At 39.4% G+C, this 60,948-nt stretch overlaps 3 protein-coding genes across 3 annotated transcripts; all 3 read right to left on the reverse strand.

The window, feature by feature from the left end:
* Window positions 1-14,535: 14,535 nt before the first annotated feature.
* LOC103718339 (probable 2-oxoglutarate-dependent dioxygenase At5g05600) lies at window positions 14,536-16,685 on the reverse strand. Its single transcript, XM_039124964.1, has 3 exons — window positions 16,143-16,685; window positions 15,711-16,041; window positions 14,536-15,045 (listed from the first exon to the last, which is right to left on the reverse strand). The coding sequence occupies exons 1-3, from the start codon at window positions 16,640-16,642 to the stop codon at window positions 14,800-14,802; spliced, it is 1,077 nt and encodes a 358-aa protein (XP_038980892.1). The 5' UTR covers window positions 16,643-16,685; the 3' UTR covers window positions 14,536-14,799.
* Window positions 16,686-24,938: 8,253 nt separating this feature from the next.
* On the reverse strand, window positions 24,939-35,597 carry LOC103718347 (PHD finger protein ALFIN-LIKE 1-like). The gene is made up of 5 exons (XM_008807130.4): window positions 35,384-35,597; window positions 35,258-35,290; window positions 34,917-35,139; window positions 25,571-25,691; window positions 24,939-25,501 (listed from the first exon to the last, which is right to left on the reverse strand). The coding sequence occupies exons 1-5, from the start codon at window positions 35,481-35,483 to the stop codon at window positions 25,250-25,252; spliced, it is 729 nt and encodes a 242-aa protein (XP_008805352.1). The 5' UTR covers window positions 35,484-35,597; the 3' UTR covers window positions 24,939-25,249.
* A 1,980-nt stretch (window positions 35,598-37,577) lies between these two features.
* LOC103718354 (protein DWARF 53-LIKE-like) lies at window positions 37,578-48,420 on the reverse strand. The gene is made up of 3 exons (XM_008807140.4): window positions 46,942-48,420; window positions 40,049-40,295; window positions 37,578-39,858 (listed from the first exon to the last, which is right to left on the reverse strand). The coding sequence occupies exons 1-3, from the start codon at window positions 48,207-48,209 to the stop codon at window positions 37,825-37,827; spliced, it is 3,549 nt and encodes a 1,182-aa protein (XP_008805362.1). The 5' UTR covers window positions 48,210-48,420; the 3' UTR covers window positions 37,578-37,824.
* Window positions 48,421-60,948: the final 12,528 nt, after the last annotated feature.

Consider the following 60,948-nt stretch of genomic DNA (forward strand, 5'->3'; position numbering starts at 1 on the left):
TTTATGCTGTGGTTGATAAGGGAAGGTAGAAAGGGTAGGGAATATTCGAACGGTACAAGTTCCGCTTGCTACAGTTGGAAGGAGAGGTGGTGCACTTCCAACTCGTGCCACAAATAGGGAAGAGACCAAGAAAAGGTTTTGTCATTGTCATTAGAGAGAAAAATGTGATTGGAAAAGAAAAAGAAATAAAGACTTCACCAATCTCCAGGCTAAAACCTGGCATATGGCACATGTTTTATAGTTATATTTTGATCCCTTAGATTGGTCTCCACTGGTTTGCAGGGTAGGGCCTAGGGACAATAGGTAATGGTCCATGGCAATTACTTAAATGACACAACCTTATTTGTGATTGTTGAGTATGTCTTGAGTTTTTTCTTTTTTTTCTTTTTTAAATGGATGATTCATACATCTTGAGTTCGTAAGCTTCGGAGAGGCAAAAGGGGATTTTTTTTTGGAAGCAGAGCAAGCAAAGCGAGTGGAGTGTAGATCTATAGTAGAATTTTTGCAACGTTTCTGCTCATAGATATAGGTCAAAAGACCAATCTATATTCTGTATGCTGCAACGTTGATATATGAGACTTAAGGTGAAACATAATCTGATTGGTGTTTCACCTATATGGAAAGGCATTAGTAAATCTCTCACATCGTACTGAAATTGTCTGATTTAGAAGGATCACCAATCTCAATGTGGACCACTTTGGCCACTATGAGCAGGGTTGGACAGGATCAAGCAGCAAGATCCACCATATCGGGAAGCCAAGTCATAGGCTAAACTTTTGAAGGCCATAACTAAATCATATGACGTCCGATTGAGATATTTTTTTTTTAAATCGGATATTTTTTCAAGATTTACGATGTGATACCACACTCTTTAAGGGTGGTGCCCCAGCAATTGAGCCAAAATTCCAGCATTTAGGGCCCAAAATGGGCTAATCAAACTGAAAGTTTCTTTTTCGAATAAAATTTTGATCGGCGTAGCTATTTATCTAAAAAGAATCAGACAGAGAGACAGAAAGCAGAGTTGATGTAGAAGTCGAGATCTACCTTTTTGAGATTTTTAGCTTTTTCTATAAGATTTCTACTATAGATGTCTATTTTAGGAAAAATAGTCCTACTAGAATTAGAAAGAGGAATCTGATCCAAATTATGTAAAGACAAATCTCACATTATAAATAGAGGCTATATACCTTCTCTTTTTTTAATAATTAATGAAAGAAAATAAGACTTAAGCCATACTTTTGAGATTTCCTTATCTTCTTCTATTTTTTTTGAGAGATTCAAGTTGAGCATGTTGAAGAAATCTTCCTTCTTCCCAATCAAATCATTGTCCCATATTTAAGCTCGGAGATGGTCATTGTACTTGATTATAGGAGGTCATCTAGGCTGGCATCATGCCATTCTCTCTTCTTTTTTCTATGTAATAGAGTGCTAGCATGAGAATCCATGCAAGCCTATATTTTGTTCTACATCGGCTATGCGCTTGGTAGATCTTAGGTATTAATACGGAGTCAAGGAATCCAAATAATATATTTTTGGCTAGTTATTTTGGGTTAGATATTGGGTCATTACTAATGGCATCAGACTAAACACAGCCCATAGCCAATGTGGACTAGAGGATGCTGTAGTACGAGCCCTCTTGGAGATAGTTACAAGCTGATTGTGATGCTTGCTGGATTTAATTGAATTTGAACCCTCAGCGTGGAAAGGATGCCTGGGTTTAAATGGAGGAGTGTGTGAGGATCGCGTGGATATGTGTTAAGTCCCATATCGGCTATATACTGGGTTAATATTGAGTACTTATATAAGGCTAAAAAATCTAAATAATATATTTTTAGCTAGCCTTTTTTGGTGAGGTCCTAGGTCCTTACAAATGAAATTAAACTGAACCAAGCCTATGGCCCATTTGAACTAGCGGACACTGCATCAGGGGTTCTTTTAGGGCCATTCATGGGCCAATTATGATGTTTGTCATTGGATTTGATTCGATTTGGACCGTTAGCCCAATGAAGATGCTAGGGTCAGATGGGAGAGTGTATGGGGATCCATGTGGGCATATATTTAGTCCCACATCGGCTATGCACTAGGTAGATCTTGAGTACGTATATAGGATCGAGGAACCCAAATAATATCTTGTTGGCTTGCTTTTTTTTGTGTGAGGTCCTAGGTCATTAAAGCTAATAAATAATTAGTCAATAGCTTTCAAGAGCTAGGTCATGTCATTTGGCAATGATGCATCTCATGTATTGATTGACACGATTAGGTAGGTGCTTCAAATTTATTGAAACATTTTTTCTTATCAAAATACTTCACCTTAAATGTTTTAGCATGATTAGTTCTGAATCAGAAGCATATTTTCATGAGTTAGATTCAGAAACCTCAAGGAGTCTTAAGACATCACCGCATCGTAAGGCCCCCTCATTTTAATGAATGCAGTTTCCCTCAGAGATGTTCTCTAGTTATTTCCCTTGAAGTTCAATCTTATGTATAAATCTTAAATAAATCACGGCATAACCTTAGCACTATCAATTGGTCAATGCTTCTGCAGAAGGATGGCAGTTATAATCTTTTAAAATAATTAAAAGAGAAATAACAAATCATGCCTGGGGATGTGTTTAAGATACAAACAGAAGCAGCATTGTGAAGAGCAAGTTCGCTCTCCACATGCTCAGAAAGGTTACGCATGGAGGGTTGAAGATCAATCGCATCGGAACATAGTGAAACAAAACCAAGCATTTGGTAGAATTGGACGCAACCCTCTTATTCAAATGCTGGATAGAGATGATGGACGTATGCCCTATACGAAGTTACTAGATTATATTTGGTAAGATTGAGTTCTCAATTTGATGGAACAAGTGAAATGAAAAGGTTGGCAGCAACCTATATAACTTTCCACAACTGCATGAGTAGAAGGTGAAGAAGAAGAATTCAAATTATTAGCATAAAGTAGTAGCTTACCGAATTATCTGCTAGGTCAAGTCAAATCTTGAAGAGGGCATGAATCAAATAGCACGAACTTAATTTCTTCATTTTTATCTGCTGATGACTATGACATGCTGACAGACATCTTTCAGAGTAGAAAAGTTTGAGAATGATGAAATATTCTGGAATAGAAATTTTTGCACTCGGCAAACCTAACAAAAATTTTGTTTTTCAAACACATCTCATCCACATATGCACAGCGGCATTGCAGCTGTCAATTTTCTATGATTCCCATGTAGAATTGGACTGGATGGCTTCAAAGGTCATGTTAATGACGAATTGTATGCCCACAAAAAAATTTCCATGCAAGAACGTTAAATGTAGCATCATCCAGAGCTTGACAGGCTATAGTCCAAAGGAGGATTGGAGAAGGAGATGATGGTGCTTTATGATTGTTCTGTAGAATCCTCTACAGACTGCTAAGGTTGATGCAACAAAGACTTTTCTATCACTACCAGAAAACACGCGTATAGTGACGGAGATTCCCGTCACTATACCGTGTTTCCGGTTACTAATACGGAATTTGTGACCGGAGCTCCCGTCACGAAATTAGTTACAAAAACATGCGTCACTAAATTCTCAATGACGGCGGCGATTCCCGTCACTAAACTCCGTGACAGAACCGCCGTCACTAAGCCGTTACAAATTCAAAAATTAAATATTTAAGAAATTACGTATTTTTCGTCACTAATCAGTCATTGAGTTAGTGACGAAGATAACTTGGTCACTGATTTTGTCACAGAAGTCGGTCACAAATTTGGTCACTGATTTGTCACAACCTTCAGTGATAGATTTAGTCGTCACAGACATGGTCACAATTTTTGTCACTAAATTTGTCACTAATTCCGTTACTGACTTACTGAGCAAAATCAATTTTTAGAAACCAAAATCTTGTCACTAAGTTTATATTAGCTCGTCACAATACTTGGTAAACAATTCAGTAACCAAATTTGGTCACTGGTCACATTCCAATAATCTGGTACATTTGGTCCATTGATTGGCTCATAATAAAAGAAAAATACAAGCTAGACATATGCATAAACAAAACAATGGAAGTGTTCTGCTGAAAGCTTTTCATTCAGCATCTCTCTTTCCAGAATACAAGAGACATATATAAATGTCGTCAGTATATGATTCCAATGGACTAACATAAATGACTTCAACTCTGTCAACCGGGAAGGAGTCGGAATAAGAACTTGTACTCGTTCAGATAGAAAGCCAGCAGTATGCTTTGACCCTTTGCTTTTGCATTGCCCCTTGTTGTTTCCTTTAACCTGTTTCATTCCATTCATCAGAGGGGCAAAAAAAAAACAGAGAGAGAGAGAGCATTGCCCCTTTTTGTTTCCCTTAACCTGTTTCCTTTAGCAAAGTATATCCCATCTGAAGTTAAAAAGAAAGCATTACAATTCAGTTCATAGTTACTTACAGAAATATAAAAACATGAGCAAAAGTTAAGAGTGACATTAGATGAGGGCATACCTGAGAAGCTGAAATTATTAACCGAAATTACAATAACCAATGACAACATCTATAGTCAAAGCAAAACTAAAAAAAGTCCCAAACTATAACAACATCCATATTTAAACCAAAACCAAAAGGGAGTATCCCATGATCATGATTCATCTCACTATGAATTGGATTCAACATTGGCCAAGCATTGAGTTGATTGAGTTTCATTATAGAAACTTGAGTTTATGACATCTTCTACAATCTCATCTAACTCGGTCTTGTGGTCCTTTTGCAGGTTGCAGAGAGAGCGTTATTTTTATGGAACAATGATCATATTGAAAACTTAATCAAACAAAACTGTAAGGCGATTTTACCAATTATCTTCCCTGCTTTGGAGAGAAATACAAAGTCTCACTGGAACCAAGCTGTTCAGAGCCTCACGCTAAATGTTCGTAAGATATTTTCTGATCATGATCCTAGGCTATTCATGGAGTGCTTGAAGAAGTTTGAAGAAGATGAATCTAAAGAAAAGGAGATTAAGTCAAAACGTGAAGTTGTATGGAAGCGCCTAGAAGAAATTGCCGCTTCGAACGCTGCAAGTAATGAGGCTGTTCAATCCAAAATACAAGAATTTGCTACAGTACAAGACTTTGTGTCGTTTCGATCCTGAGATTGAAAGCCCAATCCAAAATACCAGGACCATATATTTTCAATCTTTATGATGATCAGCAACAGGGTAAAGACATATCTATCACCTACTTAAAATATTTATAAAGCTCTTTCTACAGTAATTAAGCTCTGCAACCTCATTCTAATTTGATGGTAAAATTGAATATGTTAAGTTACTATTGATTTTCTGGAGACATAAATTAACAGTTGAAAAATATCCATTATTGTTTGGGTGGCATATCAGCCATAATCCTAGATCAAACTGGTTGCACTTAGGTGTGAAGTCCAAAACATAGGAGGGCCAAAAAGTTTCATAGCAATACACAACCAAAAAAGTAATTAGAGAGATTATAGAGAACAGCATGGAACAATAGAGCGACAGATTAAAAGAAAATAAGACTCAGATGTAGGCATTGATGACACAATCTGCAGCAATTAAAAAGCAGCTTGCCTGGATAATGGCCGAGATATCATCACTTTGAAAAATTAATAAAAACATTAAAAAATTAAAGAAAATAGATTGCTCTTGATGTGTGAGAAGGTCCTCTAAAAAATTTAAATTTTTTGGAGAACGATTGAAATTTGGGTTATCGAAGGAATTTGGGCGAGACGGCGGACACACTTAGTTTCATTTTGGATTTTCCTCCTTTTATCTTTTTTTAATTTAAAATTACTCAAAAATAATATTTTTAATATTTTTGGAATTAAAATTTAAATTTGGTGGCGGAAATTTTTGTCAATAATCCGCCAAAAATAATCTTTTAAAAATTTATAAACACTTAGGTTACGATATTTGTAACGGCTGAATTTGTCACTGTCTGTTTGCAATTTCGGTTATCATTTTGCTGACAGATATCCCGTCACTGCGATGGTCACTAAGTTTTGGCGCCCATCCTACCCGCGCATTCTGTGACCGGCCTGTCACTAATCTGTCACTAAGTTTACACCACGGTGACCAAATTTCTGTCGGTCACTAATTCGTCACAAATAGTGACTGATAACGGTCCGTCACTAATTTTTCGTCACTATACGCGTGTTTTCTGGTAGTGTATTGTTTTGTGAGACAAATTAACATTGCATCTTTGCACAACTTTCATCACTTTCAACGTAATCTCTAATTGTCTTCTGAAAAAAGGCTGTTTTTTTATTAATTTTGAACTAGAATGGATGGAAGGCTGGTTGAATACCTGGTGGATTAAATCCAGATTTCCTTCAACAACAAAGCATATTGCTTCTTGCAATGCTAGATGGAGTAAACCAAGCTATCTTACAGATGTCAAGTAGCAGCCATTTGATCTGGGAAGCAAAAAGATTAGTTAAGCAGGAGGGAAAATATATATGTTCTAGTGACTGCAGATTTCTCAATTCAAACACAAAAAGATAAGTTGGAGTGGTTCACAAGTTTGAAATTTTGGAAAATATATCAGAATATTTCGACCATTCATCACCGAGAGCAATTAAATAGCTCAAAAGACTGTTAAGAGGACACAACAATTCCACCGTCAATCCTTGTAATAACTCATGCAACCAGAAAAAGCATAAATGAGGGAGAATTGGGCGAGTTTAAGACTCCAAGTCCGACCCAACATGAGAATCTGATCGGCATTTGCTATAGCAGTTATACAGCAGGTTCTGAGAGTGATGAACTGTTGGCCTAGATGCACAAATATAATTGATAAATTAAATATTTTTAATATTCAAAAACAGTAAATAAGAAGAATAAACTAGTAAATAATTAACTTGACAATATAATAATAAAATGAAGAAAGAGAGAGAAGATGGCCTGTAGATCGAAGCACGCTGATGCGTTGTTCCAGGAGAGTTTATGCCCCCACGCACGGGTCTGCTGGCACAGATCTCCTAGAGCCCTTTATATAGGCTCAGACACGTCAAAAGAAGAAGATTCCCCTTCCGCGGATTGATGACGTGTCTTCTTGTACTCCTTTGATCCTTTGGCTTATTGCATTTTGGCCGTCCACGTTTTCTTCCTTCTTCGAGGGGCCTTTCCATGCTTGCTCTTGCGCTGGATGCATATATGACACTTGTCATAGTTTGTTTTCTTTGGAAATTTTTCCATGTTTGCTCCCTTGCTTGTGCACGGATGCTTGCCACTTGGCCGTTGACTAATTTAGTTTTCAAAATTTTTAAAATATTTAATTTAATTCAACATGAACTACATTAGATATCTAACTAAGATATCTCAAGGCAGTTTCCCAGCATGGCCAGATAAAATTTGTTTTCTATTGTTTACCCTCAGTTTTATCTAGTCTAGAATGTTGGATATTAGAATTAGAAAGTGGTTTCAGTAATCTGTTTCTTATATGGAAATCCTAAAAGGACATTGAACCATACTACCGAACTTAGAAAATGAGAGAGGCTCAGCTCTTTTCAGACTCTTTTATGGCCGCCACAAGAAAAAGGGAAAAAAAAAGATATGTTAAAAGAAATAGAAGAAAACTGAGAACTTTTATGTAATAGGTTGAGCTCAGAACGCTTTCGAAAAGATGGTTGGAATCTTGATGACTTATATTGACCTACTGGCTTTCTCTATTTCTCTTTCCAATTGCTAGCTAAAAAATAGAAGCTTTAAGTCCTCTTGAAGAAAAATTTGGCCCATAATTTTCTCAATTTTTGCCAACATTTTCGTTTCCATTGTGAACCATTGGAAAGAAAGCCTCTCGAGCCTTCTTTTCTATCAATTCTCAAAAACCAAACAAAACATCACTCCCTCATCTATGAATTCTCTGAAATAATTTTTTTCTACTTTGTCGCTTGTTATTTGCTACCTGAACCGCACTTTTTCCAGACCTGAGCCTAGGCATTAAACCAGCAGTAACCCCTATTGTAATCCATAGATAGATACATCTTTTATACCATTAAATTACGTAAACCTAGATTTCCATGAATACAATAACTCCTCTTTGGTGTACAGTACGTATTTGGTGCTGGGCCTAAGAGGAGGTCTGATCACAAGACTAGATAGGATTTGAAACCACTACCAGCTTTACGAGGATAGAAGTTTCCATCCCCCATATCCCAGGGGGATAGTAGGTAGCCTGCTTCAATGATGGAAAGACAGGTTATATAATACAAGATAGTTCAATTACTCCAAGGAGAAAGAAGCTATTTGGAGTCTTGCAAGTGGAGCCCTATGTACGTGGCTCAACTTGCAAATGTAGGTTAACACACTTATTTAGATACCTGCAACTCAAGTTGCACAGTAAATTGAGCTGTATCTTAGGCTGCACGTAGGACTATTTATGGGAGGTCGAATCATGGTAAAACATGATTACAAGATGAGTTGCAGCCGCTTAAGTAGGTATTGTAATTTAAAAAAAAATTAAAAAATAATTATAAGTTGAGTTGCAGCCGCTTAAGTAGGTATTATAATTTTTTTAAAAAAATTTCTCTCTTCCCTCCTCTCTACTCCAACTCCTTAGTTCTCTTTTGCCGCTGCCCACCCCTTCCACTTCCGTGGCACTATGCATCACCTCTAGCCCCCTATATATCCTGTCCCTCTCATTCCTCTTCTCCGCGCTCTTTAAGATCTGTACGTATCCTTGCTCATGACCCCCTCCACATAGGTGCTTAGGTCTAGGCCTGGACCCTCGCGACCAGTAAATTTGATGTTGACTTCTTTATAATACTCTTTATCTTCATATATGTTGAATGGTCTGATCTGGCATCCGTTTACAAGATATTTGACGGAACGTCAGAAACATTCCTCATTTCTTCAAATTCTATTTCAAATACAAGAAATGAGTCAACTATTGCAACTTAAATTACAATGCGACTTGAGTGATGGTATAATTGTAACTACAGAGCTCCACTGCCACTTATGAAGTGTTGTTTTCACTATTATTGGATCACTGGAGTCTTCCAAAAAAAATCAACATGCATTTGCAATGTCTTCGTGTGAATGGTACGCCTACACTTACCAACAAATTAAGTTGCCTAGATTCGTGCAACAGGACATTGATGTCCCGCAAGAATTCATGTCATTGTAATGGAGAAGTCTATGCGACCATCAGAAAAGCCCCTATCCAATTAATATCCGGGTAAGCCTGAATACACTACCTGTACTCTCACACATTGGACATATATATGCGAGGGCTTCATGGACGGACTGCAAAAAATCTTCCCCTCCAATTGCATATGCGACCGTCAAAATTTTAAAATAGGTCAACACTACCACAAAAAGCACAATCAATTGCAAACGAGGGTGGTCCTGATCAGGGAACCATATGAGATTTTTTTTTCTTTTTTTTTTTTCTTTTTTTGAGAAAGAGGAAGAGCTGGCTCCACCTATCTCCAAGAAGAGAATGAAACAAGATAACTTGAAGATCCTCTAAGGCAAGAGGAGAGGGTATATAAGCATGCTTACATTCTCATGGCTCTTTTCGAAATAGGCAGAAGGAAATTGAAACAAGTTGAAGGGTTGTGAGGGCAAAACAATTCCCATCGAGAGAAGCAAAACAGATGGCCTTAAGAAGCGTTTGCTATGGAGGGCCTCTTTGTTTAGAAAAAAATTGTTGTTGCTCTTGAGACAAATCGACCAAGTTAGGGCTAGGGTGAAGGAGTCCCATGCAATAGTTGTGGGCATTTAAATTTCTATCTTCGTTCAGCTCCATCCAAAGTCTTCTGAGGGTCAACAAATCTGCAACTCAATAGTAAATGATCCATTGTAGCTGAATTGCCCTGCATAAGCCACCCTTTTCTATTCAGAATTTCTCCAATGTTAAGCTTGTTTCTGAGTACAAGCGACATGAAGATCTTTAGCTTCTCTGAGGCAACTGCCTTCCATATACAGATCCGGTGCAATGGCCATGTTATCCCTCCTTGGTTGATAAACTTGTAGAAGGACTTCACGGAGTATACCTTGCTTTCTATCCTCCGTCTCCATAGTTGTTTGCCTTGATTACCAGCGGGAGCGATGCTTTGTGGTTGGTTGGCAATTAAGATCCTTCAATTCTGTCGTTGCCAGGCTTCATAGGGGGTTAAGATAAGATTGCAAACTTGAAAGCAGTCGCGTTTGTTGCCAAAATGCAGTTAAACAAGGGCAAGGCCAATCCGTTCCAAATGGTTATCAATCCGCCCACTAGGATAAGCAAGAGTTCGAGATCACATTACCTTGGAATAATGGAGATAAAAACCACGTCCAAGCTCAAAGGGGAGCGAGCAAGCGAAAGGGTAAGACATGGAATGCGGCATGTGCTGCTACCGCGGACGGTGGTTATAATACCAAAGGATCTGGGATCTTTGACGTTTGGAATTATGTGACTTTATGGGGTTTATACCATGAAATTTCTATTGTAAAGTTTGTTGGTCTCGACAAGCAACATGTCTAGATGGATCCAAGTTTCATGAGGGATGGGAACAGATCGAGTAGGCCATTATTTGTAAGTGAAGCAAGATGTGTTGTGTTAGACAAAATATATTAAATAAATTCGGTCAAATAAAACTAAAAAAATTAATTTTTCTGCATATAAATTAAACAAATAAAAAAATAAAAAATAGATAGTAGCACTTCACATGACATTAAACAAGATGAAAGTCAAATACATATAACAAACATAATAAACTAAATTTTCAACAATAAGAAAAACAAAACAAGCAATAATATTATTCCTTAGAAGGTCAAATATTTTTTAAACTAAAAAAGCAATCAACTTAAAAAAATGAATAGCTAAGCACCTCGATATGTAACTTTTTCTATGTTCAATGTTCCTATGAGCGAAGCGACTAGGACGAAAAATGGATCCGAGACAGGTTTGGGGTGGGCTTTACTATTCCTTGCACCCATCTCGATTTTGCTACAGATCGGGTAAAACCTGCCCTATTAGAGTCTGGTCGGATTATGTGATGGAGTAAATTGCCACTCCTAAATTTTAAGTTTATAATCCTGTATTTAACCTCCTTGGACAATTGTTTGTTATATGAAGTTTGAACTAGTCTCAGTAATTAGGTTGCCGAGACTCGTTCAAGATTAACGTAAGCCTTGCGTACAACTCCCTTACTGTTCAGGTTTCCTGTCTTCTTCGGCGACTTTTAGATCTCCACATGTTTTTACATTGTTTATGAATTATGCTTCAGCTTCCTTCTCTTTCTCTTTGGGAGGGCAAAAATCAATATGAATCAATAGATGTGGCAAGCGTTGAATTAAGGGGTTGAATCAGAACTAACAAAATTTGAGCAAGAATTATGTTCTGGTCCAAGGAAGCAAAGCAGGCCTGGCTAGATCCAGCGAACTAATTGGAATTTATGCCCAGGATCAGAACCAAGACTACGTTTATCCAGTCAGGATCTAGATTTATTGAAAAAGGGAAACATAGATTAACCAAACCTTGAACAGTTTACCATCCTTATGCACAACAACAGAAAGACCCAAGCTTATGGGACATTTTAGATCATGCACTTGGGTTTTGATGCCAAGCGGTTGCACCCCAAAGATCTACCAATCAAGTACCCTTGATAAGCTAATATTCTATTGGGGAGAAGCTTCACATCAGGTTCTTGCAACTCCACTTGGTGTCGATTGGTATGGTTCTTCCTTCCCTCTTTTATCTCTAGTCTTTAGGAAAGATTTGTCCTTTCCCACTAGATGGCAATTCAGACCAAGCCCCACCAGCCAAAAGGACTCAAGTATCTACATTTCTCTCCCCAGCCAAACATATACGCATCGGATAGACTTGATATTTACACATTTTAGATCAGCTTCTACATAAGCTAATCTACTGTGGAGAAGCCTCTCGTTAGAGTCCGGCAATACGAGGTAAAGGAGAGCAGTCTACTTGGTTTCAATCGTTACGGTTCCTCCTTTTTGTTTTATCTCTTCAGGAAATATGTATCCTTTCTCCCATCAATCAAAATAACAGTACTCGAGTACTTTCATGACTTCGAAGTTTTCCTCTGTCGTCTCATGGAAAGACAGCCATGCACGGAGTTGAGCATGGATATGGAAAGCAACGACAAAGATTCTGGAGTGCCTGAGGGAAAAGTCTTTCATTCTAAACTGCATGGTTTGCAGATGGAGGACAACAATGGAGTTGACTTTCGGAGTTTCAGATTGCAATCCTGAAGTGATTGATGTTGGAAAATTTGCTTTCTCAGGAGTTTTCGTATGGTTTTGATTTGTTGCCATCGACAGCGGAAACAGAAGACTTCGTCGCCGGAGATAGCAATGCTTTCGGGGCATATTGATAATTGATTTATTCCACAAAGATCCCCAAAAAAAGCCACCTCTCAACCAGCTCGAGAAGAAAAATGGCAGCCGATCCCGCAAAGAGAATGCGTCGCCTTGGATATTTGAAATGGGTGTCTCCGTCTTCCTCTCCTATCACGAAACCTCCATTACGGAGATCACAATGCCGCTACCAACACGAGAAGGAGCGGCAGGGAAGAATGGGGAGAGAGAGGACCTCGCAAGGCAACGATTACGTGAAGGTCAGTTGGGTGATTTGATGGGAGCGTGTCTCAAGAAGCACGAGTTAATTTAGAAATAGTCCCTGCAGCTCACCTGCTGGTACTGCAACAAAAGAGGCTGCTAGAAACTTTTTGATGATTAAAAACAAATTCATCAATAAAAAACGAGAAATAATTTTATCATGCCGCTCGAGTTAATGATTTTTTTTGATGATAAAAATTATTTTAGTCAGAAAATTATATTACCAAACGTCTGGGGCTAATTTCTGCTATAAGAAGAGAATTCTTTTGTGATGGCCATTATTCTATCATGTCAAAATTTATCGTCCCTAAGAATTTATAAATGTCATGATAAAATATTTTGAATAACTAAAAAAAATTTTTTTTGATGACTTAAATTTTTCGTCATCTATTTTTGTTTTATTTACAAAAATTAGAAACTATCTATAATTGCTTTCATGGCAAAAATAATAAAGTTACCAAACATCTCGCACTAATTTCTACCATATGGAGAAAATTTTCAAGATAATTTTGCTATATCGTAATAAAGTTTATCTCATTAAGAATTCATAAATTTTATGATGAAATATCTTAGATCACTAAATATTTTTGCTTTCCGTGACTTAAATTTATCATCACTTATTTTTATTTCATTTTAAAAATTAGAAATTAGTTATGACTACTGGTTGCAACAAAAATAATAGTATCGCCAATAATTACAGTTTTGGCGACGATAATAAGGTTTTGTCATCAAAGTATTATTAGTATTTTTTAGCAATGAAAACTACTTTCATAGAAATGTTTCATCAATCACAAGTATATGGTGCCAATTTTGCATAGTTTTGCACAAATTAAAAAAAAACCTATGAAGAGTTTTACTAGACTATGGTAAAAGAAATTTACCGTCACTAACAACTCATACAATTCATGATGAAAGCTGTTTTATCACTAATTATATATTACTACAATTGTTATTCCAAAAGATATAGAAATTAATTATATGTAATTATTGTTGGTGATAATAAAATTGCATCACCAATGGTTGTAATTTGTTCATGATAGGTTTGTCATCAAATTATTGTTAGTGTTTTTTCAGTAATGGAAATTATATCCGTGAAAAAATTTTGCCACCCTAAATATGCTACCAAAAATTTTGCTAACTAGGTAATAGTCTAAGACGTAACAATATTAATCTAAGAAATATTAGTTTTTGATCCCTTGTATGGGTGGATATAAAAGAAAATTTTTTCCTCTATTAGGATGCTTGTGGAATTTTCCAAAAAAATAGTGAGCTTATATTATACCCGAATACGATATAAAGATTTGAAATAGACTCGGGCGGATAATACCAGACCCTGTTCATCTCTAAAATCCATTATTGATGATTTTTTTTAGTTTTTGTAATGAATGATATTTTTACAAAAGTATAACCTCTTTGATGACGAGCTTGTGTATGCCACTATAGATTAATTTTTCGTGACAAAAATATATCATATCTTGACAAAATTTTTAATTTCTTGTGGTGGAAATTATCGTGATCAAATGCTTTACCATTTGGTAATGAATATAATTCCATCACAATTAATATGTATTTGTTAGCCAAATTTTTTTATTATCGTCTTCCACCTTTAGCAACGTGCTTTTTCTTGACAAACAACGTGATAAATTTTTTATTGCTAATTTTTTTCTGATGAAATTGATTTTTCTATGACGATTTTGTTCGTAAGGAATATTGTTTTTGTTGTAGTGGCATTAGTTTAAGCTTAGGTTAGTAAAGGCATTATTCTACACGATCCCCTATAGTATATTATTTTTATTTTCTTTAGGGAACTATGGTATAATATTATTAGATATAGGTTTTTCTTATGTCAACATATATAAGCAGCTTTACATATGACTCCTAACTAATATATTTCTAGAGTCTGTTTCTGTACACCTCAAAAATAAAAGCTTGTGCTGTACGTACGCTTATATTTTCATACAAGGAAGCAAATTAGACAAATTAATACACCAGTAGAGACGAGAGTATTTATTAATTCCACTAAATAAGATATCTCAAACAAAATAAGGGCCAAAAGAGAAATTATAAAATAAGAACCAAAAGAGAAACTAGCCATGAAAGATGGCATTTATTTCAACACTGGAGGGTCGAAAAACATATACGATTTGTCGATTAGTTTCTTATTTTGTCATCTTAGAATTCGTTGTACATATCCCTTGTTTTTTTGGATAAAACACATGGACCCATACATGGGATAGTAACAACACAAGATCTTTAGACTACACGGCCTTCAAAGATTCCACTGCTAATTTGCCATGCAGACCCCAGTTCCTCACATGCAACCTATACTCACGGTATTTAATTGTTGGATAGAGTGGCGGATGGTGCGGTGTCACGAGCTCTGGTGCAGGTCCGATGGGCAAATCACCTTTAGGGTTGTAGAAGAAAGCTAAGGATAAGCGCTCCTCTGCGGAATTTGCAATCACACGATGTTCCACACTTGGATAAACCGAGTTGCTTATCACCTGATTAACCACGCAAATTAGCATACACCAAAGTATTCAACTATTAATTAGCTCACAAAATTATCAAACATGACTTGATCGTCCAATCATGGCAGTCTGTGATTGGTTCAAAGATCATGATTGGATAGGCCCATGGTAGCTCTTACGTTACACAGGCAATTTGCTATATCTACACTAATCATCACCGGTACTATGTAGAAACCCATTATTAGTGAGTAAATGCATAACAAATGCATAATAACCAAAAAAAGAGAAGCATATAGGTATGTGGTGCATGCCCCCTGGCCATGTAAACTGACATTTGTAAACTTATCTATATATATATTTAGAATCCATTGAAACGAACAATAAAGAGAAGATAAGGATGTTGGGATGAATAAAGAGCAATTAGTTTAGACGAGGGCTCGCTCATGCAACCTGTTGTAAATATCACAAAGAAAAAGAAATGATGTCGAAATATCACAACCTGTTGTAAATAAATCCATCCAATAGTACATTTATAAAAAAAAAGTGTAAGTGATGTTTTAACTGTTGACCAGTGCAGAGAATTTGTCTTTTGGCCATCCTTCCCTGCGACCCTGCGATGGCTCTTTAATTCTTCTTTCAGTCATCGTTTTTTATGTACGAGGAAAAAATTCAAGATATATTAATTCCCAGGAGAATACCTGAATCTGGTCACCGACGTTGACGATGAATGCCCCGGGGGCAGGCTGAACAGGAACCCATGCACCCCCCTTGCGAACTTGGAGGCCCTTGACACGGTCGTCGGCCAGGAGGATGGTCAGGCCTCCAGGATCGGAGTGCGGCGAGAGGCCGAGGGTCAGCTCCGGCTGCGGGCACTTGGGATACAAACACACACGCATGGAAGCTTCCATGTCGCCTCCGCCGAACGCCTTCTGGAGGTAGCCCTCATCCAGTCCCAGGCCTATCGACAGCACCTTCATCAACACCCCACCCAGCTTCACCAACTCACGTCCATACTCTTCAGCGGTCCCCCTGATCATAAATCCAAACCGAATCGTAAATGATATCACGAAACGATGGTTTTTAACTACGTCATTAATTTTTCAGAAGTTTATGATCGATTATAGTCGTACCTCAAGGTTTCAGGGCGGAGAGGCCATTTGTCAAGGTTCTTCTGGGAGTCTGGATGGAGATAGAAGAAGAAGTAGTCGGTCCAGTCCAAGATGGCATCTTTCTCGACCCCCAGGCGGCTGCCGTACCCCTCGTATGTCTTGGGGTTATTGGCGTAGGCTTTTTTTTCCTCCATGGGGAGGTGGAAGAACTCCATCCACACCTTCTTCATCCTCCCAGCCAGATCGAGGCTTACGCCGTGATTCACCACCTGGAAGAAGCCCCATTCCTTGCATGCGTCCGATATCGCTTGCACGGTAGCCTGTCGTTCCCCCGAGTCGCCGACGAGGCCGCCGAGGTCGATGACGGGTATCTTCAGGCCCTGCTCGGGGCCGTCCAGGAACGAGACAGCACCAGGCCGGTCGGAGGGGGGCTTCACGTACCTTGCGGGGATCTCGGTCAAGCCGCTCTCCGATAAGGACTGAACTGGGACGACCGGCTCGGGCCACTCCGAGGAATCCATGTCGGTGAAGAGGGGCACGGTATGAGAGAAAGATGATGATGGATGGGTGCTAATTGAGCGTTGCGGCAGGGGGTGTATATAAGCCAAGAAAGCCAAAAAGAATCCCGTCACTTTCACGGTGCCGCTGTGGAGGACTCCACGTACGTGCATGGAATCTAGACATCTGTCAGGGCAAGTTGTTTCCGTGTTTTGCTGCTTGACTGCCATTTCACAAGAAGTCCCCAGGCATCAAGAATAAACAATTGGTGATAGATGAATTTCTTAAAATATTTATAAATATTTTAAAAAAAATAAAAAGAGAGAGAGAGAGAGGAAATTTTTTTTTTATTTCTCTAATATTTTATAAGTATATCTCGGAAGTTATATATAGTAGTATAAAATAATATATAGACTGATATAAAATTATGCTAAGAAGAAAAAAATATTATTATCTGATATAAGTAATTATGTGATTTTAAAATTGCTCTAATATAATTGAATTAACAAAAATAAATGATAAAAGTGGATCTAGGATCATGCTAATAAAATATATTAATTATAATATTATCCGAGCTATTATGTGACTTCTAAAATTATGCTAATAAATTTTAAATAATAAATTGGTTCTCAACTTTAAAGGATTGTCCAACCAAGAATTAGGAGAGAACTTTTTCGGGCTAACGAGTAGTTCACCATCTGAAACGGTTTGAGATAAGCATAAAGCATTAGAGAGAGAGAGAGAGAGAGAGAGAGAGAGGAAAATATGGCATACGTTAGTGGTATGATGTCATGCCTTTTGCCGACGCGGCCCCATAAACGTGTTTTATGTGAGGTTCCCCAGGGGAGTTTTATTTCTTTTACGACGAAATTCATGTGCATTTCTAGAACAAGAGATATCCTGGTTATTCCTCATGCTCTACTCTCGCAAACAGAAGATAAGAGCAGGTGCAGGAATAAGAAGGGGTGTGAACAGGGGAAATAAGTCGCCGGCCGGCACACCGCCACCCCGCCGCCGTGGTTGTTGAGGTCCCCGTCGACATGCACGCGGAATTCATCTCTGCACCATGTGCGAAATGCCGGAGCAGCGTAACGACGTCAGTCTCCATGGCACCGCGCCGCGGGAGAAAGTCTTTTCCAAAAGAATATCACTTCATGTTAGTCTCATGCGCTTCCCACGCACGGCGTGCAATTTTTCTCTCCAAACCACCAATCACAGCTGCTCATCTCCGGAGGCTCCACCCGCCGCAGTCAACAACTACATTAACTTAAACCTGACCCCACGGACATTTCCCAACAAAAAAAGAAACACCCGGCAAAGAAAACGTGCATGGCACCTCATCCTCCACGACCTGGGGTGCTACCACGAGTCTAACGTGGAAGAGCCTGAAATCAAGGGTCTAATTCTGGTGAGCAGGTGAGACACTTCCATGGATTTGGCAATTGCAATGCATGGATATATCGCTACAGGAAATACTATCATTGCCGACTCTATATTGCCGATGATAGATAGAAGCATCGGCAAAGCGATAAAAAATGCCGGCTTTTTTTGAAAGCGTCAGAAAATAATGGGTTCCGCCGAAAAAGCGTCGGAAAATAATGGGTTCTACCGACGCTTTTCAGTGGCGTGGCGAGAAATCCGTATTAGATGATGCTTATAAGCATCGTTAGATGCCAAAACTGGTCTAGCTAATACGACGCTTTTAGCAAGCGTTGTCGGACACCTCCCATCTAGGCTAAGCTATGACGACGCTTTTTAAAGGGTCGTCAGAGATACCTTCCACCCCATCCCCCAATGCGACCACGCTTTAGAAAGCGTCATCGGAGGCTCCTTCCAGACCATTCTCCCAAACCCTCCCCACCCCAACAAATCCCTAACCTCCGTCCCAGCAAAAAAAACATGATGTAATAGCGGCTGTCAAATTTTTTTTTTTTTTGGCTTAGGCAAAAGGGGTAGGAGGGAGGAAAGAACAAGCCCACCCCCGCGTAGCAGCCCCCACTGGGCCCCGCCCCACCAAAAGAATGTTCGATGTGGGCAGAAATGACCGTGTGTTAGGCACCCCGGCCGGTTTTACTCATACCCTTCCCATCCGTAGGCTCGGCACAAGTTACCCATCTGGGCTCTGGCTCGATTCCTCCATGTGAGTACGTCACACCTGGCACCACCAAAGAAGCGCTCCTAGGCCCCATATCCAAGCAGTAGCCGAAACCACATTTTAATTGACGCCCCAACGATTCGAACTTGGAACCATGAGGATAGAAGACTCCATCCAGTACCACTAGGCTACCACCTTGGTGGTCTGTCAAATATTTCTTTCAAACTGCATTGGTTCCGGAAGCTGGGAAGAGAATTAATATCACCTTAATCCCTAAAACTAACAGGCCTCAAATTGTTAATGACTATCGACCCATCAGCTTGTGCCATACTATTTGTAAAATAATGGCTAAGGTGCTGGCGAATGGAATAATGGCTGCTCTTCCTAATCTTATTTCAGTTGAACAAAAGGTTTTTGTTCAAGGTCGTCACAGAGCAGACAATATTTTGTTAATCCAAGAAGTCTTGCACTCGTTAATGAGGTATCCTCCATCTAGAAGCTTGATGATGCATGAAATTGACATGGAGAAAGTCTACGATCGAATGCATTGGCCTTTCTTATTTCAGGTTCTCAAGCAGTTTGGGTTTCATGAAAAATTCTAAGTGGGTGAGGACTTGTTTTGTTAGGCCTCCGTTTGCCTTATTAATTAATGCATGTCCACGCAAATTGGTATGCTCCTTGGAGAGCCTTCGACAAGGATGCCCACTGCTCCCTTATTTATTTGTTCTTTGTTCCAAGGTGTTCTTCAGATTTATGCGGTATGCAATGCAAACTCACAAGCTGAAATCTTATAGACCTACAGGAGGCCCTTTAAGTATCCCATGTATTTTTTGCAGATGATTATGTTGGGATCCCGTCAAGTTGTAGCCCACATTGACAAATGGCGTCAATATGGTCCAAGTGAGAGAATGTTGGATCCCGTTTTAATTAAACCCTGCTTTAGAGAAGGGGTCTAACAGGCTATTTATAGCCCTCTCCAGGGACCAAATGTTGCAGGTGGTTACACTCGTGAAGAGTCACCCCCCATCAAGGTAACCCTTCACTGCTGTGAAAATACCTCAATGCCCTTGTGATTATCAGGATTTACGAAATTCAAGAGATACTTGTCAAATGTGGGTTCTAATTAAACGGGATCTGGGTTTAATTAAAACGGGATCCAACAGATTATAGTTTAGTCACTAGAGCTATGGCCCAGGATGCTGTTTGTATAAGAACAATCATCAAGTCTTATTGTTCTCCCTTAGCCTTCAGGTCAGGCTTTTACGTATTCCAAATCCGAATTCATTTTCAGCCCTTCTACTTCCTCTACTGTCAAGCATCAAATCCGAAATTTATTTCAAATCAGAGAGAAGGGGGGAACTTGGAATTACCTTGGAGTGCCGGTATCCAGCATGCCATTGGCCCCTTGGATTTCAATTTTTTATTGAAAAGGTCAACTCCAAGCTTGCTAACTGGATATGGTGAAGAGAATGCAGGCTTTTCTTTGTAAACTGGCAGAACAATTAATTCTACAGCCAAACTCATTATGGGCACAGGTTGTTAAAGCCAAGATTAATCATTTTCTTCGAACCTGGGTTGACTGTAAGAAGCCTCGTCATCGCTCAACAATATGGAGCAAAATCTGCTCTTGCGGCCCTATGATATTTTATCAATTCCGGGGGATATATAGTTGGGTCAGGAAAATCAATAAATCTGCTCTTACAGATCCGTGGTTAACTAATCTTCCTATTAGTGCATGCATGGCCCTACCTGCATTCATATGGACAGCATTTATGATGGTACGCACCTTGATGATTTTATAGCTACTAAAAGAACTATGAATCTGGAAAGACTGATTATGGATCTTTTTTTCAGCTGAGATGATGAACCAGGTCGTGAGCGTTTCCATTGCTCAAGGCCTCTAAACTGACCAGCCTTAGTGGGGTCAAACAAAACTGCGTCAAGTCAGCCTTACAAGATATGTATCTTTCGTTTGGTCATTCACAATCCCCAGATTCGAATTTCAGTTACAACTAGGTTTGGAAATTGATCAAAATCCCTGCAAGAATAAATCATTTTGGTCTCATTTGGTTCGCGAAAAGCATTTTTCCTCCTAGGAATATGATTTCTGTGTAGCAGATTTCTAGAAAGAGAATATCTGAAAAAGTATTTTTGGTATGTTTGGTTGATCATGGAAAAGTGACAGATTTGCAGAATGCTTATGTTTGGTTGACCATCCATTTTTCTAAAAAAGTTATATGTAATTCCTATTATACCCTTAATAAAAATTAGGTCTTTAATGCCTCTTTAATGCTGAAAGGCATTTTTGGAAAAAAATAAATATGGAGTGATTCTCGGCTCATGGAAAAGACTTTTGTATGAAATATTGAAATAATATTTTCATGGAAATACAATTTTTCCATCTTTCTTTTTTGAAAACTCCAACGAGGCATCACATTACATTTTTCGTTGACCACATTTTTCCCTCTTCTTTTCCCGCGAGCCAAACTAGCCCTTTGGTGGAGACTCTTAAGGAATAAGCTTCCATGTAAAGCAATGTTGACTAGAAGAGGAATTATTCCTCTGGCCGAACAATTTTGTAACCTATGCCAGTTGGTCGAGGAGGATTGCCACCATGTCGCCATTGCTTGTTCTTCTGCTGAAGCGTGCTGGCAGCAGCTGATCAGATACATATGCTGAATAGATTCTCATCCCATTTCTTTGCTGGTCCTTACAGACTTCATGTCAAAAGCGAACGTAGAGGAGGGATATAGAATTGTGATTACATATATACCATGGCTGCTGTGGAATGCTCGTAATGAACGAGTATTTAGTGCAACAACTGCCTAATATCAGATAGTCAGAAAGGCCTTATCACTTCCTGCATCCTTCTTTGATGCTAGGTGTCAATTATCTTTAAGCACTCCATTAAGATACTTGGGCAGTGATCGGCAGCATCTATTAAACCACTTTGAAACTATAGCGGTTTTGTCGTGGCTGCCCCCTCCTTTAAGAGTGATAAAGGTTGACCTTGATGCATCGGTGACTACGGATAAGGCAGCTGCAGGATTTGTAATTCGAGATCATTATGGTAAGGTGATTAGAGCTGGTGGCAAGAAATTGCTGCCCTTCTCTATTCGCTATGCTGAATTGACAATCGCTTAGCTAGGGTTTCAAGCCGCAGCGGATGAGCTGCAGGCGCAGCACATTTGGCTAGAAGGTGACCCTGCAACGATAATAAAATGGATTTCTAATTCTAATCCTCGTAGGTATTGCCAGTTGCCCGTATTAAAGGATATCCTGCAGCAGAAGAAAACCAAGGAGTCGTGCTCCATATCTTATGTCTTGCAAGAGGCCAACCAAGCAGCCGACTGCATAGCCTATTATGCCCTCATGGGCGATGTGGTATGGTCACAGGGGAATATCTTTGATCCATGTTTTCCAGGTATGTATGTTGTTGGCTGACTGCAGAGGGACAATATTCATGCAAAGGAAATGATGATGGGCTGCTTGTTGAGTGTTATGTCGGGGGGGGGGGGGGGGGGGGGGGGCTTTCCAGGTATGTATGTTGTTGGCTGACTGCAGAGGGACAATATTCATGCAAAGGAAATGATGATGGGCTGCTTGTTGAGTGTTATGTCGGGGGGGGGGGGGGGGGGGGGAGAACTCAGTCCCATACTGCTTGAGTGATGAAGGGGGCTGTGCCTTAAATGGGGGGTGACCTCATTCTCTTCAGAAGCGCATTTTGGGGGCAAAACCATGCAGGTATGCCCCTGTGACGCTGGACGCATGGGCCGGAAAGAAATCCCTCCATGGCACTAAACGCACAGGCCGGAGCCCCAATATGGACAATATCTCTGAGGAGAAATATGGTCACTTTTCGGCCTCAACAATATCCATTATGTTTCTTGCAGGCTATTATTTCTGTGCCATTGTAACATCTGCTGTCTTGTTTCTGCTTTCCTATCTTAGAGTTCAGCTTTTGGCTTCTATATGGCAACCAGGTGATGGTGATTTTAATCTAGCTGATGACAGTCTTGAAAGTTTGGCCCTATTTTGTAGGCGGATTGCTTATCTTTTATGCTGCTGGTTTGGTAGCTGAACTAATTGAGTAGTTAGTATATGGTTGTTTCTATGATCTGCTTTCAACATATGCATCAGCAGGTTCCAAGACTTTGGAAATGAGCTACTGCTGGGGCAACAGTTTTCAATACCAACATAAGCTATGATCTGATGTCCTTCTTGGTTTTTTATCTCTTTGATGAGTATAATGATATTGCATTTCTGCTTTGGGCGCAGCTCGCTATATGTTTTTCCAGCAGGAGGGCTATTGATCTCTTTTCTTATACAGTCAGTCAAGCTTAGGCCAGGCACGGGCAGGGATAGATCAGCTATGCATTTATGTCTCATGTGGGACTCCAGTCACTCAAGCTCAGATGATATACTAATCATGGTAACGTCCTGTGCCTTGGATATGTATGGGTTGAATATTTTGAAGTCCAGAGGATACCTGATCAATAGTGAGCTCAGGAGGACATTTCTAAGTATGAAGTCATAGCTTCCAAATGCTTCAGTATACTACGTACGCTAGCTGGGTCGATTTTCTATATCAATTACTGGCTCTGAAGCTTATTATTGGAATCCTGTTGGGGGACAAATCTGTGCAACTATGTGGCTGTAGTTTAGCAGTATGTTTGATGCATGAGCAGCTCAGTCTTCCGTTGCTCACGTGTTCCTGCGATTATGGCTGCCAGAATCAGTGAAGATTAGTCGAGGTCAAGCTTGATGACTGTGATTTCTGGCAGAAAAAACGTCGGTTTACCCACCTTTAAACCTGGTTGTTCTTTCCAGCCCAGCATTAAGTTTCTCTGTCTGCAAAAAAAAAAAAGTCCTTAATTTTACCTAAAAAACAAAAAAGAAAAATAGAAAAGAGTGCTCCCGTGCACCACTTTGCTCTCAGCACTAGTCCACCAGGCAGTTTGGGAATAATGGGATTGGTGTAGACGTAGCGTACGGGGGTCAGTGAATGGCAAGCAGGTCCCCTGTACCGGCCCACCAATTACGCCCACGGATGCTTCGAGCAGGGGAGAGCGGCGCGCATGCTATGAAACGACTAAAATGCTAACCAATTTACTTGGTGATCCAGTCCAAGTTGTTCGTTGCCAATCATCATCATCATCATTTCTGGAAGTGCAATCCTTTCATCATCATCATAGTCAAAGATAGGTACAAATCAAGCTTGTAAATGATAGTTTTAATTTGTTCCATCCAAATCCAATCTGAGTTTGTCTCATTGCCACTCCTACACCACACAAAACCTTTCTAGTGTTAAGCTCATCGTCATCATCATCAACATCACCCATCACCATTCTCTGGTCTGATCGGTCTCGAAAAATTCACCTGATAATCCAACTCTGCTGTGCAATATTCAACTATTTTTTAACAAATCAACTGTAAGACACTTTTCTGTCTTAACCAACCCAAAATCAGATATGGCCGATAAAAAGAATATTCACGGTGGAAAGACATCAAAATTCAAGGAAAATCTAAGACCTGCAGTCCTGTTTTGAGCAGTGTGTGTACTCTGATAGACTAAGTTACAAACTAGGTCACAAAATCAGCATAATGCTGTAACATAAAATTAAAACTGTAAATCATTTTTGACCTACATCTCAGCTAGAACCATACCACATCATTTATTTTGTCATGCTAAAAACATTATCCACGGCATTTGCCAAACAAGATACCCAACCCAATCCCATCACGAGCTTTTGTTTTGGCAAATTCAGTTAAAACACTGAACTTGGATATCACAAAGCATCCTAGCAACACCCAAACGCGTACACCTGGTGATCACATAAATTGCATCAAATTGAAGTGGAAATCCACATCCACATGCTCCAACGGGAAAATGGATACCGAGTTTCCATTTTGACCTTCTTGTGACACAACCCCTCTTCTCAATTTTGTTTTTCTTATGTTGGTCTGGCGGACTGATACTTACCGAGTAAACTTCAGCTTTACTCACTACGTCAAAACAACATGGCACTGCTTTATGCCTGCTTAAGTTTTCCGTAGCTCCATCTCCTTTGTGCTTTCCCACCACAGCCTGCTACAGAAGTCCACTCGAATGCATTTGTTCTAGTCCAGAAGACCACCAAAGCAAGTAAAAATGTTTGGCAGTTATGCAACCACCAGGCAGCTTTGAGACAAATATGCCTGTTACATCCATCATGTTCACCGAGATATCTACAGAACACAACATCCATTAAGAGAACGAGGACTTTTGAAGCAATCAAGTACTTGAGGACTGACTTACATACAAAGACAGTATTTAACCATGCATTTTATTCTAATGTCCAAAGACAAGCACCTCGAAATTGAAAGAGAGATCCTTTTCTAGAATGGTCCTATGTTGCTATAGCTTATATCATGATGCAGCATAACCACTATAACATTATAATGACAAGCAACCCTTACCCCCTAACATACTACCTTCGATCAGAACCTGATCTCAGCAGCTTAATAAGTCAGTATAGAACGACAAGATAAGCAGTTACTGCCTTCCTCTCTTGGAACTGCAACTGGGGCATTTGTATTGCTTTATGTTCTCCGCTTTAGCAGGTGTTATCTTCACACACTTCCCATGGAACCACCTCTCACATACATCACATGCAATCCAGAACTCATTTGAACTGTAGTTGCTACCACAAATTCCACAGAGGGTTTCACTGTGTTCATCATCCTCATCACCATACCCCTCGTCAACTGTTTTTGAATTGTTTTTCGACTGCCCATCACTTGATCGCTGAACAAAAAGGGAATTGATCAAGAGAAGTGAATAAAAGCAATAGATATCAATTTTGAAAAATCTTACCTTGGTTGAGTGTCTAGATTTACTTCCGCTATCTACACCAGACTTGTCTTTTGTCGGCTTCCTATCAGTCACCACTTCAAACACAGTAGGCAGCTCATTTATCATGGTGAATAGACGTTTTCTGTCAGTTTTGAAGAGTAACAGAATCAGCTCCCATAGTTCTTGCAGCCATGTGCACTAGTGTGCAGCTTAGGTCAGATGGCTTCCAGAAACTTAAAGAGAATAACAGCAATGACAACAACAATCAAATTAGAATGCTTAGTTTACAAATATATATGTTATGCAGGCACCTAAATAAACTTGATAATGGACTAGCAACAATTTAGGCAATTTTGACATCCAACCATCTATAATCTCAAAAGGTTAGTCCAACATGTTTTTAGCATTCATTAGCAAATATTTTGCAACACTGAACAGCTAGCACTAGCTGCCCGACACTTTTAATCTCTTCACACTCACGATAAATCTAAAATCCATTACATATGAACCAGAAGCTAAAATATTTGAAAGATCAGGTACCATATGTATGCACTGCAGTTGATCGTTGCAGATTAGCCAAGCTTTCAATAAAAACTTGGGACCAGGCTGAACAGACTCTGAACAGACTCTGCTTCATCTGCTGCACATACTCCAAGTCACATAAATTCTTGTAGAAAATAAACTACTGAATTGACATCCAGTTCTTTATTTAGGGATAATCTATTTCCAGGTTAGACTAATATTAATTAATCTTAATAAAAGGTCAACTACATAATACACAAGCTATAGCTTCATGTTTAGCACCAATTCTAATGAATTAGAGTCAAACCCTCCAGACACATATTTTGAAGTCGGTTCTTTTTACAATGTAAATCTCGCATAGATAACCTGAATGCAACTCTGACCCTTTTATATATTTAAATTCATGTACCACTAAAAATTAAATATTTTATAACAAATCTTAAGAATCAAGAAAAACATGAAAAAACTTTTAGCAAATATATGAGGGCCACGTTATCAAGGCTGGCAGTCAAGGAAAAGAAAGAAACAAAAAGTACATAGTAACCAGACCGTCAAGCAAACTTATACTGCAACAGGGAAAAATTCTGATCCAAACATATTTTATCCCAGTATGGTAGTTAATAACACCTTACTTGTGGAGCTATGTAGAGAGCAGGCAACAAATATAGATTAATAAAAATGGCAATGTGAATAATTAAAGGGGGGAAAGAAAGGCATACTTAGAGCGCCTGCACAAACAAATGTGAACACAGCAGCTTAAATATCATTAAATTACTGAAATAGGGGAGCATATTACATGCAAAGACATACTCTTGAAGGCATGCTTGGAATCACATTACAGAGGAGAATATGTCTTTTAACAGAAATGCAATTTTACATGCAAAATGCACAACATAGTTAAATAATCTACTAGCTGTGGGACAGAACGTAGGCATGGCTTGCAATCTGATCTTTCAGAAAAGGCAAGTTTGCATTTGATCCTAACGGTCAAGTACATGGCATCAGTTATTCTGTGAGATGTCTAAATGCACTCATGGTCACAACTATGATACAAACCTGCAGCTTCAACTGGAGGTGAGCAAGTACATGGATGCTAAACTTATTTGAGACATAGCACTCGAAGTTTTAGTTCATCAGTAGAACTTTTACTGGAAAGCTGTGAACTTTTCTTTCATTTTATTTACCCCTCAGAATCCTGTAATTTCTTTTCTGCAAGTTCTAAAAATATCATATTTTTATGTGGCAATCCAGAATAACAAAATTAGTAAACCTACCCAACCATCTGAGCATGTGCTCAAATTTTACTCATCCTTTTGATGTCCCATACAGATTTCTACCAAAAAACAAGAAAAAGAAAATTAGCTTCAAAGCTCAATAAAAGTATAAATGCAGACAGACAGCTGACTGCTAACATCAATAGAATGTCTAATCTGTCATGTCCTTTCCATGTTAATATGTATCTAAACGAAGTTCTATCCATTGTTTCTCACCAAAAAGCAGGGATCTAGTATCATAATGGTAAGGATATGATACCTCACTGATAAGGGTACAGATATCTGAATCAAACTCAATTTTGAGTCGGTTTGTCAAACTCAGCAGAAATTTCATCCCTTCTACTATTGAGAGCAGAACTCTTGAGCAGCGTGTGAAGCTCCACACAGGAGTTTATCCGTCTCCACCACATGCCTAAAACATGGCATGTTCCAGTCAAATTAGAAACAAACTGGAATCCACCATTATGTACCGGAGTTCATAATCCAAACGTCACATTCTAGTTTCTAATTCCAGATGTTTTCACAAGTCTGTCCCAACTACAGCTATTGCCACATGCTTCTCTCAAGAGCAACTACAATCCATCATGTTAAATTATTGCATAGTTATAATCATCTTTGAAAATCCAATAACTGTTTAATTTCAACAAGAAAACTATTATTTATCATTTCATAACATCTAGTATTAGTCTGTCCCCATACTTCTTAGCTCTTCCAGCTTCCTACTTGTATAACTATATAGCATACACCAGTTCATATAAATCAGATAAATAATTAAGTAAATAAATAAATATTAAGTTTTTCTTCCATACATCCACTCTTGAAATTACATGGGCCCTACAAGTCCATAACTTACAATACTTTCTTAAAATTCAGACCTCTCAAACCAGCTTCCCTTCCAAAATTCTATCTGAAGTAATCAATTGACTAATTCATCTTAGCCTTGGGATCGCCAAATATTACTGCTATACATGGCAAACATCCTTCTATTTATCTCGAAAACCCAGACATTGCCCCAAAATCTAGGATGACTTTGTGTCACTTAAGAAATTATCAACTCATCAATATTGTTTTGAACATTGAAACTTTTCCCTATGTATTTTCTTTAATCCTATTACCTAAATCAAGTAAAGGAAATTCGCCACTTTTTTCCTTAATTTCTTTTCTCTTACTCTAGCATTTTCCTCCTTTCCACACATCTTCATTCTATACTCTTTCCACCAACCCCCTCTGCCTCTTCCTCCAACCTTGACTAACACCAAGGATGCAACTATATTTTCATCAATTCAACCACTTTCCTAGAGTATATACAACCTCTCACATTAATCAATGTAATGTCCCAGAAGCGTCTAGGCAAAGCTGAAGAAGCCTCCCGTAGTACAATGCCACTGTGGTCAGCCATATAAGTAGCGACTCAGTCAGCTGTTAGCCTCCCTATAGGCATGTCTAGCCACACATGAGGTGATGCTCGACGTGAGCATCCAAATATCCGCCAACAAGGAAGGACTAACGCATAGGTGTTCTGACCCTGTATTGATTCATGAGATAACCATTCTGGAGTCCCCTTCCAAGATTATGTTGTCAGCCCATAAGATGGATGCAAACGTGTCCCTCCCACACAGCTCTTAATTCAGCAAATAGTACCATTGTCTCAAAGTACCCACCTGCAGCCACCAAAGATGACCTAGAGTCACGAATAACGGGACTTGCTCCACCAGCCTACTCTCAATTTTTCACATTTTTATCTTGAGGGAGCTAGGGGATGGGGGCTCCCAAGTGAAATGAACCACATAAGGCACAATACCTGCAAGAATAGGATCCTAGATATCCATAGCTGTCAATGACCCCATTGAATTACTAGCTTGAATGAAGTCCGAGGCATAGAGTGAAACTCTAGTAGCAATCATTAGAGGGCTACCATCAGTGTTCTTAAATAGTCTATTATTCTTGGCCAACCAAATGAAATAGGCTGCATAGCACAAGGTGATCCAATCACTTTCAAATTCCATTCTCTTACTCATCAACTATAAAAAATCTCGTCGCCCGCAACATAGGTTTTTCCAAATCCCCTTCCAACCCCCACCTTAATAAAGGGGGGATGAAAAGAATATTGGTACCTATTATGTTATGCAACGAATTTCAAATATAGTTGAGAAAATATTGAAATTGATTGTTTCTTGTTAAAAGTACCTTTGTCAACAATAAATTATCAAGTTCTGCCTTTAACAACTCAATTAAGACCTACAGAATTTATTTTAAAGATTTTGTTGACATGATGATGCAGCCATAACTTCATATTCTTCCAAGTTTAAGCCTTCTCAAGACTGAATGAGCAGTAACACGTCGTAGCAACAAACATGACATACAATTGGTGAAAACCTTTCAAATCCATAAACAACACCCTCAAAATGACTCAAGATTGCAATACCATTAGGATAAAAAGTGAAAATTTAGTAGAAACTATAACACCATAGTTGATTATAGAAATCCTTCATCATTGAGTCTATCAATGGCTAAATCCTCTATCAAAACAACGTTCGTCAAATTCTTTCCCGCTTAAGTTTTCTTATGTCTTGTCCATTGGTAACAACTTGACACATATGGATGGTCTCCAAATAGCAACATATCATGACAACTAATTTTATCCAAGCAATCTCAGTCAACTCTTCATCACATCAGACAACAGTACTGCATCGTTGCAGAATCGAAAGAGGGACAAACTCTACAATAAAGGTTATGTTAGTTATCATTGCATGAGATAAGAACATAATGCGTATTACGGAATAAAGAAAAAGGAGAATTGTGTTAGTTATCAGGCAAGCACTAAAGCATGAAATGAAGGTTCCATATTGAGTAATCTGAAAATAGCGCTTCCCCCAAGAAAAAAGGAATAAAAATTCCAAAATGGTAGTTCAAGTCCTTACCATCCAGCACAAAAGTCTAAAGGATACAATAGAAAGTCAAGATACGTCCTGATCAAGCATGAAATATTCAAATTATTACCACCACCTGTCTTTCAAACTACTACTGACAGTCATTTCTTACTTGTAACATCTAATCTCCAAACTACAAATCAATATTACATGTTCCATGCCATGGGAAATGAAGGCTTGAATCCTTGAGAATTAGATACATTGGAAAAACACATTGTCCAAAGAATATGGGAACAAGCACAATAATTCAAGTAATTCAAACTTCTTGTCTATATTGTTACTTTCATTGCCAAGTATGACCAAGCAATCTGAAGCACAATAAATGACATCTATCATAATCATATAAAAGTCCCAATTCACGACTAAAGCAATATCAGGGAAGTATATGGACGCCACAAACCATCATTAAAAAATACTTGATGACCATGAGGATCGCCTACGATTAACCATCATTGGAAAAATATTAGATGATCTGCATTACAGTCATAGACCCCCGTAAGAAAATATCGAACAAGCACAAGGGTCACCATAAACCATCATTGGAAGAAATATCATATGAACTCAAGAATCGGCATTGAAATATCTCCTTAAACCAGCATTTACCTCAAGGATCAAGATTCGTATGCAAAAAAAGGGCAACCTAAAGGATCACCACGGGTTATTAAAAAGTTTTCTGAATTCAACTAGCAACAACTTCAACATGCTTAACTTCCCACAAGGATACTTTAAGTTCCACCATCTTGGTTTTATTTATGAAGTTGTGTTTCCATCCATTACAATGTTTTACATCTACTCTAGTTTATTCTAAAATTGCATTCAAGAAAAAATATAAGAACAAGAAAATGAATATCTACTGATACATACCCCTTTCCTATTGCCAACTCCACATGCTAGTATTTATAACTTAACAAATGATTTGATAAGACAAAGAGGGTATAAATCCAAAAAGAAGCAATAGAAATGTGCAACATCAGCTATGTGATTCTTTTATGTAACATCTTGGCATGATGCTAGAATTGTTCTGCTTAATAGAAATTTATTTGTGTTGATAGTTTGTAAATTTTAAGCTTCAGTAATTTCAACAATTTACAACCTTATTAAACATGCAACAGGCATACATTATTGGGACTAAATGAACAGCTGACAGCCAACACCTATGTATAGCTAATGGTTAGTGACATAAGAACTTGTGTGCCAACTATAAAGAACTTCAAATAAGTCATGTAAAATACCAATAATAGGAGTATCTTTATGATGTTGACTTTCATAATGCTTGAAATACAATTCTTAGAGAATGAAATAATCAGCAAACAATGATCAAGAGGCATAATCCCCAAACACTTTCCACATGGAACATAATCCTTGTAAGCAAATGCTCAAACATATATTCGTTTAAAATCAATTATTTGTAAAATAAAATCCTGCAGAGACACAATGCTCATTGCCACTAACCTTCCACTTATATCAATTATTTGGAGACATTCCTTCAAAGAACAAAAATCCTTAAGAAACATAATACTTGGTATACCCCCAAGAAGCAAAATCGAAGGTAAAAACAATCACAAATCTCCACTTAATCTCCCATCACCATTAGATTTCAATTATTTTAAGATGATCCCTTATTTTACTAGAGATACCTGGAGGTGGGAAGGCATTATAGATGCAAATTTGTTCAAGAAACTAGCTTTTTTTTTTCTTTTTTGAAGAAAGGGTTGCATATAAAACCCTGCATTATCACATATCAGCAAACAACACCCTCAATAATTCAAATAAAGCACCCTTTCTATTAGTTCTATTTCTAAATTACATGCAATTTTAATTGCAGACTGTGATTTAAGTAATTATGGGTGTAAAGATATATGGTAAAGCTAAGGTTAGAGCTTCAGCAGGGAAGGGATGGAAGGCATCAGAGGTGATAGAGAGTTTAAGGACTGTCCAGTGAAATGAGATGCCTGGATCTATTACACATTGTAGAAGGAAAATAATCAAATGGTTTTGAAGGGAACTTCAGTCAACATGGGCTCCTACTTCCCCTTATACCAAGCTTCATGTGTAAGTGGTCCCAGCTCTCAGATAGCATTGAAATTTGGAAGGGGTCAAATAGGCCCCATTTTGTGCTGCTTTATGTTCTGAAAGTTTTTTTCTTCCTTCCCTCTTTTTGTGTCCAGTGCCCTAATCTAAGAAACCTATCTTCCTCCGACAGCCTTAATCATTTGTCTTGCATCTTCCCCTTCTCCCATCTCATTGCTTACCAAATATACTATTTTCCTATCCATGATCTCATGTTTTAACACACTTATATAGAAGTATGTTTGATAAGTTAAAACAGAAGTGATGTTCAGTGTTCACTATCCTTTTGTTTTCGATTGTAAAAAATGAAAAAATGAGTGCCTTACATGTTCCTTTTCTCAGCAAACTTGGAAATTATGTTTTATAAACAAAAAGTGAAAAAATTACCAAAGACAAGACAACTCTACCAAATAGTTTCCCATTAGAAAATCTGTGAAGGCCTTCACATGGTCATCAAGAATTTGACAAAAATATTACCACCAACATCGAGTTTTGCCCATCGATTGGAGAGAGGCAGGTAGCACAACACCAAAGAGAACTACAAAGGTATAATCAAAGATTTCGCAACTAGTTGTCAGCCAAATTTCAACCCTCTACAGATTAATGCTGATCTCCAAATCAATTGATTGAGTTCCTAGACTTTCTCTTATTTCATATCATCCTTTGCACTTCCTACTTATTCAATCTCGTACTAATTATGCTAACAGCCTTTGAGCTTTATATACTTTATGAAAGACAAGTCTTAAAATAAAGTATGCCATCCTTTTCTGTCAAAAACATGTTTCATTTACAAATTTCCTTTGGATCTTCAATTTATTATCATTGACCAAAAAACTGTCCTGTCATCTGCCATCTAACTTGGGAAAGAACATAGCATTATAATTGTCGAAGTCTTTCAGCTGTAACATCTTATATCTCTTTATTGTGATCTCTTTTTTTTTTCACCTAAGACCAGTACTAAAATTTACCTATAGGCCATAATTTTATACCCTAGAATCCCTAGACATCCTTTTCAACTCCTCTAAAGTTTGAAAATCCTTTATGCTCTGAAAGATTTAATACTCCATAGTATGGCATTATGGTTATTAATGATGTGGACCTTTCTAATCTAGCGACCATGAAAATAGACCTTTCTTTAGAAGTCAAAAACCTTCATATAATCATCTCCAAATGTCTCCCAACAAGAACCACCAATGTGGAAAATTTAGAAACGCGAGTGATCTAGAAGTATCACCGGACTCGATATGGACTATTTTAGTCATTATAGGTAGGGCTAGACAGAATCCACAAGCGAGATCCATCCTAAATTATATGCCAAACTTTCGAAAATCATAACTTGGTCATACGATGCTCTTTTTTTTTCAAATCAAGTTACATTTCGAGATCTACAACATAGAGCTAATCCCTTAAGAGGTTGAAATGGACTGATTTTTCATCGTTTGAACTCTAAAATGGACTGGTCAAACTGAAGAAAAAAAAATTTGGAAAAGACTTTAAGTGGATGTATCTCCTAATCCGAGAAGAATGAGGCAAAGCCACAGAAGGCAAAGTTGATGTAGAAGTCAAGATTTACCTTCTGTAGAATTTTATTTTTTTGGATTTATTTTTACTAGTCATGTCCATTTTACGAAAATGAATCCTATTAGAACTATGAGAGGAATCCGACTCAAATTGTGTAAGGAGGAGCTTCACAATTATAAATAGAGGTTATATACCTCAATTTTATTAGGATCAATGAAAGAAAAGAGGACATAAATCTTTCTTTCGCCATTTTTTCTCTTCTTTAAATTTCTTTCAAGAGATTCAAGTTAAATGGGTTAAGAACATTTCTATTCTTCCTAATCGGATGAGCAAGTTAGAATAACCTCAAGAAAATGTAATACTTAATCAACAAAAAATTACTAAGGATCTCCATACCCATTACATGAAATCCTTATAATCTCTGGAGGAACAATATACACTCCCAAGAAAGCTATAGATTGTATTTTTTGTCAAAGAATGGATAAAGCATCCATTTCAAACAACAAGGGACTATTACGCCTATCCTCAGATACAATCACAAGTTAATAGTTTTGTGTGCAATCATCACTAGACATGCATTTTCACTAAGGAAAGCATACTCCCTACAAACTGATAACCTTACATAATGATGGTATTTAACAAGTCAAAATCAACAGAAAAGATCTAAATTCTAATTAATATTTTTGGATGAGAACTTCCGGAAGGAGGAATCATCATTTGCATATCCCCATTCAAATCAGATCTAACACAGAAATTACAAGTAACTCGCTTAACCCTAATCCAGCAATCAGAGCCTCTGCATCCCTGGCCTCATTTTAAAGCCAAAGTTACGCATTTTTTCTTCCTTCTTCCTCTGTTTGACATGCGATAACAAATATTCTACAAATATCCAAAGAAATCAAGAAACTCTTACTTTTCCCAGATATGAGATGAAAGAAAGAAAAGCATGAAATCATTCGACTGATCTTGGAGCTATAACCAAGAAAGGAACGGAACCCCTACAGCCCGCAGTCATAATATAACAGCAAAATCAAGGAGCCCATGGCTTACCTCTCGTTGCCATTGAAGCGGGCTCCGAAGAAGAAGGCGACAGAGAGGAGCCACGAGTCGCTGTGCACCGCCACCAGCGAGAGCCAATCCTTCCGGTTCATCCCGTCCCTCGCGAAGTTGATCCCGAGCGCCGGCTCCGGCAGCTCCGGCGGCACCTCCTCCGCCGGCAACGTCACCTCCCACATCCCTCCAGGATGCCCATACAAGCACAAGTTCTCCTTCTCTGCATCAAATCAACCCACACCCAAATCCCTCGATTCCAAGAACCAGATCCAACACCAAAACAATCCTGATCTCAAACTTCTACCGATCTTTACCAAAAAAAACAAAAAAAAACTCACCCGGATCGCACATCGCATAGAACTCATCGACATCTGAGGGTAGAACAGATCCCAAGAAAATATGAGAAAACAACCAAAAAAAAGTCGAAAAGATCGAGCAAAAGAGGGATTGGAGAAGGAGAAGACCAGTGGTGAGGGCGCGGACGATGGCAGCACGGCGGCCGCTGTAGTCTTTGTAGATCTCCTCGACAGTCCGGGGGGCCGACGAGACCTGAACCACGTCCATGGGAGGCGATCTCGACCCGGATCCAACCGTTGGGAGGCCGATCCCGAGGCTTTTAAAGACGAGAAGAGGTATTTCTTGACAGCGCAGTGCCGACTTCAGTCGCCAAGAGATTATATGCGGAAAGAAACAGTGAAAACACCCCCTTCTTAACACCGCCGGGATAAAACTGGGACGTGTTCATTAGGAATTTACAAATACACATTCCTTTTCAAATGAACACCCTCTGCCTCCCTCCAGATACGTTTTAAATAGAGAGGGGAGTATCTTCTGCAAATGCGGAGTGGGTTTATCAATTAAATTTTATTTCTTTCCTTTTGTGGCTTTTTATTACTTGCTTTTTGCTTACTCATGGTCTTTGATAACCTTCAAATCAAGGGCATACACTAATATCAAATGTTGTGTTGGAGACCAGCTAATTTGGTTTGGACTTAATGGCTAGGTCTGGTGTTCCAATTTTATTCGTAAAAGACACTTGCACTTAAATGCCGAGCAATGATGTTGTATTGTTGTATTTAATAAGATGGTTGCATGAGTGTCGTATGATTAATAGTCCATTATTTTTAGTTGTTTGAGTGCTATCCTAGTAATCGCCCTCCGTTTAGGTACACAAATTGGTAAAAATTAGGGGTGGCAAAATATGACCCAACCTGCCAATCCGACCTATGTTCGACCCGCCATAAACATGTTTGGATTTGGTTTAAACAGGTTCGGATCGTAAACAGGTCGACCCATTTAATCTGTTTATTAATTAGGTCGGATATGGGTTTTAGATGTTTGATCCGTTTAAACCATTTAATCCATTTAATTGTTGGGCAGGTTAAACAGGTTGGGTTGGGCAGGTTAAACAAGTCTAAACAGGTTAAATGGGTTGGGTTAGGCAAACATGTTAAACGGGTAGGGTCGGGTTGGGCAAACAGATTACTTGTTTATTGAACAGGTTAAACGGGTCGGATCGGGTTACTTATTTATAAAACATGATAGGTTCAGATTGTAATTTCTGACATGTTTAATAAACAGATCGGGTTCAGGTTTATGATTTTCTGACTCGACCTGCATGTAACCCGACCAGTTTATAATCCGACCCGACCCGATTGCCACTCCTAGTAGAAATATTGCGTAGATGATTAGTTTAGATATAAGGTACGTATGAAAAAAATTTTATGCAGCACTTTTTTTTATATTTTTTCTATCAATTATGTATTATATGAAGTTGCAACATCTGGAAGCTCGTAATTAACCATGAGTTAAATTCTTACAGTTATTAGTGACTAAAAAATTAATAAAACAAAGATTTCAAGAATGAAATAGTGTGGATAAATAGATCTCATGTAGGACTAGCTTACCTATTTATTTAGGGATGATGTTTTCACAAGAATGGCACAGACCTATGGAGCCTTCATTGTATGCAAGGATATTTTTGTTTCCATATGACTTCCAAATACAAACCTGCAATGGAAGATAAAAATTTGATGATTGAATTAAAGAAACGCCGAAGTAATAGTGTAAGTAAAACTTGAAAAGAATATGAACCAGTCAAAATTATGTAATAGTGAAGGATAGTAAGGAAAACTTGATACTTACATAACCATATGGGTTGTTCATTTTTAAATTATATATTATAAAAAGATCAATATATTGATGTATTATTGGAAAAAAAAACTAGGAGGTGATTGACAGCATCTCTGGTTGGTCTTTTTAACCACCATTTTCATCGACTTCCTCGGGGTAAAAATAACACATCAATACTCCAACTGTACTGTTTTACTGACACCCAGTTAGAAAAAAAAAGGCTCACTGGTAGAAAATACTTTTGGGAGCCAACCAGGGGCAATGTGTTATACCATGCTCATTTCTACAAAATAAGTATCAAGTCACATTTGTGGACACAGTTATTAGAACAGTACATCAGAAAGTTGCATCCTTAACTTTACCAAACCTTCTAATTGAAAGTTCAGCTAAAAAGGCGGCTACTCTTTTTCCCCCTTGTACTTCCAATAGGAAAGCAAAGAAGTACTCCCGGGTTTAGAAACGAAGATAAATCCAATTTACCAAGCAAGAGAATTCCAATTTACAAACACTGTCCTTATTACAAAATTTAGGAAAATATAATTGGATTGCCACTATTATAATCATTTCAGAGCAAAAGAAAATAAAAGACGAGGTCCTGCTGACTCAAGACATCAAATGGAACCACCAGATTTGCAAACTGGAAAAGGTAACATTTACAAACACTAGACCGAAAAAACTAGGGAAAAATAAGGAGATTAACACGACTACAATTATTTCACAGAGGAATGCCAGATACTACATTATGCATATAATTACAGCAATCTTTAAATTGTCAATTTAGACAAATTCTTGAGGGAAGGAGGACTCCAGGTGCATGCTCCTTAACAAACACATCCTCACAAGCAACAAGTCTAAGAATGGTTCGAGTCGAGAGCTTGTACTTTTCCCTCAACTCAGTGAAGCTCCTGCCGAGTACTTGCTCAAACCAAACATTCAGAGCTCCTCTGTCTTCCAATAGCCATGCGGCTGCAAGTATCTGCTCCATTACCTTCACATCAATCTCCAGCATACACTCAGAGCCAATTTTGTCATGGAAGCTCTTACTGATTTCCCTTAATATATTATCAGCAAGGGCATCAAAATCGTAAGGCTTAAAGTTCACAGTTGCATCCACCGAGTTGAAGAAATCTTCCACCCATGCTGCTGTATTATCTGATGTAGAGCTGTTCTCATGGCTGCTGCTGTTATCCATGTCATTTGCCTCAACCTCGTCTACAGGCAGATTCAAGTCTAGGAATGTGTTTGACGTCTTATGTGCCCGTTTTGCAGTCCCCAAAGATTCATGGTGCTCTTTGAAGTCATCAGCAACATCCAGCTTGCGTTTACTTACAAAAACTGAGGATAAAGATGCTTGCTTATTCCTAGACTTTTGCCTTGAAGCAATCAGCACATTAACATTTGGATTGCTGCTGGCAGCCTCTGAAACAGGCTGTATCAAAATCTTCATCTGCCATCCCTGAGCTGCAAGAATCCTTTCCTCTGAGAATTTAATAGAATCTGTCCTTGGGGAAAAGGCCTTAGCTCGAGCCTTTGTTGCAGTTATCACAAAAATGGTGTTGCTGATACGAAATTCCCTTCCATGAGAATCAGGAAATTTGCCAGTTTTATGAGCCCGGGATAAGCTCTTCTGAACTGGCAAATCAGCTTTATCCAGATTTTCAAGGAAAACAATGGACCATGGCTTCTTGCCCAACTCCCCAGCAATATGATCCACGATTGTCTTGCCTCTGAACATCTCATCGTACCCACTGACCTCTTGCTGGTTGCAGATGGTAGTTGGACAATTAGTACCAACTTGGTAGCTTAGATCAATGCAGATCAAGTTTTCCTTGCTGCCATACATCAATTCTGCAAGAGCCACTGCTACCTTCTTCTTTCCAACCTTATCAGGACCAAGAAAAGTGAGCCAGATATCTCCTTTTAGGCTTGCACCATGCCGCCTTTCATCACTTGTTCTGCAACGTACTATAGTTTGACTAATAGCACTCAAGGCTTCTTCCTGTCGGCCAACTTTATTGATGAGACTAGTACAGAATGATTTGTAATTACTTTGATCAATCTTCTGACACAAATTGGATGAACCCTGACATCGTTGGTCAAAGGCAGGTACACCACCAGCCTTTGAAACTGAGGGAATGTGCATGAGTGGATATGTACTGTTTGCCAGCAGATCAGGACAAGCAGAGTAAGAATGAGATTGAATGAAAACCTCCGGAACATTTCGGCTGAAATCATCAACCTTCTTGGATGGCAAACACCCAGAGCAATCTTCCAAATGATTTGTGTGTTTTTGATTGGTGGAGTGTTCATCCTTGCAAGCTGGCTCATGAAGGGTTCCTAAAACCAAATCTGTCCTAACAGATGTTACAGAGGAAGGTGAAGCATGATCATCATGATCGCCCGAATCTGATTGTGCACGTTGGTCAGACTGGAATCCCTCTCTCTGAAGCTGTTCACTTTTTGATAGTCTGACCTGAAGTTTAGATATTAAGTCCCTATTTTTGGATTCAGGAATAACAGGAAGTGATAAACTCTGGCTAGCTGGGGCAATCTTCTGTAAATCCACTACCACAGGAAATGGATTTTCATAACCTTTTTGGTTTCGATTTAAATCATGATTCTTGCTGTTCTGGTTATTGGCTCTCTCCTTATCAGAAATGCATGGAAGACCAACAACGTTTGGAAGCATCTGGAAACTGTCAGTCTCAAACCTCTGGCATCCCCGGTGAATGCGCTGACAATAATCATTCCACTTCTTTTGCAAATCCATTATTTTCACATTCAACAATGTCTTATCATCTTTAGCCTGCACTGAAGAAAAATGAAAGATTTTTACACAAAAAAGGAGCAAAGAAGCCGAAAAAAACCTATCTGATATGCCTGATGATTCAACAAATAGAAATTTCTAATTCAAGATTTTAAAACTATTCTAAATATATAATGTCTTCAACTCTCCAAAAAAAAGGTAAAGACATGAAAAATTTCAACAAACACACCTTTGATGCATCTAATCCATCATTCATACTAAAAACATTAGCTCTCTGCATCCAAGAAGGCACATCCATTAACTGCTGATCTTCTGCTGAAGCTGAATGTCCCTTCAGAATAGCAGCAACATCTTGTTCACATTTGTCATTACAATGCTGGCAGCGGAGTGCTGACGGGTAATGGCAGCTTAGCAGACCCTTTGACTCATATATTGTAGGGAAAAAACCTCCAAATGGAACAAATGAATCCATTAAGCTGGGAATATTTCACAAGCAGAAAATGGTGAGAATTAACTCCAAGTGCAAAAGGATGCAACAAAAATCATACGTACAAAGATAGCAGAAAGAAAAAGCAAATTTATCAACTTAAAAAATCAATAAGCATGTTTAGTGCTTTACAAACCAACTCCCATGTCATTTTTTACATCATGCAATAACCTACAAGTTGCAGCCTACTAGATAGTCCGCTTATCAACAATAGCAACTTTTTTTCTATATCCTGTGGAAATGCCATCTCAAATAGTTATAAAAGTTTAAACTTGTCAGAAAAGCTTAAGGACATTTTTGTTTGATGAATTACATGCGAAAAGTCTTGATACAGGAAGATGTAAAATACAAAAATGAAAAGGGAAATGGGGTTCAAAGATTGATCCCGTCAAAATAGTAGATCATTAAAAAAATCAAGAGCAGCGTTTGATAAGTCAAACCAATGAAAAGAAATAAGACCCCTAATATGTTGACATCCAAAGAAAGTATTTGCTCTGGTCATAATTATTATATTGTCCACACAGATTTTCCTTCAAGAATACTTCTGCATCATTATTATTTCTTTGTCAACTTATCAATGTAAAGAGAAGCCATGTGAAGAGCCCATGACTTCTTACATAAAACAACCAGGTTCACCTGTGTGATTCGAAGCCTAAAGGTAAGGCATGGTTTACTGTACTGGACCTTATTGCCTGATACCGAGCATACCATACCAGTAGCAAAATGATATTTTGTATGGGAATGTACCAAGTGTCTATACCACGAACAAACCCATGCCAATACTATTTTAGCATGGTATCCGTACACGTGCCAAAACCAGTACTGTGAATCATAAGGCAAGGTAAAAACAGATTTAAGGGAAAGAGAAAAAGGAGTACAGGCAACAAAATATAGAAAGTAGAAGAGAGGAGATTAGGAAATGGGTGAATTACAAGCAAGAAAATTAATTCCTTAGTAAGATGAGCCCCTTTTATAGTGGCCAGACTATAATCTACATAATTTTGAAACAGAAAAAAGATTTGCCATCAACAACATATGATATTGGTTGTTCCCAGAGTAGATTGGCTTAAGGATGCTGCTTCCATTAAAAGGTTCTTATATCCATCTTGTTAAAGAAAGGCCACAGAATAGTGTTAGTAGTTAAAGTTCCAGCAATAATTTTTCCTTCTTAATTGGTATAACCTGTTTGTCTTTTGTAATACTCCACCCCTCCAAATGAAGTGAAACGTGGTCAGGTAAAATCCATTTGGCAAGTTCATCGGTGCCACAGAAACTCACAACTCAGAATGATATGCAGAGATATCCATATCATGATTCACAACCAGTTTTTCTTAAAATTCATTAGGCCTCTGCAGTCTGTAAGATGATCAAATTTGGTGAGGACCCACCCCTAAGGAAAAAGAATAAGCTTGGATCAAGAAATATGAACAATCAAATATTTCCAGCTTCATGTATCCATCCATGCATTGCTAAAAATAATGTATCCAACCATGCAAGAATAAAGTCCAAACAATCTGCAAAGTACGACTCGATATCTCCATCTCCTCTTTTCCAGTCAACATTACAGTCTGCTGTTTCAGTGCTGCAGACAAAGCGGAGTCAACCTGTTATCACTTCTGATAGTTTCGATGAACAATGTGAGCCCAAGTTGTCTGGCTCAAATGGGAAGTTCTTGCATTAGATGATGGCCACTCTCAATTAGAGAGCTAATGTCCCCATGTTTTCCATAATGTTATTGAACTGGCATCTTGCATAATGTTTCTTTTACTGGAAGAAGATTAATATCAGAAAAATTTATGGTGTAAGATGCTAGACAAACACTCTGGCAGAATTCAATATAGTATATTCCAGAAATGGAAAATGATTGAATGAATGGAAGTTATATATGATGATATTTTCCAGACAGCCTTTCTAGTAACTGTGGCTCCTCTGCTAACTTGAACTATCCCACTGCAGTTCCAACTTCTTCTAGAGAAACAAGATACAAAAACAATGAACGAATAAGCTGGCCAAAAAACAGCATTTGTGCAAATGAAGGAATATCTTGGTACAGAATATGAGAAGGAAATTATGTAGCCATAGCAACAAGATGAGGACTTACATGTGGCTTAGATGAAGGAACTTGAAAGGAAGTATTAATTATTTAGCTTCTTTGAATTAACAATTGTCAACATTGAACTTAAATCACACCTTGCTATTGGCCTTTTTCCTGTTCTTTTATTAATATGCTGACTGACATTAGCTTTTGTTATAACCCTATTCTGATTTCAAATGCCAAGACTGCCTGATGCATTGGCTGATGTAAACTTAAGGGCTACAGTTAATCTGGACAAGTATTCTGTTTACACCAGGAGTCAATCCCTAACCTAAATTGCTAATCGAGTACAGGACCTCAAAAGGACAGGAATTGACTGAATATTTAAAAGAAACATAGTACATATCGAGCGACAAAACACTTAAGATGAATAATTGAGATGAAGATGATAAGGTATAGAGGCCATATCATGGCGAGAGAATTGCCAACAAAGAACAAACAGAAGTATTAATCATCTATCTGAACCTTTTCGATGCCATAACATTAGTAATTGAAGAAGGCAAGCATCTGATGCACAAATTGGTTAGCTTTATCAGTAAGCACATAAAAGGGCTTAGCTTCATAAAATAATTGAAAAATATTATCGACTTATTAAAAACCATTAACAAGTAATGCAACTTTTTCAGCAGAATATCCAACAGAAAGCATACACATATTAATACATTGAGACTCAGAGGAAAGCTTTAAAAGCTGACCTGTCTCACAGAAATAGTACTTTGCAGGCATAAAATATGCCTGGCTAGAAAATTAGAAATGGAATGGAGATAAGGCATGGACAAGCAGAAAGAAGGTGAGACTGTAGCCAACTTAGAAAGAGAAAAGCAAAACTAAATGAATTGAATCTTGCATGTAGCAAACAAATATGAGAAATAATGAACTTACTCATCTCTGGTGATGGATGATTGAGAGCTGTTTGACTAATAAACCAATAGGTTCAAGCATGGGATATAATCTCAAGCTCCATGAAGTGAGTTGACAACTTGGCCAACGAAAGTCCACCAGAGTATTTTCAGTTAATGATTCAAAATCAACTCAATGCGTCTTAGATTACAATTTAGAAAAATAAGAAAGGCACAGGATAGAAGAAACTGGATTTAGCATACTGAAAAAGAATTTCTGACGTAAATTATGCAATTGTTTGCAAAATGCCAAATTATAATGGAAAAACTCTAGAGAAATATTGCTCGTGAGGAGGAATTTTCCGGCTATGCTCCAAAGTATGCTAGAAAAGTAGCAGCTAGACATGAAATTTGAATGGCTTGAGTTTCAAAGTAAGAGAATCAATCCGGCACCACAACTATTTCTGTTCAAAATTCAAATATAACATAGTCAAGTGCATTAATCCTAGAATATCACCCTTGAAGAACATCTTCCTAGCCACTAGATAGCATAACTTTAATCAAGGTTCATCCTAGTTCACCACTGATAACAATAGTAGATCTCTTCATGACATATGGAAAGAGGGTGAATGGAAGTGACAAAAATGGTGGAGGCAACAGAGAGCCATTGAAAGCCTCAAGACAGCAGGATTTGAGGTGAGAGCTTGGGGTAGAATAATGAGACCACAGATCATGTAGTTTGAGTGTTATATAACTAGACTCATGATTGATCAAAAAACTATATTTGGTTGCTTAGTTTCTAGATTCGGTTGCTTAGTTTCTAGATTCATTAATCTTGTATTATACAATTTTAATATCTTATCACATTTTATTGTCGAAATGGAAACCTTTTATTTAATAGGAGAAACAACCAATGATTAAATGCATAACAATATTTTATAAACCTCTCATCCAAAACCTCCTATCCCATTATCACTATTCTAACCCCAACCACAGATCCTACAACCCACCACCCTATGGCTTCCGATGCCTCTTTGACACCACTTTTTCATCATTCTCATTTTCACCCTCTTTTCTTGCACAATGAAAAGTGAAAATGAGAACCTTTTCATCATTCTCATTTTTCTCAATTGTTCTCCAAAGTCAGAAATTTGGTGTTCAAGAGTAATTCGACAAGGTTGAGAAATTCAGAGTTTGGAAAAATTGGGCATAGCCAAAGAAAATTTAGGAGAAATTTGGAACATCTGAAAAATAACAAAAGAAACTATTCCTGAACTTGGAAATCACAGGGGATGAGATTGAGATAGCCACTGTGGCCGAGGGAGTGGATGTGCGCTTTGCCGAGGAGGTGTGAAGATAAGCTAAGAAATTAATGCATGTAGGGGCAGCAGACATGGATCTAAGTTGAGATAGAGGAGAAGACGAGGAAGTCATGGCATGTGGGCGGATGAAAGGGAAAAAGTGGAGGGTGGAAGAACAGGAGACGTGGCTTGCTCTGAAGTCCCAACTCCCAAGTATTAGATTTCTCTTACAAAAAAAAAGGAAATTTTTTTAACATAAATAAATTAAAAAGACCTCTACACCCACTGGCCACCTCAGTGCCTTGAGCCATGAGCGCGAAATACAACTTCTACATGGAAACTAGCAGCAAATAGTTTTCTATTTTGTGATTTATCCATATATTTCTTGTATTCTATCTGCAATTAGATTGCAAATGAACTAATTACTCGCAAAATAATTCTGCAAGGTTATCAACTACATATAATTCACAGATTCTTCAAAAATTTGGCAAATCTTATTACTATGCTATTCTCCTTAATGCCAACCCGAGATGGAAAGTTGGTGTAAATTATTCCCCACGTGACCAAGAAAGAATTTTCTAGCAGCATTTTTTAGCTATTCATGTTTCTTTTTCATTAAATTTGGGAGGTGGTATCTTTTCTTTATTATCATGTATCAAGGTTTGCCGTAACGGTCGGTACTGTACCATAACGAACGTACCATACCGTACCGATACCAAAGCGGTATGCAATCTTGTGCCATATCGGAATTTGGTTCACCTTACTGACTCATACTGTATCACGTATGGACACTATGATAGAATACCAGTACAAGGCCTAATACCAAGATGGCGAACCTTGTCATTCACCTTTGGCATGGTTCTCCTTTCCTACTATAGAAAACCGAAGCATGTGATGGAGATAAGCTGCAAAGCTTTCAAAATATCTTCCATAGTAATGTTTTCCATCATCATCCCCCCACTCAAGTAGGATCATCAAAGTGTGCCTCAAGCACCATGGACTGCACTTCTTCATGTCCCAACAGAAATTTTGCCTTTTATAAGATCATAATTGATGTGGAGATGTCATTCGAAGATGGTCCAATGTTAGCAAGTCCTCTTGGCATTATTCTCCTTTGTTTGTTCTCTACCATGCCTAAGTGTGATTTCTTTGAGAAATCAATTGTGCTATATGATTAAATGTGAACAGTGCTAGAAGCCTAGAATACAGTTTTATGTATGGCTCACCTAGGTGTTAGGCTCTCTTTATCTTAATAATGATATTTTGTGTTTTTTTTGGTTAAAAATTACGCCCAAACCTAATCATAAGAAATGTTTCAAAACCATTGCCTTAGCTCAAATCGTTTTGGTCACCACATCACTATCTGCCATTTCGATTGCAAGTCAACCACAGTTGGTTTCATCCTACTTCCTTGCCCTTTACCTTTTGTGGTCTCATCTGATTACCTTAAATCAAAAGAGGTGACAAAGGGTAACAGGAGGACTACAGAGATACTTTGCTCCCCACCCCTGTAGAACTATAGATGGTAACCGGAGATGAACAATGATCAAAGTCACCGGTCCTACCGGCAAACATGAAGTGGTAGAATGTCTAAAAACAATTCATATTCCACATTTAAGGGTTCGCATAGCTCTAGTCCAGTGGAGACCAACATCCTTGCTAAGGGGACGGGAGGAAATTGAGGTAGGCATAATCCACACAGATGTCTCAAGAGTGAGAGAGGTATGGGGTTCAACAAGAAGGTCTCTTGTGCATGGAAGATTTGGCATCCAAGGCTGGGAGTTGTCCCTCCAACATATAATAATATAAATGACTGACCCAAACATTTGTTGAATCAGAACGATCAAATGGTTAAAGCAGTTTATCCATCCAATTTGATGGTTCAAGGTGGATTCTCTACAAATCTAGATCACCACTTAATCCAACCTTTATTAGTTAGTGTCTGATGATTGTCGAGCTGGTTAAAAACTATGAGTCTGTATGCATTTTCCACACCTTTTGATCTACCTGCATCTCATGGTACAAAAACAAGCAGATTTGAGGAGCTGTGTCGTTGTTGTTAACTGGCCTTGAGCTCACAAAATTTGGGCATAAACAGTTAGTATGAAAGCAAGTCATTATTTTGCGCAAGTAATCCAAATGAAGAAGCACAATACCACGAGGCCGGCCTCCAAACAGGATTCCAATCTCTGCCTAAAAACAAACCTTTCCACAAGCAAAACAAGACCTTACAGTCATCAATATATTCAGGAAATTCAAGGATGATGAGCATAGCTTTAATTTCTAAGAAAAATTTTATGAAGAAACAATTAAAAAACCTAAATTAAACCAAATGGCAAGTCATATTGATGATTTAAGTAGAGATCAAAGTGTAAGGGCCCAAGGCACTGATCTACCCACCTGGGAGGCCTGGGGAGCGATCCACCAATCCCGGGTCGTTCCGCGGTAATCGGCAGCAGCTGCAAATCCCAGTCTTTGTCCAACAGAGGATACCGCGACAAGAACTTCATGTAGGTCTCGTATGTGGCCGACCACCCCATCACCCACAGCCTCCCCCGGAGAAGCTCGAGCACCCTGGTCAGCTCCAAAACCAAAGAGCTTTGTTTTCCCGCATCATCACCCCCTTCCACCATCCCCTTCAAATCCCCGATGCTCAAAACCACACCCGGCTCCTCCGCCTGCCGACCCAGCTCCTCCAACCAGGCGCCGATCCACGACCGGTCGTCACCGCTCTTCCCGAGCTCCGACACCTCCCTCTCGATGCTAACGAGCCTCAAACCGCGCAGCTCCGGAGGTAGGACGGACCAGTTCTTCCGCTCCACGGCTCGGGCGAAATCCCGGGCGGCGTCGCCAGCAGTGACGCCGACCAGCATCGGATTCCGGCTGCTCCTCCGGGCGAGGACCTCTCCAATCCTCCGGCAATTGCCGTCGCTGTCATCGGAGCAAAACTGGGAGGAGAAGGGGAAAGTGAAGCCCCGTGGCGTAAGCGCATCCAAGTCGTCCGCAGCCGAGAAGTTGCACAGGAAGAGCGGGGGGCAGCGGGCGGCGCGGGGAAATCGGAGGACGGGCGGCGGGGGACGGAGGACGGCGAGCTTGATATCGCTGCTCCGGAACCCGGCCTCCCCGAAGACCCGGCTAACGACCGGGTCGTCGAGGATGGCGAGCACCAGCTGCTGGAGCTCCACCTTGACGCCGGAAAACGACGACGACCCCTGCTGCTGCTGCTGCTGCTGCTGGTAGAGGTGGAACGTCTCCGGATTCCTTCGCTGGTTAGCCTGCGACCGCTTGATGGCCGCCATCAGCGAGTTCGACACCGGCGGCTCCTCCGCCAGCGCCGCCTGCTGCTGGTGGTGGTGCGACGACGACGACGGCAGCCTATCCAGAGCGACCCCGAAACAGAGCTCCAGCGCTTTAAACTGCAAGCGGGGGGAGTACGCGGAGCTTCGGGCGCGGGATAGAGCGTCTCGGAGGATGGAGGGAACAGCAGTGGAAGCGGCGCCCCCAGGGGATGAGGATGAGGAGGAGGAGGAGGAGAGGAGGGCATAGACGACGTGGAGGGAGGTGGTCTGGGCGTGGGCCCGGCGCCGAGCGACGGCGACGGCGTCGTCAAGGGTGGCCGCGGCCTCGGCCGCCAGGCACTGCCGCGCGCTGCTAACCGGCGTCGGCATCCCGGAATACCATATACAGCAATTAAAAATAACCAAAAAACCTCTCCACCGGCATTATTAAAAGAGAGAAAAAAAAAATCTCCAACCTCTTATTATATAATAAATAGAGCAACGGGGTTGGGAGAAGCAATTCTCGTTCTTGGCCAGGAAAGGAAAGCCGGGCGAAATATAAAACTCGGGGGAAGTGGTAGACTCTATCGTCCCCTTTTGATTATATCTATTTGGCGAGTAGAGTAGAGAGAGAAGGAGGGGGCTTCGATTCCGCGCCCAGCTATCGCTCTCCCGGGAGGAGATGCCAAAGGCAGCGTCCACTTGTTACAGGAGTGGGACCCAATACCAAACGCGACGGTGGAGCAAAGAAAAATAAAAAAAAATAAAAAATATTTCACCCCACCACTCCACCTCCCACTCACAGCACCAACACCCAATGGGTGGTCACTGCCGAGTTTGGTCACTTCCACCATCTTGGGTAGCCGTTATATTATCAATCTCAAAGAAGACGATGGATTACAAAAATTCCAACGGTCATGCTGGATGCCATACACTGCATATGCTTTAGACAAACATTAGTCATCTCTCTTTTTAGATGGATGATGCGGCAATTATTCACGGCTGTATACCCTAGAAAATTCTAAATAAATCCGAAAAATGGAAAGAGATAGGTTGGGTTTTGCTTTTGAGCCTACCTATTTGGCGGCTAGATCGGTTAATTGTCAAAGGGGCAAAGCAAGTCGCAATTGGTTTTCTATTTCAAGTGCTCTCGATCGAACTTGGGTTTGCTATTTGCATTACATTGTGTGGATCTTGGTATTACTAGTGATAAGAGAATACGGAAAGATGAATTAAGAAATCAGAGGACTAGTTTATCTCTCAATTTTGGATTTCAATGAAAAGATCTATTCATGAATTATAATAGCTTGTGTACGACGTGATAACCGCGATTGCATGGAGTCCATGTAATACTCGAGGAGCTGCAAGCTGTATTGGCGGCATGGACCTTGTACAATCATTGCTATTGTATCGTACACAAACTATTTTCTACACTAAATGCATATTGTTCCTATAGTGATGCATCAAGATGCATGCCTGATGGATGAGGTTTACAAAAATGAGTGGCTATGATTGGTGGCATGCATAGCCGCATGGTGCATGCAGTGCAGGAAATAATTGCTCAGCCCTCTTCAATTCAACTCCCAATTAATGGAGAGGACTCCGATTATCATAGGCGGACCCATGGCTGACATGAATTATTATAGTTTGCAAGGGCTCAGATAGGCCCTCTTTCGTCCGTTGGATACTGTTGAGAGATGCTTGATTTATATTGTGCTAGGAATGAGTTGGATTGGGATAAGCTTCAGAATTCTTATCCAACAGTGGCAGGCACGTGTGGATTAGTATGGCTCTTCACCTGCTATTTTCTCGTGCCCCTGTCCTTGCCCTTTCACTCACACGTAGGTGGCGGCCGTGACACGGGTTCGAACCATAAATGGATGGCGTCCATTAGTTGCACACCATCCGAATGTCTCCGGAAACAGTCTCGTATGGTTATGGAAAGGTTGCCTCGGCATTTGATGTGATCAGATATTAAAAATTGCATGGTACAAACTCTCTCTCTCTCAAAAAAAAAGATTTCATGGTACAAGATTGAATGAATCTGATAACTATATAGCTGCTATCAATTTTTTTTCCTCACCAACCGTAACCGTGACATTTGCACCAGATTTAGATTTGTATTATTAATTTGCTTCGTCGTCAGCACGTGTGAGATTGCGTTATTGCTTGTTTTTGTGGTACAAGTTATTATTGGTAGTTGTTGTCCAGCCAATACAAAAGGGATATTTGAGAGCTAGCCTTGTTGTGCATTTATGATCAAGACTCCAACTTAGGAAGATAGGCCGTCATTTTCCTTTAAAGTTTTAAAGAAAAGTACAGGAAAAGAAATGGAAAAGGAAAAGTCTCTTTTCTTGAACAGAAACATCTAATTTTTCATCTTGTGGCTTTTTGCAAAGAAAAAAAAAGCTTTTCATAAGTTAAAGCAACATTTGTATTGCTGAAAAGTTATATTTCTTTCCAATTTTTTTGAAAATAAAAGTTAAAAAAATTGAACCGGATTTTTTTCCCCCATTGGTGGAGCTTTTTCTAGCTAAACAATTATTTGAAAAACATGTATACAAAAATATTAGTTAATTATCTTTTTTTTTACTAAACACGGTGACTAAAGATCGAAAGAAGAAAAATAGAGTTGTTGGAATGGAAAAAAAACTATTGAGAACAATATTATGAGGTGCCTTATAGTATATATAAACCATTGATGAGTAAATGAGAGAGCGAGCCTTGGTTGATCGGTTACATAATTTCCTATTATCCTATATATGTTTCATCTAATCAACAAAAATATTATGACAGGCCTGGGATCATCTCTAGTTTGAGCAGGAAATAGAGATATATCATTCATATGATCCATCTTCTGTGTATCATGCAATGGCTGGTGATTGGACATAGTAAAGATGTACGTATCTTTCCCCGTGCAGTTACATGATGTTGCACAATGCACGAATAACTGGCGATTAAGCTGTATCTCTCTAGTGATTGGAGAAGATACGAGCATGAGTGCAACACCTAAGTGCACGTGTAATAGACACGACAAGGTTAGTGGCTCATTATCCTAAATAGTCGGCATGCATCTCTTTTATCTCAGCTAGTGTAACTCCTCACCAATCTCCACTGCCTCAACACAAAAAAGCTTAATCTCACCTTTGCTTGTTCTAAATTCCCTCTGTAATAGCTCCTCCATACTCCATCGACCCGACATCTTTTACCTATCATGGCGACCGAATCCTGTGGAATGTTTTAGCTTTTTATCGAGTAGGATTTAGCATTGATCTTTTCATCATGTAAGATGCTGCTATATATTTATTATTGGAGAGCAAGCATAATATAAGCCCTTTAGAACCATCAATTGTTATTTTTCTTCTAATTTTTCGCCTTCTATAACCATCAATTCGTAGTCTTCCTTTGTTCTACTATTACCAGCAAAAAACTACTGCGCTTCTAGCTCCAACACTTATTGAAAACTTCGAGCATGGAGATGAGGTTGAGTTCCCCCCCCCCCCCCCTCAATTTTTAACTTTCAGGTATAAGGGAGACAAGCATGAGAATAAAAAATTAGAATCTAATGAAGTATATCGATACGCATCAGCAGCAAAGAAGGAAGTAAATTGAGATCTGAATTCAGAATGAGATTAATGTTAGAGCCTCAAAGGGCTTATCTTCAACTAGACAAAAATGGAGTCAAGCTCAAGACTAGTGCGTGCTGCATCTCGAGTGTCGCCATTTTTTTCAACATAATGCTGCGCATTTGCGCGTTTCTTCCACTTACACTCAAAACGATTCCATTAAGTACCCTTAGTCTAAAGGTTATTAATCTGAGGTGCTGAATCATATGGCATCCACCATCAATCACAGCAGGCATCCACCATCAATCACAGCAGTCATCCAAAAAAAAATAGTAGGGCCCATGTCCCTCATGTTCTTCCTTCAGGCACTCGTTGCACGCGCCTGACGCAGCGTGGCTGCCAAGAGGAGGTAGCATTCCAACCTACGCTATGTGCCAAGCAACATGCATGCATGCATGCTCCAACCTCTCTCTCTCTCTCTCTCTCTCTCTCTCTCGATCTTCTTTTCTTCCTCTTTCTATCCTTTCCGTTCAACAGAACGGGATGCGATATGATGATAAGGATGGTGATGGAGGAGGAGGTGGTAGTGGTGGGAAGGGGAATAGAAACCCCCACCAGCCACCACAAACATCCCCTTCACCTCTTTAGAATCTGAAAGCTCTCGAGTTGCACCCCGGGCCCCGCCACCCAAGCCACCTTTACGCCCCTTCCTCCCCTTTTTTTTAAAATTTTTCGAGCACGTAATCCTCTATGCCCCTTTGTCCACGCCCCCACCGGCCCCGATGCTTATTTTTTTCTCAAAGACCAAAGACCGGGTTAAAAGTATAAGAACAAGCAAGAATCCCACTCTTGTCTCTTGCTTTCTCTCTCTCTCTCCATGTACACATCTCTTCCCATCCCCAGCCCACGCCAGTGCTCGAAAAAAAAAAGGCGAGACCCTCGGGCCGGACCTGTCGCCCTCAAACCCTTCCATTATTGGGGGCAGATGAGCACTCGGCTTTTGAGTGATGATGAAGTCTAGAGAGAGAAAGAGAGAAGGAGAAAAAAGTTGGAAAGAAAGAGGAGACTCTTCGCTCAGTAGAAAGGTTGGAACCCATATTGGTTGGCTTTCTTTTGTTGGATGGTCCCTCCAACCGCCCATAAGAGGACACGCCATAAAGGCACACATGTCCATCAATAGCTATCGCTGTTCTGTTTGTCTTTTTATATGTAAGCTTTTACATATCTATCCTTTGAAAAATTGAACTTCCATGTGTATGTACTAGCAAATTATTCTTTTTGTATATTGGTTGACATGCCTTCTAAGTTCTATAGAGTGATCATTGGATCCACAAGAAGCTATAAACCCCGTTCCTGATACGGGTGCATGCACTTTTGCATATTAAAATATTGATCCTCAAGGCATGGTTATAATAATAATAATAATCTCACAGGCCAGGTTTCTCTCTCTCTCTCTCTCTCTCAAAATATAGTTAACCCACCATCTTATATCATATCCTCTCCATCAACATGTTACTTGTTAAAATAAAACAGCTAATTTCAAATAATTGAGGTAAGACTTGATATTATTATAATTTAGATGAGTGCATTATCTATTTAGATCAATGTTTTTTTTTGTTTATTACTGATATAAAAATATCATGTGGTGTAACCAATTAATGACAGGCAGTGTTCTTGTTACGTGACAATCATCACTGCTTTGATCATATTGCAATCTTACAGGCTAGCAGGAGTGTTGTTGCAGCATCAGCAATTTACAAGATACGCATGCAAATTATATATAAGCACCAAATTAAAGAAGAAAAAACATAATTCAAAGGATATTAATTATATGTGATATTTTTATCTTGTTTTGTTTTGTTTTGCGGGGTAGGGGGTTGAGTGGAGATCGAGCTATCGAATATTGTTGCTTTGTGGAATTATTGGGATGCCTTTCGGAAATGGAGTTCTCTCTTGACACGCACTTCTCACCGTGCGCCGCTTGGCTGCCCTTTCGGGGCCAGACCGGGCCACCCTTCTGCTCCACCAGATATTTTTCCCAACCTTGGTCCTTGCTAGCCCCGGCACTAAATGGCAACGACCCTTGGTATGCCATTTTCTACCACTGGATGCTGGAATCGACCACTTTGCTTGATGTGATATAGCTTGCTAGCCCGGAATCTGATCACCCTTCCATCTGGTTCCCAAAGTTGGGCCAAAGTCTCATAAGTCCACAGGTCTTGACCTTTGTTACGTTTTAAAGCTTAGCTTAGCTTAGCTTTGATTATTAAAACCTATATATTGCTTTGAAGTCTGATCCATCTCTATCCCCATCCTATGGCATCATGTGTCAAAGCTTGGTAGTGCTTCTGTCGCATGGAAAGGTTCTCTGCCCACTGCTTTTCTATGTGGGTTGGCCAAAACCTAAAGCTAGGATACAATTAAAGGTGGCGGCTTTTCCTCCCTATACTTTAATTGGGGTGCATAGCCATCCCCTGTCTTCTAGCTGCTACAAAGTTATCTATCTGCTAATGACTTTACGTATCTTTCGATATGATAAAAGATGTATCTAGCCATGATCATTGAGATCGGAGTTTGATCATATTCGGTGCCTTTCCTGTTCCACGGTCACACCACCTTCTTTCTACAGGGTTGCTACCGTTTGGCCCTTGTCTTTATTTCTATGGCCTACCTCTACCTAATTAACTTTAGCTATATGGGAGGCCTGATGATGACCACATGGCCATTTTGTTTGGATTTGTCTGTTCATTCAATTCTTTGGAAATGGTTTGCATGGAATCGCCCTTGTGATTTTGTCTTGTATCATTAGAACTTTATATACTCGGGGTAGAACTCTATTCCAGATACCATCGCTTAGAATTCAAGTACTCTTTCCCTGATATAATTTAGATTGAATCTTAAGTGCCTATTGGTGATGCAACTACCTTGAGACTTTACAGGCAAGTAACAAAGAGTGGCAACAACTAAAAGAATAAGAACTTGAAACAATGTGAAAAGAATATGCTATGGTCCTAAGAGACCACAATGTTTTCATTCTTTCCACACACCATGTTGCTTTAGATTCCAACTAGATAATATGCTTACCAATCCACGTTAGCGCTGCTTCATTAAGGATGCATGGGGCGATCGCATTAGGCACAAAAAGGGAGAACACTCGAAGGCCACAGGCATATGCACCAAGCCATTTGATCACTAATGATCACAACGCATGCAATGAATGGTCCTGTCCTTGGATGCATATGTCATATGCCCCTCCCATGGCATGGGTGGGATAGATGTGATGGTGTGTGTATTAGGGGACCAGTCCCACTCGCAGGAGGGTTGAATTAATTGCTCCTGTGATTGATGGCACTTCCACTGTCACACACAGGGAGAGGGAGAGATTCAGGCTTGAGTGGTTGTGAGACTATTCAACGTTCCACTCTGTTGAACATTTGAAATGGAGGCCTCAGAACCTTTTCTTTGTAAAGGTGGCGGAGGACCCTTTCATTGCTGTCCTTTATGCTTTTCTCCTCACCTTTCTCCTTGTTCCGTGGCTCTAGCAAGTCTACATTAGGCCATGGAAACGCTTTTCCTTCATGCAGGGGCTGCCCTCTTTTTTTTTTTTTTTTTGTGGCTTGTGGGGTTTGGGCCATTTCATTTGGCCAAAATCGTTCCTCTCTAGAAGCAAATTTCCTTGGCTTTCCTTTAGAATCATTGGTGTCCCTGGCCAGTTGCAAGCTGCATGCCTCTTAGCTTTCTGGGGCTAGTGGGAGTGGGGAGAGATCACCTCCGCTGCATGCGAGACAGCTTCCGTGCATGACTTGGCTCCCATTCACCACCATGGGAGGCATCGTCCATCTGATAACCCAATATATAACCCGACCAGATTGCTGATTGGACTCAATAAATTTATCATGTTGGATTCCAACACTGTATCCAAGATCTAATTTTCTGTCAACTTGTGCAAGATTTTGGGTCCCCAGGGCCTAGCTACTATGGCCATGTTCCAGTACGGAGATTCGTTGCATCTAAAGATAATGGGATGATTTTGGGTGGATATTAGAGCATCGAGATCGGTGAGCGTGAATCTTAGCACCCCAATGAATGGTAGATGACCGGCTGCATGCCGAAGTCTTATATGATCAAATAAGCTCAGCTTGTCTTCTTCTAAATTGAGCTTAGCCTTAAAGTTCTAATGTGGGAGACATCAATTATTGATACTGTGGGACCTTTGGGTCACATTAGGTCATATCAAATGGATGCAAAAGGGTGAAGGACATGTGTGAAAGCAACTAGCGACATTTGCTGTTACCACTATACTTAGCAATGAAAGTCCAAGACATCATAAAAACTCATTTAGTTGACTTGCTGTTAAAATTGACCATCTCCTCCATTCATTATGATGTATTACATTTGACTAAATTCAATGTATGGCTAAAAGAAGAAAAAAAAATGTTGTACCTCATAGAATTTACTTGTTCGATCAGCAACTAAGACAAATGAAACTTATTTTTATTTTAATATCCTGGCGAAAATATTTTTTATTTCTAATAATATGATTAGGAGTTTAGTGTGCTAATGCAACAATGATTTGAAGGAACCAAAATGCAAACTTATTTGATATGCATTGATATATATGTAACACACAAAATTTAACGTGTATATTAATCACATGGTAATAAACAAATCAAGATTATTATATGATATTGACCATTACGTTACTGATCGAGGGATTTAATCAGATCCTGTTAATTGTTTTAGAAGCTAAGTTACCCACATTTTTTTTTATCTGCGATGGTTCTTTTTCTCCCCCCGTTATGGATCGCAAAAAGGCTTGAATGGCGTGCGCAAATTAGATTATAGAAATACCATAGTCCACGGCAATCAGTCTTCTAAGGACTTGAGTGCTAGGGCCTACTTAGCACCAACTTTCATTGATGTAGGCAAATAATGGAGCCCAAGCATAGGAAGGAAAAGCATGGAACAGAGCTGCCCATTGGGACAAGCTGATTTTAGATTCATTTTCCCAAACTACGATCAACTTTTTCTTGCTTTAGTAGAATATGATTAATTGTGTATCAAATTAAGGCATTGTTTGGAATTGCTGTTGGTAGTCGAGTTTTTAAAAATAGAACTTTCAAACTCTCTCTCCCCCCCTAGGATTAGGGTAGATATGCAGTTAAGTAGAACCGAAGCTTATTTTCTAATACCGATGAGTATTCTGATCGAATGGGCCCGCAACGTGCATCGAGCAATCCATTTACTACATGAATTTGGAAATATTATTTATAAAGCAATGTGTTGTTATATCATCATCATCATCACCATCATGTTAAAATTTTATATGTTCTTCTTTGATTACCCAAGTCTATAGCAGGTTATATCTGTGACCAACTACTACAACAAAAATAGAATTTTCTGACTCCTATGTGCCGACGCAAGAAAGTAGCGTCGGCAATTTGTGAGCACGCCAAATTTTGCCAATACTTTTTAGTAGCGTTGGCAGAAATGAAATTAAGACGACGCTAAATAGCGTCATTAAAACCAAATTGTAAGACGACGCCTCTAAGCATCGTCAGGGGCCAAAGAGAAAAGAGCAGACGACATATAAAAGTGTCATCAGAATCCTACTCACTAAACACCCCATTTAACACTTAACTTTTTTGGTTAGACCCCTAGGCCAGATGACGCTTAAAAGCGCCGTCGGACACCAACCCACTCCCACTTGGATCAGATGACACTTAAAAGTGTCGTCGAATGCCAACTCACTCCCAAACGACACTATAAACGGTGGAAGGCGCCGATGGTGCATCCCACTTCCCTCCCCCCCTCCCATCCCATGGTCGCCGCCCCTATAAGATGCCGCAACCCTAGCACAATTGCACATCCTACAATCCTCGTCTCTATGCCAAACCTAGGATTTTAACTGCAGAGCTCTACTAATGTGAGGGTTTTACCAAACACTTTAAACACTAGACTTAATCTTTTAAACTTCTTCTGTTTCTTCAAAGAACTGGTAGCTTTGATTAGTGTTGCACGACAAACTGGGGATATAGAAAAATCGCCAACATCTTTTTGGAGAATTGACAGGTCACCCACTGATTGCAGCTCTTTAGACCGGGTCCACGAAGTTGAGATTTGAGAACCTTAGCCAGGCCAGGCTTAAAGCCACGAGCCCACGACAAACACCGCTCATAGTTGGCCGATTTGGACTGAATAGTTTAACGTAGAAGGCAGCAATAGATGAGGTTAGCTGGTAACAATCGCAATCATATAGTTATTACGAGTGTGCTATTAACGCTTGAAGGTGACAAAGAATTTTTTTTATAAATAAAACAGATGGATCATTTATAAAATATTTCGAAGCGAAAACAGGATGAATGGTGAATTAGTCAACATAATCTTATCTTGAGTGCTGAGCTACATAAGGAGCAACCCAGTCAGCCGCCCCATTAGCTTCTCTATAGAGTATAGATATATCTGGCCACCAATAACACACACTCCCCAACACATAAGGATGTCTATCTTTACATGCAAAGCCACTCCTAGACTTTGATTTTTCTCCATTTGGTTGAAATTTGATAGCTTGACAGGTCTAATATTTCATTAAGTTTATACAACTTTCCCAAGTGCTGCCAAAAGTCTCAAAAGTCTACCCTTGTGACGTGCGCTTAAATGAAGATTGAAATTTGCGGATTTTGTTGATTTAAACGTAAGCACATGCCAACAAAATCCAGATTTTAAGAACTTGTAATCTGAATAAAAATAAGAAAGTTGAAGGAAAAAATTGGAATTGCAAAAGACACTCGTGGAGACGTCCAAGCATTGTTTAATTTCTTAACTTGTTTCGAAAGATACTCGCATCAGTTGTACCAAAAAATAAATAAGCCTTGATTGAGGAATCCATTAGGTATTTTCTTTATGAATCCATATGAACTCACCAAGACTCGCCTAATTGACATGAAACTCATGCACAGAGAATGGAAAAGTTTAACATATCTATGGACTCATGAATAATTTTTTTACATCTAGGAAATAATTGGTCATCAACCAACTATAGTACACCATCGCAAATATAGGGCCATCAAGATTTGGCTAATCATTAATTTGTGCATTTTATTTTAAGGAACAATGTTTAGTCACTGGCCACTTCAATGAGAAGCCATATTTTGATAGTTAATATTAGCTCACCAGGTTTGAAGCTTAGTATCACCAGACGAATCTCCCAGGCACTCCACCATATCATCGTTCCCGAACGTTTCAGTGAAACGTTTTCAAACCAACTGTAACAACCCCAACGGACACCTGGTGATGTAACGGGATTTACAACAGAGTCTGTTAGACTCTAACAAACCCAACTAACTCTCAGACATAGCTCTATATAAAGCTATCGTCTGAGAGTCATCTGAGATATATACTTTTCATCTTCTTCTCTGTTAGTCTTCCCCTGTTTCTATAGCATTGTTTTCATGGTATCAGAGCGGGAGATCCTGCCTGATACTTTGAACTTCATTCTTCTCCAAATATAGTAGTTCAGCAACCCATGAGTGATCATCTGGTTGATTTAGAAACTTGACTACCATGACTTCCCCAGGATCGGTGAATGCTACCAGATCCAATGAAGCTATACAAGCAGCGGAAGATTACAACATTCCACCTAAGCTGAAATTTTTGATGAATCGAGTTCAAGCCCTGGTAACAACTCAACTTACATCTGATAACTTTCTTACATGGAAAGCTCAAATCACAAGAATATTTAAGGCCAGTGGCTATCTGGGTTTCTTGGATGGTTCTACTACCTACACCCAGTCATCTGATACCTCTGATTCCTCTGCATATGAGGCTTGGCTATTAATAGATCAATATCTGGCCACGGCTCTAAACTCTACTATATCCTCCACCATCTTACCTTATGTCATTAATCTAGAGCATTGCCATCAAATATGGACAGCCTTGGATTGCAGATTAAATTCTGCAACAAGAACTCATATTATCCAGCTCAAAAATGAGCTTCACAATATCAAGAAACAGGGAGTATCAATGTCACAATATCTACATGATATTCGTCTCAAAGTCGATGCTCTGGCAGCTGCTGGTTCCTTAATTGATCCAGAGGATATTATACTTCATGTTCTTAATGGACTCCCGGCTTCCTATGATTCGTTTGCCACAGCAATTCGAACGCGTCCCTCTACACTCTCTTTGGATGAACTGTATGCTCTCCTATGCAGTGAGGAAATCATATTATCTAACAAAGAAAGGCAACAGTCAGCCACTGACTCCTCCTTCGCCTTATCTGCTATACGTGGGAGGGGACGAGGTGGACGCTTCTTCTATCCACATAAAGGTAGAGGTCGGGCAAGATCTGACTCCCGACCAGACGTCTGGCATTATTCTGGACGTGGGGGATCGAGCAAAGGCCTCCTTGAATGTCAAATATGTGGCAAGCGAGGGCACTCGGCAGCAACTTGTTGGTATCGTCTGGATACCACTTATATGGGAAATCAGCAGTCTTCTTCTGGTCATCAAGCTTACCTTACAGCTCCCTCCAGGTCTCCTTCTTCGACTGAATGGATAGTTGATAGTGGTGCGACTACTCATCTAACCGCTGATTCCTCTGCCATTCAACACTCAACTCCATATCGGGGACATGATCAGGTTACCATTGGTAATGGGGATTCTATTCCCATCAGTCATATAGGGGACGGTACACTCCACACTTCAGCTCATTCTTTTCATCTCTCTCAAATTCTTCATGTACCTCACATCTCCCACAATCTCCTATCTGTCCACAAACTTGCTACTGATAATAACTGCATTCTCATATTTGATTCTGCTGGCTGTGTTATAAAGGACAAACAAAGCAATCGGATCCTTTTTCAGGGGCGCTGCACTGAGGGACTCTATCGCATTCCCTTCACCTTTGTTCAGCATGGTTCGATTTCTACATCACCAGCCAAAGCGTTGCTCTCAACATCTTCTCCTGTCCCCTCATGGCATCTACGTCTTGGACATCCAACTGTCTCTGTTATCTCTCAAATTGCTAAGAACTCCTTGCTCAAAGGCATTCACCCATCATCTACACTCTGCTCCACCTGTTGCATGGCCAAAAGTCACAAGCTCCCCTTCAAACCAGCTCACATCTCTTCTACGAAGCCTCTTGATCTCATTCATTCGGATGTGTGGGGTCCTTCTCCTTCACCATCGGTTACAGGTTTTCAGTATTATGTCTTGTTTTTGGATGATTTTTCAAGGTTTTGTTGGGTATATCCTCTGGTGTCAAAGTCTGATGTATTCTCTACATTTGTACATTTTAAAACAATGATTGAGAATCAACTTTCCACCAAAATAAAGAGGTTCCGCTCTGATGGGGGTGGGGAATTTAACAACCAGCGCTTTCACAACTTATTTTCCACTTCTGGCATCGTTCATCAAATGTCTTCCCCTTACACTCCCGAACAAAATGGAGCAGCCGAACGGAAACATCGTCATCTCCTTGAGGTTGTTCGAAGTCTACTTCTTCACTCCTCTGTTCCGAATCACTTCTGGGTTGAAGCCTTACTCACTGCCGTTTTTCTTAT

Source organism: Phoenix dactylifera, chromosome 3 (assembly GCF_009389715.1).
Source record: "Phoenix dactylifera cultivar Barhee BC4 chromosome 3, palm_55x_up_171113_PBpolish2nd_filt_p, whole genome shotgun sequence".
NCBI classification, from domain to species: domain Eukaryota; kingdom Viridiplantae; phylum Streptophyta; class Magnoliopsida; order Arecales; family Arecaceae; genus Phoenix; species Phoenix dactylifera.

What these genes read in the sequence shown, in the direction of transcription:
- LOC103718354 (XM_008807140.4), bottom strand. Translation starts at nt 48,209, where the DNA reads ATGCCGACGCCGGTTAGCAGCGCGCGGCAGTGCCTGGCGGCCGAGGCC. An exon ending in TCGCTCCCCAGGCCTCCCAG is followed by an intron (nt 40,296 to 46,941) that starts GTGGGTAGATCA and finishes AAATATTCCCAG; the next exon opens with CTTAATGGATTCATTTGTTC. An exon ending in ATGGATTAGATGCATCAAAG is followed by an intron (nt 39,859 to 40,048) that starts GTGTGTTTGTTG and finishes TCTTCAGTGCAG; the next exon opens with GCTAAAGATGATAAGACATT.
- LOC103718339 (XM_039124964.1), bottom strand. Translation starts at nt 16,642, where the DNA reads ATGGATTCCTCGGAGTGGCCCGAGCCGGTCGTCCCAGTTCAGTCCTTA. An exon ending in CTCCGCCCTGAAACCTTGAG is followed by an intron (nt 16,042 to 16,142) that starts GTACGACTATAA and finishes ATTTATGATCAG; the next exon opens with GGGGACCGCTGAAGAGTATG. An exon ending in ACGTCGGTGACCAGATTCAG is followed by an intron (nt 15,046 to 15,710) that starts GTATTCTCCTGG and finishes GTGGTTAATCAG; the next exon opens with GTGATAAGCAACTCGGTTTA.
- LOC103718347 (XM_008807130.4), bottom strand. Translation starts at nt 35,483, where the DNA reads ATGGACGTGGTTCAGGTCTCGTCGGCCCCCCGGACTGTCGAGGAGATC. An exon ending in CTATGCGATGTGCGATCCGG is followed by an intron (nt 35,140 to 35,257) that starts GTGAGTTTTTTT and finishes GATTTGATGCAG; the next exon opens with AGAAGGAGAACTTGTGCTTG. An exon ending in CGCTTCAATGGCAACGAGAG is followed by an intron (nt 25,692 to 34,916) that starts GTAAGCCATGGG and finishes CAAAACTGACAG; the next exon opens with AAAACGTCTATTCACCATGA.